The 72,089-nt window shown below is 37.1% G+C and overlaps 1 protein-coding gene across 1 annotated transcript; it reads left to right on the top strand.

The window, feature by feature from the left end:
- The first annotated feature begins 44,666 nt into the window (after window positions 1-44,666).
- LOC131069397 (homeobox-leucine zipper protein ROC8) lies at window positions 44,667-50,504 on the top strand. Its single transcript, XM_058004795.2, has 10 exons — window positions 44,667-45,913; window positions 46,047-46,164; window positions 46,261-46,446; window positions 46,594-47,067; window positions 47,225-47,326; window positions 47,416-47,649; window positions 47,760-47,934; window positions 48,016-48,284; window positions 48,392-48,481; window positions 49,579-50,504. Exons 1-10 carry the CDS (start codon window positions 45,801-45,803, stop codon window positions 49,999-50,001), a joined length of 2,184 nt encoding a protein of 727 aa, XP_057860778.2. The 5' UTR covers window positions 44,667-45,800; the 3' UTR covers window positions 50,002-50,504.
- The last annotated feature ends 21,585 nt before the right edge of the window (window positions 50,505-72,089 follow it).

Genomic DNA, 72,089 nt, shown 5'->3' with positions numbered 1-72,089 from the left:
AATTAAATATTTAATTAATTAGCTCATGGCTAGTGTATTTTTAATCAAATAAATAGCAAATATTCATTTAATTAAGCTGGACAGATTTGTGTGACTACATTTGCCCCTCTTTGAGATGGTGCAGTTTATCGCGTCATTTCAAAGAAAGAAAAACTGGTGTGAAGAAATGCCCCATAAAATGTAAATTTAGTGGGTGGTATGCCCCCTCGAGAGATGGGCTGAAATTTTTTTTCGAAAAATCGGGCGATCTCTCGAAAAAAAATGAAAATTGGTAGGGTGTTAGAAGAGAAGAAGTTAGCAATACTGGTGAAAAATAGAAGAAATCGAGGCGGAAATGGAGAAATGGGGGGCTCGAGAAATTCACGGGGACCACGGCGGTGAGCGGGGGGGAAGATACGGTGATTGCGAAGGGTTTAAATGGGGTGAAAGGGAGGAAAACAGGATCATTTGTGACCGCGACCAGTGTGAAACTATAGCTCTGATAGTGACTTTTGAGAGGAGCGAGTAGCAGTCGAGATGCCTGTACCAGTAGCAGAGCACCGTCTCGAGCGAGTTCGTCAGTTCCAGCGGCCAGACGACTATGGACCAGTGGTACGCACATTTGAAATTTTAATTTTTATGCATTTTTGAGACGCTTTTTGCTGAGTCCAAGTTGAGTCGGAACAATAGCGCTGAAACTATGTTTTGGCACTTTTGTCCAATTAACTAGTGCTACTGTGTCGTAATGGCGCTATTGAGGTGTTGTTTGAGCGCTTTTGAAAATTGTAGCGCTATTGTAGGCTAGTTTAGGCGCGTTTGATTAATAAACGCTATTGAGTGTTTAATTGAGCGCTATTGTTATGAATTAGTGCTTGTAGTTTGAGCGCTTTTGGATAGCTTATTGAGCGCGTTTGTTAGGAATTCAGTGTTATTGTAGGTAAGTAGCGCTTTTGTGTACAAAATAGTGTTGTTGTTTGCAAGATAAGGGATGCCCCAGTTTGTGTGATAATCTCCCGATGCCAAAGATGGATGGATAGGGAGGTGAAGTGGGAGTTGTTTTGAACCATAGCAGCCTGATGAGACTTAGGTCATTAGGATAAATGTCTGTTGAAGTCTAGGTTGTCATAATTGCTTACCTGTTGAGACCCGAAGATACTTGATCAAAGTATTTGTTGATAGTCTAGGTCTAAACTTAAGAAAGTTTGAAACAAAACAACTAATGATGATTGATGGATGCCCATGTGTAGGAGGATCTACGTGTGTTGCAGTTACGCAAGAGACATCTGGCGACACAGGGGTTGCGGGATCGATTGACAAAGGCAGAGATCGATTGTATTGCCGTGATTGGATTATATGATGTGATGCACATGCCCATGATTCGGATGAATCACAAATTGATGACGGCATTAGCAGAGCGGTGGCACAGCGAGATGTGCACCTTTCATCTGGCACAGCGGGAGATGACAGTGACCCTGGAGGATGTGTGGCGCATCCTGCGTATTCCGATTTGGGGGGAGCTGGTCACGTATGACAGATCATGGGGGACTCTAGCAGTTCAGAGGTTCTTCGATGAGGATGTGTTCATTGATGATGGCTCCATTGCGTGGGAGGAGATAGCTGCATTATATGAGCCTTTACCAGCAGTTTTATCAAGCATTGTGGGAGGACTTCTGTGTCCAGACAGGCGATCACATGGTTTGTCCGTTGGGTGGGGGTAGGTGATCGAGATGATGATTACTGAGGGGACCCGATTTGCTTGGGGGTCGTACGTGCTGGCGCACCTTTATCAGGAGCTTCATGAAGTGGTTTACCATGGGAGGGGTTCTTTAGCAGTGGGAGTGACACTGCTACATATTTGGGCCTAGGAGCACCTACCAATGACTCGACCAGTGAGTCTTAGGTTCCGTGTAGTGGATCAGCCATATATGTTTATGTATAGCGGTATGATGAGTCAGCCCCACCTGGGGAAGTTAGAGTGGTGGCGGCGGGCATTAGATGATCTGGATGCAGTCATATGGCAACCATACCTGGAGTGCGAGCCCTAGGATGATGATGCAGAGGCACTGCCCTATGTATTCAGGACCCAATTCCTCATTGGGAGGACCTCGTACCATGTAGAGAGACAGGGGCTAGGGAGAGTGATGAGGCAGTTTGGACGGCAGCAGGGATTGCCTAGTGGATCAGGGGAGTATGCTCGAGTGATTCGGGAGAGATATGCATGGGGGCCAGTGCTGTTGTATGACCAGGCACTAGCAGAGTTTCAGACGCTGCAGGCGAGACCTTGGGACATATGACCGAGGGTCGTGGATGCAGGGGTATCAGATGAGTACACGCAGTACCGAGTGGCGCATCCGATTCTACGGATATCCGATCCAGTAGAGCCGGTGCCCGATTTTGAGGATGAGAGGGGACGGAGACGGAGGAGGGAAGGAGGTCGAGGACCGAGGGCAGGTGGAGGAGGGAGAGGAGATGGGGGAGATAGAGGAGGAGGTGGTGGTGGAGGAGGTGGTGGGTTGGGGATTCGGATTCAGTGGAGAGGGAGAGGTGGACTGCCACTACGGATATCATAGGGACCGCTGATACAGGGAGGAGTTAGACTGGGTGGTAGAGGTATGGAGAGGGAGATCCCGATGGACAGAGGGGAGAGAGCTACTGGAGAGGGTGGTACAGGTGAGGCTGCTATGGATACCGGGGAGGGAGCCACTGGAGATCTTAGGGATCATATGATAGCACATTTGCAAACTCGGGTAGAGGATTTGGAGGCAGAGGTGGCAGCTAGAGATGTGTAGCTATTTGCACGGGAGTCAAAGCTGGCTGTAGTGCTGCAGGAGAGGGATAGTGCGGTGGAGAGATTAGCAGAGCTACAGGAGAGAGTCCGGGTTGGAGTAGGAGCACACAGGCCTACGGGGGAGGTGATGAGGGAGATGCGGCGAGCACCGGCTGAGATAGACTACTAGCAGGGTTTATATGAGTAGGTGGTGCGAGCTAGTCAGCGAGCACTTAGCTATTCACAGATGCGGCAGGCCAGATCAGAGCGATCACAGAGGATGCAGAGCAGTGGGGGTGTGATGGGTCCTCTACGGAGGGATAGATCAAGGGATGCAGGAGTGAGTGGGGGTTTGATGGGGCCTCCACGGAGAGATAGATCGGATGGTGTGGGGACCAGTGGGGGACCAGGTGGCGATGGTGGTACAACATCTAGTCAGAGTGGCATCTGAGAGAGCATTTTTTGCATATATGTATTGTATCATTATTTATTTTTGGATTGTATCTTGGATGGCTCTTGGTAGCCGATTTTGTAGACTTCTTTGTACTCTGATATATGAGATGATATATATGAGGAGATCCTATATTTTGATGATATGCATTTGATATGTATGGATGTTTATGTAGGATGATGAGTTTATGAGTTTATTGCTTAGATGGATATGTATGCATTGATGAGATGATTCTTATATGCATTTTTTTATGATGTTTTATGATGTTGGATACTGACATATGAATGCAGGTTTATATATGTATGATTTGTTTTGATGCATTGTTTATATGTATGTAATGTCATGATGAGGATGTATGCATAATGATGATATGATGAACAGGATTTTGGTGTTTCCTATTTTGATATAATGATGAGATAATTATGCAATGATGTTAATGCAATGTTTGAATAAATGATGCTATGTATGGATATGCATCTAGATGTTTTGTTATATGAATGTAATATGGATAAACAAAATGTAAAGTACAAATGTTTATATGATAAGGTCTAGATGAATGCATATGTATAATAGACACATAAAATTATATGAACCAATGTTTTTTGGAAACAAATGGTTTTATGATTCTAAATGTTTAAATATGATTAAGTAAAAATGATAATGTGATGGTACTACAACGTATGGTTAATAACTGCACCTTAAGTTAATTAAAAAAGGATAATGAATGTAATGTAAATGAATCCTAACATGAGCATAATAATATACTTAATAATGGATGAATGAATGCACCTTTTAACTAATAAATAGATACATGAATGTATGCAATGATAAATGATAAAGGATAATGAAATGATAATGGATAATTGACACTAAATGAATGCATAGTAAATGGCTTAATACAATCAAGGACAATTTGATCTCATGAATGAATCTAATTATTTATGATTATGCAATTATGCAAATGATTAATGAAGACTAATGTCAATAAACTAAATGAACTATATGCAATGTTAATTTAAAAATGACATGAATGTACTTAATGCAAAATGCAACTAAATCTAATGATGATATGACCATGAGGAATGCAAGGTTTTTGAGACTTTGCATGATGCATTGATGATGTATTAGAGTACTCGGTCGTGATTGTATCGAAGACTAGCTTAATGGTCACATTTGCATATAAATCCTACATATGAATGAGTGAATGGATGGGTGATATGCAACGGAATGTAATATATAAACAGATGAGATGAAATGATGATCCATAATGCTCTATTTTCATCATTGAGCTTTAAAATATTGGAAGAGAATACAAGCATCTTTGACATAATGATTCAAGATGACCTTAGTATTTCTTACATGGATTTTATATAGCAAGTTAATACAAACGACTTGATATAAGGGTCAAATCGACCAGAGCATTGCTTGTGGAACAGACAAGGATCATCTCCGTTCATGCATGACTTGGATCGTCCTCCTTGATCTTAGGCTGATCATATCTTGAGACAAGTGCATACCGTAATAAGAGATAAAAACCTTTATCCAAATTGGATGAGGAGGAAGGAACCAAAGGAAGAGCATTGTACCTACAAACAAACAGTATATACATAAAGAATAAAGAATAGGGATCCTTGGTAATGGTTCATGCTCATATGGTCGAGGTATACGCTATAGTCAGCAAGCCGTAATGATCTATGATTGCATTTTGCATGAGATCACATAGCTTGGTGAACTTCCCACATAGACACCATTAGTACATGCCCCAGTACTTCATTGGAAATAATGCGCAGACGATACAAAATAATGCTGAAAGATCCTGATATAGATAAATGAATGAATTACTCACAAATCAACCAAGTATTTGATAGCTTAACATGATTTTCTTGTCAAAGAAAACGTCATTGTTGTCTTTGTTTTTGGTAAGGAAGGATGCATCCTTTTTTAAGACAGTTTGATTGTTGATGTCAATTGTTTTGGTCAATTTTGATAAGTGATCATTTGTGCGAGTATTTGTCAATGTTTGTTTTGTATCTACGTGGATGAGTATGTACAAGGTGTTGCCATGTTTTTGTGTGATTTTCGATGTTTTCCATTGTTTGTGGATTTTGTATTGTTTTGAATGTTTTTTTATTTTTGTGAGACATTTTTGAATGTTTTTGGATTTTGTGAGACATTTTTGAATGTTTTTGGATTTTGTGAGACATTTTTGAATGTTTTACCCAATGAATCACCAGCAATGTAGAATCCACTTCCATCAACTAGATTTAAGGGCTTTGCCCCCAAGTTTAGACATGACTATGAAAAAGCGGGATGCAAGATGCATGAAGTACTTTCTTTGATTACAGATCAAATAACAAGACATGGTTTGGATGGATGGATGTGTGTATGCATGAATGTGATCGCAACGAGCCTGAAAGATAATTGAGCCATAGTCTTTACGAGTGGTGCATGTTTGCCAGGTTTTCACCATCGCACTTACCCAAGGTGCCACCAGACTGTTTGTTCACCGTTTGGATGCATGATTTTTCTTTATTCTTTTGACGTTTGTGTGTTTTCTTCAGGTCATTTATCTGGATGTTTTTGGTATTTTCGCTGGTATGTAAGGGAGCCTGATGCTATGTGCAGCTCATGTATAAAACCTTTTCAGGTGCATACTGTTGATTGGATCTGCGAGCGGTTCTCCTTCTGATGTAGCCAACTGATATGCCCTGGACCCAAATACAGCAATGACAACATATGGGCCTAGCCAGTTTGATTCAAACTTTCCCTAATGTTCTTTGTTTGGTTGGTTATGAGGATTCTCTCAGAGAACAAGATCACCTACCTCAAATGTATGAGCTCTAACTCGATGATTATAAATTCTGCTCATGCACTGCTGATAGGCTTTGAGATGGTTGTATGCAGCTTGTCGCTTCTCATCAAGTAACTCTAAGTCCTGAAGATGGGATACTCTATATGCTTCATCATCAATGAGATTGTGCAAGGAAACCCGTAGTGATGGGATCTCTACCTCAATAGGTAAAATAGCTTCTGCACCATAAACTAATGAGTAGGGAGTTGTGCCTGTAGGGGTTTGAATGCTAGTTCGATATGCCCATAGTGCTGGATTCAATTGAATGTGCCAATCACAATCGGCATCATTGACTGTCTTCTTTAGGATCCTCAATATGTTTTTATTTGATGCTTCGGCCTGACCATTGCCTTGTGGGTAATAGGGAGTAGAAAAGCGGTGTTGGATGTGAAATTTCTCACAGAGTTCACGGACATCCTAATTTTTGAAAGGAAGACCGTTATCTGTGATGATGGACATGGGTACACCATACCGGCAGATGATGTAATTGAGGATGAATGAGGCGATCTGCTTGCCGGTAACTTGGGTAAGTGGAACAACTTCGATCCACTTTGTGAAATATTCGGTGGCGGTAATAATGAATTTATGGCCATTGGATGAAGATGGATGGATTTTACCCACAAGGTCAAGGCCCCATTGACAAAAACGCCATGGTGTTGTGATGGGTTGCAATTCTTGTGTCGGTGCATGTATCAAGTCGCCATAAACTTGGCATTTTTTGCACTTTCTGACAAAGTAATATGAGTCTTTTTCCATAGATGGCCAATAGTATCCATTGCACAGGAGTTTCTTGGCTAGTGACAGACCACTTGAGTGAGTCCCACAAATTCCTTCATGTATCTCTTCCAAGGCCTTTGTTATCTCATCTTGTTCCAGACATCGAAGGAGAGTACCATCAAGACTGCGTCGGTATAGGGTTTCGGCAATAATGGTATATCGAGCAATTTGGCGAATGAAGGTTTTATATTGGTTATTCGATTGGTTGGGAGGAAGGGTGTGATCGCAGAGATAGGTGTAGAACTCACCGTACCATGGGGATTCAAAACCGACAAGGTGACATATCATCTTGGATTCGAGGATATCATAAGCGGGGATCCAAAGTTGTTCTACCAAGAACTCATAGCATGTTGAATTCTGTGGAAGATCTAGGAGAGATGCAATGGTAGCCATGGCATCAGCAGCTCGATTCCGATCTCTTGGTATCTGCTCAAAGGTAATTGTAGTAAACGATGCCTTGAGATTGTCCACCATTTGCTTATATGGCATGAGTTTATCATCCTTGGTCTGATATTCATCTGTTGCTTGTCGAATGACCAGTTGGGAGTCACCATATACTTGTAGTTCTTGTAATTTCCATTGTACGGCTAGCCTGAGTCCTGTGATCAAGGCCTCATACTCTGTTATGTTGTTTGTGCATGGAAATGTGAGCCTGTAAGACTTCGGGATGTTGTCACCTTGAGGTGTGATAAACAAAATGCCTGCCCCCGAGCCATGCCTAGTGTATGAACCATCCAAGTATAGTTTCCATGGTTGTGCTGTTGTGTTCATTCATATCTCTTCATCTGGAAAATTGGAAATGAGAGGATGATCGCCTATGAGAGGTGAATCGGCCAACTGATCTGCAATAACTTGACCTTTGATAGCCTTACGGTCTACATATTTGATGTCAAGTTCACTTAAAATCATCACCCATTTGGCCAAGTGGCCTGTCAATGCTGCTTTGCTGAGTAAATACTTTAGTGGATCCATCTTTGCAATGAGTTGTACCTTGTGTGTTAACAGATAGTGCCTCAGTTTAGTGGCTGCTAAGATTACTGCTAGGCAAGCTCGCTCAATAGGTGTGTAATTGAGTTCATAGCCAACCAGTGTGCGAAAGATGTAATAGACAACACATTCTTTCCCTTTGGCATTATGTTGTGCCAGTAATACCCCCAATGTTGTACTTGTTGCTGAGATATAGAGTAATAACGGTCTACTTGGATCTGGTGGGATCAACAATGGTGTATTCATGAGATAGTCTTTGAGCATTTGGAATGCTTGCTGGCATCTGGCATCCCATTGAAAGCGGATGTTCTTATGTAGCAGGTGTGTGAATGGATGACACTTATCAGCCAATTGTGCAATGAATCTTCGGATGGATTGAAGTCGTCCTTGTAATGTCCTTAGCTGACTAAAATTCTTTGGTGGTGGCATGTCCATGATTTCTTTTACCTTTGCTGGGTCGACCTCAATACCTTTGCTTGAGACAATGTATCCTAGAAGCTTCCCGGAGGTTACTCCAAAGACACATTTCTTTGGGTTGAGTCAAACATGGTATTGTTCCAGTCTATCAAAGATTTTATCTAATATGTTGAGATGCTCTTCTCTGGTGAGTGATTTTGCTAGTAAGTCATCAACATAATCTTCCATCATAGTATGCATCATGTCATAGAAGATGGTGGTCATTGCTTGTTGATAGGTCACTCCTGCATTCTTTAGACCGAAAGGCATTACATTCCAACAATATGTGCCCCATGGACATGTGAAAGCTGTCTTATGTTGATCCTTTGGTGCGATCTTTATCTGATTGTATCCTGAAAAGCCATCCATGAGTGAAAGCATGGCATGTCCTATTGTCAGATCTACTATGATGTTGATATTTGGTAGGGGGAAGTCATCCTTAGGACATGCCTTATTCAGATCTATGAAGTCAGTACAAATACGGATGCCCCCTTTTGGTTTGTCGATAGGCACAATGTTGGAGATCCATTCTGCATAATCAATTGGTCTAATGAAACCAACATCTAGGACTTTCTTGAGTTCTATTTTGACTAGCACTGCAATTTGAGGATGCATCTTACGAAGCTTTTGCTTGACAGGTTTGGCTCCTTCTACTACGGTGAGGTGATGCATGACTAAATCAGGATCAAGCCCAGGCATGTCTACATATGACCATGCAAAGTTGATCTGACGCTTTTGAAAGAACTCTATAAATTTAGGTTGTTCTTCTGAAGTGAGAAGAGATGCCAAATGTATGAGGTGAGGATTTTCAGGAGTCCCCACATTGTATTCTTTGGTTTCCTCAATGAGAATCGTTGATCATTCATGTTGTGTACTAGCAGGGAGAATGTCAAACCCTTCATCCTCAGGCGCCTCAGAGAGGTTTTCACCATTGGATACGCTCTTTCTTTTTACTTTTGTTGAATCAAACAGTGCCACAGTGTGGTTTTCACTAGAAGATCCATGTTTTATTGTTATATTTTTGTAGCTGAAAGGTTTGGCATCTGCCCCAAAGTATGTTGTGCTATTTAATTATATGGCGAATCCAGCTTTGTGATCCCTGCTTGGTAAGTTATCCCTTAATTCCAAAAATTCAATGATGGCCTCATCATTTTGGAAGAAGTCAAGACATGGGGGATTTGGTTGGTTCCATTCGATGAGTTTAGGGTGGATAATGGGCATTACTTCATCGATTAGGTTAAGTGCATTAGATGTATCAGAGAGGGTTAAGACGTTGTGGTGAAGGTCATTGATGGTACTCTCCTTGTCAGAATTAGGCGTAGGATGAGACGTAGCGCCTGTGGAAAATGTTTCTAGCTCAAGAACCCAAGAGGTCTTTATCTGTGCTTCTCCATAAATAGGGATGTCTTTGCGTGGTGGAGGTAGTGATGTGTCTTCCTCATCTGAAGTATTAAGCTGGACAGAATCAAATTCCCACTCATGTGAGTCAGTCTCTGAGTCACTTTCCAGCATCCAATTACTATACCATACTAGGATGTCCTTTGAGTTAAATACTGCAGGTGTGATTGGTTGATGTACCTTTGCAGTGATCAGTGCTACAGGAAGGTCGATGGGGATTAAGGAATCCAATACGGGGAATATCGGTAGTGTTGACTAAGTTGCTTCTGCTGGAACTGCTGGTGTCGTAGATGCTGCTGCGGGTTTTGATACAGTTGTTGCTGCTAAGGGTGCTATTGATGTTATTGCTGCTGCTAATGGGATTACTGGTTTGCTTGGTGGGATGATGGGCATTGTAGATGGTGGTGTTGGGAATTTGAGCCTCGGTGGGGCAGTTGCGATGGTGTTTGATGTTTCTTTGATAATGAAAGATGTCCTTTTTGCAATAGGCTGACATAATGGTTTGCTGGGTTTTCCTTTGAATTTGAGTTTAGGAAAGATCTCTTTTTCAAAGCCTAGGCTTGTATTACCTTTGGGCTTTAATTCCGGCAGCAGAGGTTCATGTCGTCCTTGTTTGCAATATCCCAAAGCACTATGACCATCATACCCCATTCTTTGCATAATGAGGAGACCTTTTCCATACTGATCCGTAGGAAGCTTAACTTGCAGTATATCAGTGGTGATGGGATCTTTATAGATCCATTCCGCTAAGTCCTCATCTTGGGTTTCTTCTTCTTGACTCTTTCCAAGGATGAAAGGCGTGAAAGCACATGTTGGCATGATTAGTGGTTGCTGGAGTAACTACTGTGGTTTACCATGTGTTCTAGGTGAAGTGGGCATTTGTCCCACACAAAAGAGTTGACTCAAGTTGTATTCCCCAGGACCTTCCTCTGCTATTTTCATTTTAAGCTTTTCTTGCTTTAGTATAGTGGTGTTCAAACTGGCAAGAGAGGCAGGACTTATATATGATGTGGAGGAAATGGCTTCTCTATTATTAGGAATGGTAATCTCTGGTTGATGGCTGATATTATGGCAATATGCAAAGGGATTTGCATCACCCAGGATCATGATCTCTACACCGTTATGTGGGAACTTGATACATTGATGGTAGGTAGATGGAACGGCTTGCATGGCATGTATCCAAGGTCTTCCTAACAATAGATTGTATGGCAGAGGAAGGTCCAGAACCTGACAGATGATGTGTTTTACCACAGGGCACACTCGGATTGGTAGTACCACCACTCCTTTGGATGAACACTCTGCATCGTCATAGGCTTTGATTGTGATCTTCTTGCGAGGATCCACTGATTCTATGGCATATCCCAATGCTGTGACCAACTGTAGGGTACAAATATTCAGGCCTGCTCCATTATCGATCAAGACTCGTTTGATCCTATGCTGGTTGATAAAGCCTTCAATGTGTAGCAAAGCGTTATGAGGTTGCTGGAAGGAAGAGTTGTCACCTTCGGAAAAAGTGAGACAAGGTGATGACTTTAGACTTCCAACCATGGCTTGAAATTGGTTTGTATTCAGGTTTGCAGGGACTAACGCCTCTTGGAGTGCTTGATCCAAGATTGTTTTATGAGATGGTGATAGGCGCAATAGCTCTAAAATGGATATAAGTGCAGGCATTTTGTCTAATTGTTCCACAAGATTGTACTGCTTTGGGATGGAGGTGGTGCCTTGTGGAGCTGCTTTTACGGTAACCTTGCCACGTCATGTAACAACATTGCAATTGGAGTTGGGATTTTTGATGGTTATAGTTGCAACTTGTTCACTGGCATCATACAGGTGATTTATAGTGTAATTATATGTAGCCTGTGTATAATCTATGGTATCAGTGCCTTGCCTGGAAGTGGAAGGACCCCTTTGATCTTGTGATGGAAGTGGATTTTTGAACATCAGATGATCATTGTTTGTTGTTTTTGGGTCTTGTCCTTCGATTTCAATTTCACCTCGGTCAATAAGATCCTGAATAAGATCTTTCAATCGGTGACAATTACTTGTCTTGTGTCCTCTCCCTTGGTGGAAATCACAGTGTTCAATATCTCGCCACCATGCGGATTTGACCTGAGGCTCATAGTTTGATGTTTTAGGTAAAGTGACCAAATTTTGAGAAATGAGTTGTCGCAATACTATTTCAATGGGTTCCCCTAAGGGAGTGTATGTTCGTTTTTGTTTTTGCTGACGAGGTCTAGGTTCATCGTGAGATGTGATGCGACCTTGATTGGAAGGAACATTTGTGTTATTCTGAGGTGGAGGATTCTGTCCTGCAAACCGAACCACAGGTTGTGCACTTTTTATAGTCCTAGCATCCACAACCCCATCATTGACGATATTCTTGTTTTTGTTCCAAAAGCTTGGTTTATCACTATTGAAGTGTGGGCGAGGACTATCCTTTGATTCATTATAGATTTTGATAAGTCCTTTCTTGATGAGGGCCCGCTCACATTTCAAACCCTTGGTGATTATATCATTAAAAGAGTCTGTGTCTTTGACATCCAGGTGAAATTCCATTTCTTCGTTTAAGTTGGAAATGAATATTTCCACTAGTTCTCGTTCAGGTAACTGAAGAGAACGTCTGCTAGACATTTGACGCCATCGTTGCAGGAATATTGAGAATAGTTCACCTGGTTTTTGTTTAGTGTTGCACAGATCAGCCATGGTGATGTCGCGTTCAATGTTATGAGAGTAATGAGCTAGGAATTTTTGGATGAGTTCCTCAAATGTTCTAATTCCACCTGATAGTCAAGAAAATCATGATGTGGTTGTTCTGCCCAAGCTTTGGGGAAAAAGGTGCATTAGGTATGTGTCTTCATATGCCACTTCGAGGCAAGCAGAATGAAATTCTCTGACATGATCACGAGGATCTCCCTTTCCTCTATATTTTTTGAATTTGGGTGTTTCAAATCCTCGTGGAAAGGGTGGCATATAAAGATTCCTATCAAAAGGATAGGGATAGATGTCATTGAGTGAGAATTGGTTAGTTTTGACACCACTATGAAGTTGTTGTGTGAGATTCTCGACTTGTTGCTGCAGCATCTCCATTTCATTTGGAGGAGGAGGTGGTGGGTTACCTCGAGGAATGTTATATCTGATGGGATCTCTATCTCTTTCCTCTTCATGGTGACTTTGTCGTTCTGATGCTTGTCTTAATTGAGCAAGATCAAAGTCAGAGGGGAGTTTTGCTCCTTCTTGAGCGAGCTTTAAAAAGTGAGCATCCGCATTGCTCCTGAGTATTTCGTCAAAAAGTCTGTTAAAGAGAGGGTTATGTTGGGGCCTTTCTATTGTTGCAGGAATGGGAGTACTTGGGTTTTTGTCATTTGCATTTCCTCCAAGTGCTTATTGAAATTCATTGAGATTTTCCTCTTCTTCTTCTTCCATTTCTCTTTCTCGTTGCCTTGACTGTGATCGGGTTTGGGCCATTTTGTTTACAAGCTTTTGTTGAAGTTGTGTGAAAATGATGATGAGTTGTTGATGAAATGAGAGATTGATGGTTGGTGAATTGTGTTGCATGTGGATCTCTAGCACTTAAAGGTAGATGTAACCAAAATTCCTTCTTTGAATTGCTTGTTTGTTTTTGATAAGGTTGGATGTGATAAGGTGTAGAGAAATCTGAGATGTGTTACAGATTTAACTACCTAGTAATTAGAGGATTCACTCATGAACTAGTTTTAACCTGCGTAGATGTGTCTCTTAGGATGAGCTTATCCTAGATGTAGAAACAATCTAAAAAGTGATGTGATGTGTTTGATTCAAGCAATATCTAAAAAGAGAACTTGGGACAAGAACCTCTTAATGTTTTGAGAGTTGGAACAGATTGATGATGAAGCGATGATGTATGAGTAAGATAGTGGATGAAAATGTTTTTAACTTCAATAAAAGCTTTGTGTCACAAATGGGACAAACTCTACCTCTTCCCTTTCGAGTGTTGGTGGTATTTCTCGAGCTACGTTGTATGTGATACAGACGTTTGGGAAAAAGTGGGGATTAATCTTACCTCCTTGGTTTTTGTGATAACTCAAAGCTCTATATTGTATAAAAGCTCTGCGGTTCAATGACTCTGAATCAAATTCGTTTGTTTTGCCTTGAAGGTAGAGACGCATGTGACGCAGAAAAACTCTATGGGAGACAAAGATTTGTCTATTTATATAGAAGAATTTCCTCCTTTTGATCAAAGCCTTTGAGCTCAATGGTCTTCCTTTCAAGTTGATATTCTGATGACGTTTCTTCTTTCGCAAGATGTGAAGAATGGTCATAAAGTTTGATTCTTTGTTGTTTACACTTTGTTTTTGATATTTTTGGTTGTTTTGAAAGATGTTTGGTTGGATGAATACTTTGTTTTTGGAAGTGATTTTTCTTTTGATGTTTTTTTGACAAGAAAACAAAGTAAGCACACAAACACAAGAATGTAGCCTAAAAGGCACAAATGAGTATGGGTCTATATCAATCCAATCCTTGGACTTTTATATGACCCTTCCTTTAGATGTATTTTAAGGTGTATTTCCAAAGCTTGAAGTCGGCTCAATTTGCACTTGGTATTGACTAAAATAAAAACACTTCAAACACTTTTTATCCCTAAGGTCAAATGGCCAGTTGTGATAAATTTAGCCCACATCTTGATATTTCTTCGACTTTGGTACTACATACCTTATGAATCCCACCGTGGCAGGTAAGGATGTGATATTCTAATTCTTGCACGAGCATAACAAATAGATGATCCCTATGATGGGGGAGTCACCACTTTTATCAAGCCACAAGTGACTTTTCAAAAAGCTATGTTTCTACTCAAGGAAATATGTATGGTGAGTATCTTGGGAGCAAAACCATCTATGCTCTTGCACTAAATTATATCGCAAATATCCTCAATCAATAGAACGGGTGGGCTACTACTTCAAAGTGTTTAGTCATGTTTGATGTTTTTGGACATAAGTTCATTCTGCAGTGACTCACTTAAGAGCCTTGTAACTAGTGGTGGGGCCCATTTGTCCTTTCGGCCAGTTACACTGTAGGAACAACTATACCCAAGGTTACAACTTTCGCTCTCACCTGATTTTTATAGTGGCTTGAAGGATTTACCGCGCGAGGTCGTTCCCAAGAGTGATATGTCTCTTGGCAGGCCTCTCTTAAAAAGATAAGAATTTTTGGAGTGTTACTAACACTTTTCTCTTGCACCTAGGACCACGAAAGCCAAGGGAGAGGATAGTGTGTGTTAGAAGTGGGACCACTCGACCAATTGTTTGCACAAGTGTGTCAAGCACGAAAAACACTTGTTCTTTTTAATTTGCCATTGCAATGTGATCTAACTATTTGGAGATGTTGCTCCAACAATCATGGTGTTCTTTTTAACTTCAAATGCAAAGGTTTGAGTAAACTAGAATTTTGAAAATCCTGGTCAACTGAATTTGAAGCACGTATGCATGAAGAAAAATCGCTTTGCAAAAAGTTTGAAACAAGTTGATTGTGTATTTTATGTGCACCAAAAATTGAAGAGTGGATTGTAAATTCTTTAGTTTGATGCAAGAAAATGGAAGTGTTGATTTTAAGCACCAAATAAAGTGTGTTTCCTAACTTGCAAGAAAATAAATTTTGTTTTGTTCAGTTTTAATGCACCAAAAAAACAAGTGATCCTAACTGGAAAGCAAGGGAAAGTTTGTTTGTTCAAGTTTTAAAACACCAAAATAAAATTTTTGATTTTAAAAAGGTGAGTTTTTAAACCTGCACAAACAACAACCGGTTAGTAAAATCCATATCTAAGGGGGGGCTTCCACAAGCCTAAAAATTTTCACTTTTTCGGTTACAAGGTCTTTTTTACAATGTTCTGTTACAATAGCGCTAGCCTGTGTTTGAACAGAAGCGCTATTTAACACAAACACACTAAAAGAAAAAGAAAGATAGAGAAGGCAAAAGCGCTCAAATAGGGTCAATAGCGCCAAAACAGGGTCAAAAGTGCTCAAACCATGTCAATAGCGCTAAACTTGATACAATAGCGCTATTGTAAGAACAATAGCGCTATTGTAAGAACAATAGCACTAGAACAACAAGTATCAATAGCGCTATAACATGATCAATAGCCCTAAAGCGCAACCTGTGTGACAATTTCAACATTCAAACATGTTATTGGTTAAAAATAAATGATCTCTTGGGTGTTTGGATTCACGTCGGGTTCACCAAATGATGCTCTGCAAAATGGACAAGGTTAGCAAATGACAAACAACACAAGACACAAGAAATCGTTAGTGTTAGTTAACCAAAAGCTAATCTAAACAGGCATATCAAAAGAGATACTAAGAACACGAAAGAATATTTAACTAAAGAAGCAAATATGATGAGGCATCTCCAAATGCCTCCTAACATGCTCTTGGCTCCTTCTCCTGTGTTCCTCTCCTCTCCAAGTTCCAAAATAGTGTAGCTCTCAGCAACTTTTTGCACTATGGATGATTATGGAGGATTGAGATTTGAGTATTTTGCTCCAAATGTAAAATGAAAAGCTAAAATACTAGATGCTATTAAAAATGATTGATTTTAACCAAAATAACAAGATATTAGTTTGCTATGCTAAATGCTCTCTAAAATGCCTATAGGTTAAATGCATACAAGTTTTCAGGATCTGGATTATGAAGAAATGAGCTCTATTTATAGGGAAAATGGAGCAATGGATGGTTGAGATTGAACAATCTCAACAAGGGTCAGGATTGAATGATTTCAAATCCATGTGAGGGCTTTCAACCCAATCCCAAGATGACAAGTGTCAATGCGAGATAGGTTGAGAGGAGAGGGAATAAACATTAAACGCTTGACATGACCTTGGGAGTTAAGGTCAAGGTTAGTTGAATGAATAAACTCTTTATTCAAAGAATAAAGCTTTTATCCAATGGATAAACTCTTGTACAAAAGGCAAGAGGGATAAACATGGTCAACGCCATAAATGTTTGGGGAGACAAGTTGAAATAACCACAAATGGTTATGTAAGAGCCATTAATGGTCATGTAAGAGCCATTAGTGGTTTTGGAAGACTTTGGAGGTTAAATTGTTGAACACACAAAGCATTAAATGCTTTTCAAAGACTTTGAAGTCTTTGAGAAGTGACTCCATGTTGCTTAGGAGTGTGACAATAATTAGGGGATGGATTAGGCTAATTAGGAAGGGGTTAGAAGAATCTAGAAGGGGGTTTATGAATGCAATTGGATTTGGTGGGTGAGGGAAAATAGGATTTTTATTTAAAATAAATTAATTTATTTCAATAAATGTGTGCAAGTTGCATTTTTAGGAGAATGCAAGTGGGGGGGGATAATGATTTAAATAAATATTTAATTTAATTTATTTAAAAGAGGAATAGGGGGATTTAATTAAATAAATAGATTTTATTTATTTAATTGATTTGTGAACTTGGTTTAATGAATTAATTAAAATAAATTGAATAATTTATTTAATTAATAGGAGAATGTTTGAAGATGGATTAATTAAATATTTAATTAATTAACTCATGGCTAGTGTATTTTTAATCAAATAAATAGCAAATATTCATTTAATTAAGTTGGACAGATTTGTGTGACTACACATAGTTAATGAGATAACTGAAGAATTACTTTATACTGTGCAATTGCATCAAGTGATATATGATGATATTAATGTGATAGTTAAAGTTTTTGATGGCTTCTCTTATCCTGCTATTGGTTCTATAACACTTCCTATTGACGTTGGCACTAAATTATTAGATGTTCAATTTTCTATCATTCCTACATCTAATCAATTTCACGTGAAGTTGGGGCATCCTTGGCTCTCTTCCATGAAAGCAATCACTTCTACTATTCACAAGTGTTTGAAATTTCCTCATAATGGCGAAATCATAACTGTTAATCATAGCATATTTCAACCTACACTGAGGCGTGGAGATGTTTGTCTTGATTGTTTCTGGTCCGAACAATTCAAGCCTCTTGAACCTAGAAGTGATGCTCTTTTTAGATCATCAAAACTGGAAAAATGAAATGATTTTATCCTTGAGTAAACCTAGAAATCTAACACTTAGCATTCCTCTTGATGATCATATACCTCTTCTTAAGGATAAGATTTTTCTTCCTCACAAGGAAAGAAATAATCTTCTTCCCAAGGAGGCATCTATTCCTTCTCCTAAAGAGAAGAATATCCTTCCACTTAAGAAAAGAGATATTCTTCTTCCTAAAGAAGAAAAAAGATATTCTTCTTCCTAAAGAAGAATCCATTCCTTCTCCTATGGATGAGTCTCATCTTCCTCCCAAAGGTAGAAAAACTTTTCCTCCTAAAAAACAAACTATCCATCCTAAGGCTAGATCTATCCCTCCTCATGATGGACTTGATCTCCTTCCTACAACTCCTATCCCTCCTTTATATGGTGTGGTTCCTCCTCCTTCGTCTAATAAAGAGAAGCGACCAACCTCTCCTATTGTCCAGCCTAAAAGACCTCAACCCATTCATCCTTCCTTAAAATAAGAGATGGAGCTTATATTTGATGAACCTAAACCTCCTTAACATTCAACCAAGACTAGACAAAACCATTGTGCGAGAAAATGCCGACGAAGATGTCGTGCTAGAGCTCGTGAAATTTCCTTCCAAACCACTTCTTCTCCCAAAACACCAACTGTTGACATGATTACATTTTCTCCTAGACGCGATGTTCCACCTAATTCTCCAAAATGCAAAATGCTTAAGACAAATGATGGTTCAAGTTCCATTCCTATTAGAGCTCCCATTCATATTAATATTGATGAATAAATAGGTGAGAATGTTCTTGATGATGAAAATAATAATCCTAATATTTCTGATGATGAATATGAATATGTTGATGTTGATAATGACTTATCTACAAAATTTTAAAAAACATTAATCCTAGCTCCTAGTAATGAACAAAGTGACTTATCATTAGAGCATGGTCCTTGTTTGGAACTTGTGATAGCTCCATCTACTGTGCTCAATGTGGCTCCTCTTGTGTGTTGTCCACCTTCCCAAAATAATGATCAACAAGATCGGGGGGAGGACGACGTGCTTGATTAGCTTCATTATCACTGTAGACTCTCTCTCTCTCTCCTCTCTTGCTTGTTTGTGACATTCTTCTATTTTTTCTCCCTATTCTTCTATTTGTTGTCCCTAGTGTTGTCTACTTGAGGACAATGCAAAGCGTTGAGATCTCTTTTGGTCTCTCCCATGTTGACTCAAAAGACACATGTGTTCCCTTCTTCCATGGCGGTTTCCACTCTTTGGGGGATGAGGATGATTCTATATATATATATATATATATATATATATATATATATATGATTTATCATAAAAAGCATACTGACTCCAAAGTTGGTGAAACCACCTCGTGTTTTATGCTTTGTGTTTATTATCCTTTGATTTATCCTCTCTTGGGGGCTAAATTATTGTGATAATGTGCTTGTCTTGATTGGGTGTATCTTACCTTAAAGCAATTGCTCTCAATAAGGTGTACACAATCGCTTTAATGTGGGGGCATACACTTCGCTCATGATTCTCTCTTTTTATACTTAAAGTTACTTAGCGAACATTGTCTTTACTTTGTAATTTTTTACGCTTCTTTTCATGACTTATAGTAAGAGAACCTTACTAGTTGTAGTCATGGTTCTCTCTTTTTCTCATGATCTTCCCTTTTACCTTATCATTGAAGTCATAATATCCTAAATCCCACTGGAGGCTTGGTGAATCTTGCCTCGATGTGGTGAAATTCTTTCAATCTAAATTCCTTGTACTTTAGCAACAATATTTGTGTAAGCTCATACTCTTGCTAAAGTGGGGGCTAAATGTAACGTCCTAAAATTGCACCCCTTGCAATTTTTCACTGCATTTGGGTCTTTGTCTTACTATTTGCGCCCCTCGGCCTGATCAAAGACTTGAATATGCTCATGCACATCAAAAATAAATTACAATTCTACCTGCACCTTGATCCTACCCAAAAATAGGGCAAGACCAGGGCATGGCGCCCTAGTCCTCACTAGGACCAGAGCGTGGTGCCCTGGGATCCCCTATTTGGGACCTATCTTGGGGTCCCTCCCTTTGGCTCATCTCAAATTAGAGCAGGAAAATCCCCCCTATGTCGACCCAAGTCAAAAAATCAGTCAATTAAATCCCACTAACATGTATATAAGAGTGATTTCCCCTCTCATTTGATGATATCATAAAATTCAATCAAGCATTCGGGCATTCAAGAGATCACGCATTCAAGCATTCAAGAGAAATTGAGCATTTTTAGTCTTCCTTCAAGCTTTGGAGCACCAATAGAGACAAGATTTCAATCATTGAAGAGGAGATCAACATTCTACTTCATGAAACCCTAATTCCATGTGGAGGCAAGGAAAACTTCACAAGGAGGTATAAGCATTTCATTTTCATTCAATTCAACATCCCCTCAAAGAGGAGGATTTCTACTTTCATTCATTTCATTTACATTACTTCAACCACTTGGTTAATTCTAAAACTAGGGTTTGATATGAAGTCAAATCCCTATTCCCAACACATTTCCCTTTCTTTTTGTGTGTAGTAAACAGGTACGCAATTGTACTTCTGGAATTAAGCTTTATTTGCAGAGACGGAAAAAACCCTTTTTGATGCACAAAAAGTTCGGAGGACCGATAGGAGGGTGCCCCTGTTTGGACACACGGTCCCTGCAACTTTTGCTGGATTTTGTAGAGTAGCTCTAAATCATCTCAAACTTCTCAGATCCAGGTGCATGACTGAATCTTGAATCTTTAACTCACTATTTTCTCATACTTTGTCTTCATTTTCAGCATATAGTCTTAATTCAACTTGACAACTTACAAAAGAGGGCCAATTGTATTTCAATCACAATTAATCTATTGAGTATTCAATCCTTGCATACTTTGGGATTGGATCTAGTAGATTCATCCCCCTCTTTTGAATGTAAAGTCTCCCCAAGTGAAAATTGAACCTTAGTAAAGTTCCTCTCTTCTTTCAAGTGGCAAATTTGGCTAAGGTTCCCAATTTTCCACTTTACAAATGGTATATGCAGACAATGAAAATCATTTTACATGCATTTTGATTGGACATTTTAGAAAATGTTTTTGGATCGTATCAAAGAATAAATGCATAACTCTTTTCATTGGGGTGTTGGAGGTGTGAGAGAAAAAAAAAGTTATGGCCTTTTTTGATATTGCACTTTTTCTTAGCCATTTTTGGGTGTGATGAGCTGCTAGAGTCCAAGTTTCTAAACTTGAGTATGAGTTCTAGATTTTATCTTTGGTAGGAAAATCCTTTTTAGCCACGACTTTACAGTGTTTTTGGTGTGATAATGGCTAGGGGAGTCCAAGATTATTTTGTACAATTTATTTCTTGCAAAGTTAGAAGGTCATCTTGGCTATTGTGTAACTTTTTCTTGCTAGAATAAGTATACATAATGTTTTGTGGTCAATGGGAATAATTTTGGTAAAATGATATTGATTAAGTATAGAGTTTTTGGGTGTATGTGATTTTAAAGAGTAACATATTAAAAATCGATGTTGTTGAAAGGGATTTGACTATATGTTGTTGTTGTGTGTCTTATTTGACACAATGTTGATGTTGCCTTTTGGTGTGGTTCAAAAAAGAAGTTTATGAGACAATACACTTGTGAATAAGGTCGAGTGCTATATAAAATATAGAAACATATAAAAAATAAATCTTTGCATCTCATAAGCATAGCATCACATTTACATCATAGATCATATAAGACCATCATATAGAACAAATTCCATCACCATAAGCATCATAGATATCATAAGGCATATAGAAACATCACATCACAAGCACATAACATCATACATCATAAATGCATCACATAAGAACACGTGCATATAATTGCTGCCAAAATAGATCATCCCTCATATATATTAAAAAATAATATCTCATGATACAATGACGTCCAAAAAATCATATGACTATAAAATCACCCAAAGGTGTTTACATCATCATACAAAAATGATACAAAATGAACCAGAGAAAGCTATGATGAACTCCCTCCTTGGGAGCCGATAGGCCTTGACGAAATCTGAGCTCCTGAAGGCTCAACCCCTAGATCTTGTCTCCATCCTCCTCTTGCTAATCTTGGTGGTGGTGGTGGTCCCATGACTCCACCACTAAAATCCATTTGTCTATCCCTCCCTATGGTAGTCGGTCGATGATGATGATGATGATGATGATGATGATGATGATGATGATGATGATGATGATGATGATGATGATGATGATGATGATGATGATCTCAAGACGGTATCCTCAAGATCCTATATACATCCTCTGGAGTGATCGACATCTCGTTAGTCAACAAATGAGACATGCATGTCTTAGAGTACCATCTCTTTGTAAGAGCAGTCAACGATATTGTGTTTGCCCAGATCTCAGGCATGAACATGATATGTCTCAAACCCATGGCCTCTATCGCCACATGCTCCTTAGTAGTCAGGTTCAACTGTAGTCATTGTGTCAAAGTGAATATCTCTCGTGACTCCAACTATGCTAGATACTCCTACGATCAACCAAACCAACCGCATTAGTCCTAGTAGTACTCACATCTATCACATAGTGTTGCTTATCCTAGCCTAGCCTAGTGGTGCCTATGTTTGTCACATGGTATTTTTTATCAAGTTATATCCTTATAGTGCTTACGTCTATCACATGGTGTTGCATCCTATCAGTGTATATGTTTATCACATTGTACTTATTCTTTATCCTATCATGCTAGACCACTCGCCATATTTGATCAATTCGATGGCTTATCCTAGATTTTTCTTAGCATCTTATCCGCCTAGGGGCACCTGTTTGAGTGTATCCTCTCAACACTTTATTCAATTGGCTATACATGTTTATCATATGGAGGTTGATTCCATCCCTAATCCTATCCTATCCTACTTGAGGCACCTATCTGAGTGTATCCTCTCGACAGTTTATCCAATCAACAACGTATGTCTATCACAAAACTATTGATTTCAACCTACTTGGACACATACGCGTTAGGAGCATACCTAAATATGCCTTTACTACATAAAAAGTTTTATATTGCACATACATGACTATGCACACAGACATGATATTGTTCTACACATATCTGACAATCCAACCTAAACGCGAACCATACACTTGACATAGACATGCTTTCAAGCATAAATATGATAATGTTCTGCATGCATGCGACATCATATCATATGCACGGTCTAAAGACATATACATGCACAAAATTGACAGAAACACGATTACAAATGCAAATGCACACGTACTCGACATATACATGTTGTCGCATTACAGACACACCCTAACCAGACCTAGACTTTACCAAACACCTAATGATTGCTTTCATGTTTTTTGTCTAAACCTACTTCTTAGCCTAATAAATGCACAATAAATGCTGAATAACTGAGCAATTTTGAGATACATACTGGCTTACCCATGTCTTTAGGCCACTCAAACAGTCGAACTCAATCGAATCGATGTAATTTGACTGCCATGATCTCCTGACTGTTGACTACTCTCCTAAGCTCTCTGATTGCTTTGTGCTCTCGATCTCTCAAGTGTTGTGCATGTAAATGAGGATGTTTTCCCCCTTGGCCTCTATATATAGGTTGTGGAACCCTAATTGGCCGTGCTCGCCTCCTGCCGCCTTTTTCTTGCCTGTTGCTCCTTTTTATGTCTAGTTTTCACTTGTGTAACCCTGTCATCCTATCTTTATCCCCTTTTAGCCTTTCTTTCTTTTTGAGAGATTGTTTTCATTTTTTTAAAAAAAATCACCCAATCTCTCGAGGGGACATGTTGTTTTCCTTACTTGGGGTAAACCTTGTATCAATTAGTCTTATCATCTTTGAGCCAACATGACAAGTTGCATTGTCTCAAAGAGGGGAAAAATGTAGACACCTAAAATTGTCTTGTCATAATAAAATAAATATTTTATTTATTTAATTATGTTATCCTAAGCCTTCATTTAATTAAATAGATTTTTATTTAATTAATTCATTTATCCTTTTCTAGACTTTCCCTATTTAAAAATATTTATTTAAATATCATTTCTCTAAATTAAATAAATATTTATTTATTTATTTAATTGGTCCCACTTCTTCTATTAATTAAATAGATCTTTATTTATTTAGTTAATTCATTAGTACAAGTTTCTGTCTTGTTTTCAATTGGTTGCTTTGCATCAGTCTTGTCGTCTGTGTATTTGTTGCTTGAATCTATAGCCCAATGGATGATAAAGGCACTTAGTTCTATATTCTACTCCCTTCAATCATTCCAACAATCAAAGGTCATTCCCCAGTCAGAGCCAGCTATTGTCATCGATTTCAGCTAACCTGAATCATGGGACAACCCCTACGAAACTTGTTTGTTTCATAGCCCACGTCCTCTAAGGTCGGTTGACTTAACTCGTAAGTCATGTTGGTTTGCATATTTGCTTTGCATCATTTTTTGTTTTCATGTCTTTGTCTTATCCTTTGTCTCATCCTTCAAATGCACTTTGAGTTTTAAAACTTGAAATGTAGTTGTTTTTGAGTTTTCCTGCACATCAGGTATTAAAACCCGAAGTGCAGTTTTGTTTGCAAATGGTGCAGGTTGGGTTTTAAAACCCGACCTCCAGGTTCTCTATCACATCGGGTTTTAAAACCCGATGTACAACTATGTTTTACCCCATTGACAGGGTGGGTTTTAAAACCCGACATGTAATTGGGATGACAGGTCGGTTTTAAAACCCGCTCTATCAGTTTTCTTTTACACATCTGTAGGTCGGCTTTTGAAACCCGACCTATATCTTTAGAGTTGTAGATATGAAGATCGGGTTTTAAAACCCGACCTACAACCTTTGACCTACACATAAGCAGAGCGGGTTTTAAAACCTGATTTGTCAGTATGGCTCACTCTAGGTGCAGATAGAGTTTTAAAACCCGATCTATTAATTTTTCTGCCTTTTTTGTCTAAGGGTCATTTTGTCTTTTAGACATTATTCTAAGTCTCTAAATCTGGTGATGAGATTATGAATGTCGATTTTCGTGATGAAAATGTTTCAAATTCTTGTAGATGACTAATCCTTCTCTGAGTAAATCCGGAGGGAGGAAAATGAATGATAAAGTGTCCTCTTGACACTAGTTAGTTTAAACTCATGTAGTGGTATTTTCTTTTACTGGAAATTTTTATGTAGATACACTTTCATCTTATGCACAACTTTTGGATATTTTGGAATATTTTTTTGAATAAGTCAACTGTGCCCACATTTTTCTCAATTCCTTCTCTATAAAAGGGGAGCCTCATTTGTAATATTTTATCTTTTGCGAGCAAGACAAAACTCTACCAAATTTTTGTCTCAAGTGAAACTTTGTGTTCTCTTGTGTTTAGATTAATCAAGTGAATAAAGAAAGCAATTTTATGCTCCAAACTTTGTGTTGGGCAAGGATTGTAGCTTATGAGTAGATGTTCTTATGTCATTTGCTTATATGTGTACCTAGTTTACTTGATGGTATTTGTATGCATTGTGTAAGTGAAATACTTTTCTAAGTATAGATATAAACTTTGTGTTATATTCCATATTTGGAGCTTTATTGTGATATGGTGACTACGTGGGAGACTTTGAGGTATTGTTGGTTACTTTTCAAGGTTGTTATAATTTATCTTGCAGACTCTGGGCTACAAGATATCTTTAGTTATTAAGTTAGGAGAAGTGTCTTCGTTTATGTAAGACTTTGTGCTTACGTTAATATAGATTGAGGTAAATTGTTTTATACAAGTTTGTCTAGTTATTGTAAGAAAAATTAAGAATTGTATCAAGTGAAGGGATTAATGCTAATTCTAAAAAAAGAGAATTATACACCCTAACCTTACCCCTGGGATTTAAGCTTTAATTGTTGAAGTGTCAAATTCTATCAGGGAACCTCCCCTTGCTGAGAGGAGAGACTTTGTCTCATCATAGCTATGTGTGAAACATATATTTTGTCTTCAATATGCTGGTGACAAAATATTCACCCACAATATTCTTAGGAAGAGGCATCTCTAAAATAGCTCTGACTTTTGTTGGATCTGCTTCAATACCTCATTGTGAGACAATGTATCATAGGATTTTCTTGGAGGTCACTCCAAAGATACACTTCTTAGGGTTCAATCCGACTTTGTACTTTTCCAAGCAATCAAAAACCACTGATAGGATATCCAAATGTTATTCCCTTGTAATTGATTTACCCAAAAGATCATCTACATAGTCTTTCATAGTAACATGCATGAGAACGTGAAAGATTATTGTCATGTCTCTCTGATGTGGCACCTGTATTCTTTAATCCAAAGGGCATGACATTCCAACAAAAGGTACCCCACGGACATGTGAATGCTATCTTGTGTTGATCTTCAAGTGTTATCTTAATCTGATTGTATCTGAAGAATCCATCCATACATGATAATATTGTGTGGCCTACTATGAGATCAAAAATCAAATCAATGTTTGGTAGAGGAAAGTCATCCTTGGGACAAGCATTGTTGTTGTCTTTGAAATTTGTGCATATTCAAATGTTGCTATCTAGTTTGGTGACAGGTACAAAATTGGAAATCCACTCAGGATAGTCAATTGGTCTAATGAAGCCAACATCCATCAACTTTTACTAATAGTGCCACCTAGGGGTGTATCTTACACAACTTTTGTTTAACTAGTTTGGCACCTGGAGTAATTGTTAATTGATGCATAACTAAATCATGATCAAATCCAAGCATATCTGCATATGACCATACAAAATTGATCTATCTCTCTGTGAAGAGCTTTGTGAGCTTTGGTCTCTCAATTTATGTCAATGACTATGCAAGGAAGATGTTATGTGGCACCTCTTATATCCCAATATTTGTCTTGATGGTTTCTTCAATCAACATAGATGACTTTTCTTCATATGATGTCATGGGGAGAGTGTCAAACCTTCCATCCTTAGGTGCCTCAGAGAGGTTTTCACTATTAGATGCTTCATTTTCTTTTACTTTTTTAGGGTCAGAAAGCGCCACAATGTGGTTTTCACTAAAAGACCCATTATTTAATTTTTTGAATATTTTTGTGACTAGAAGGTTTGGCACCATCTCCAAAGTACACCACGGTATTAAGTTCAATGATGTATCTTACTTTATGTTCCCCAAGAGGAAGATCATCTCTTATGCCAAGGTGGTCAATGAAGGCCTCATCATTTTGGAATGTGTTAGGTTGTGGAGGCCCTTGTTGGTCCTAGTAAATGAGTTGCGAGTGAATGAGGGGAAGTCCATCAATAGGTTCAAAGTTGGCAAGTGTAGGGGTAAAGACACAAGAATCTTTAGGTATTTCAATATTCATTGGGGTCGCTAGTGGTACTCTCCTCATTAGTCTTGATTGTAAATGAATCTAGTTCAACATCACTAGGACACTTAGCAATGAGAGTTCTCATTTTTTGCAGTTTTTGCCTAGACCCTCGAGACGTAGAGGGTTCAGGATACCAAAAATTCTTTATCCACAGTTCACCACCATCTTTCTTTTCTTGAGATGTAGAACTAAATTATGTTGCTTGACCAACTTTGAATAAATTTATAAATTTATCTTCTTCGGTGGGTTCCCTAAGTTCTCTGAAAGTTTACGTGATCTCATAATCACTAGATGATTTGTCAGAAGCCCATTCCCATTCAGTTGAATCGGTAGAATAGTGTCTCTCTTGTTGTTGGTCACTAGTGGAAGCGGGATGAATGATTTGTAATATTGCTTGGGAATTAAGACCACATAATCTCAATGGTGCAAAACCAAGCACTTTCGTCCACTATTTCTTTGGTATTAATTTAGGTTGCAATGGTTCTATGATACCTTTCTTTGTAGGCAAAGAGGACCTTTTCCATCATATCCCATCTTTTCTAGAAACTTGAAGCCTTTTCCATAGTTCTCAACTGGTATTGTGATGTGGTCTTTATTAGGTTCTCCAGGTTCCTTACAAATCATCTTGTAAATGTCCTCTTCCTCCATTTCACCCCATTTCTTGAAAGTAGTGGGATCCCATATGATAATGATTGTTGATATTTGTCTTGATGGATGTGGTCTTCCATAATTCTTAGGAGAGTCCATCAATTATCTTAGATATGTAAGGTTTGATTTAGGTTATATTCTCACATGCCTTTGTCCTTGAATTTTCCTCTAAGTTCTACTTGTTTTAAAGTGGAGGCTTTCAATGATTCTGGATCAACATATGTTGAAGATGGAGTAGCCTCTCAATTGATTGGGAATATTGTTTCAGGTTTTGGTTGAAGATTGTTGCAATATATGTATGGATTTGGATCACCTTTAACAATCACTTCAACTCCATTATGTGGGAACTTGATGCATTCGTAATGTCAAAGATACTGCTCTTATTTCATGTATCTGTGGTCATCCCAAAAGTATGTTATATATGAGATCAAGATCAAGGACTTGACAAACCACGTCCTTTGTTATTGGCCTAATGCTTAGAGGTAAGGTGACTATTCCTTTTGAGGAGCGTTCTTCATCATCATATGCCTTTATGGTGATCTTGTTTCTAGAATCCACATTGTTTTTAGAGTATCCCAATTATAAGATAATTTTCAATGTACAAATATTGAGGCCTTCTCCTCCATCTATCAAGACTCATTTTATGCACTTTTTATGGAGTAAATCCCTAATGTGAAGTGGTGCATTGTGTGGTTGGTATGGAGATGTGTCATCTACTTCTGTGAATGTAAGGCAATGCGAGGTCAAAAGGTATCCCACCATGGCTTGAAACTGGTCCACGTTTAGATCGGTAGGGATGTTTTTTTCTCTCAAGATATTGTCCAAAATGGCTTTATGTGAGGGTGAATTACATGTAAAATCTCAAGGATGGAGATAAGGGCAGCTCTATTCCTTAATTGGTCTACAAGTTTATACTCATTCTTAGTAGATGATGAAGTTGTTGTCGTGGATGGAACACCTTGTAAAGTAACTTTACCCCTCTGACTAGTGACATTGCATCCAGGGGTTTTGCCTTCAAATGATGAAGACGAAGGTCCAATGCCTTGTAAGATAACTTAACCCCTTTGAGTAGTACCTTTGGGGGTTTGTCCTTGATAATTATGATAGACATATGGTTGTCCATTTCAAAAATATGGTTGACGAAGTAGACATAGGACATATTGATGCAATTGGAAATGATGTATGTCTTAGGGGATTTTTCCTTATCATGTTTTGGGAATGGTTCCTTGAAAATATCATACTCTTCATTGGAAGTGTGACCATCAACTTCAATTGCACCATTGTCAATATGATATTGAATGAGATTCTTCAATCTGTGATAGTTACTAGTCTTATGACCTTTTCTCTTGTGATGTAAAATTCATTGTCATTTCACCATGATGGCTTCACATTTGGTTCAAATGGTTGATTAAATGGCAATGTAATAATTTTGTTTGCAACCAACTTCTTCAATGCGGTTTCAATTGGTTCTCCCCCTTTGACATCAATGCCAGAAATCTGACAAAAATGTCAAAGCAAAAACAAAAACCACTGAATCACAAGGCTAGCTACTCCCCTTGAGCAGTAGCATCCCCACATCAATGCCATAACGAATGATAACTCCGATAAAGCATACTAGATTGATGCCAAATAACATCAATCAGTTCTCTGCCGGAGGGGTAGAAACCCCTAATCCGTCTCTCAGGTACTCAAATAACCGTGATCCAGGCCCATCTCGCATCCCAAGCCTTTATTTATTTATTTGATTTAATTCTTTAGGCAAAGGTTTAGTGAAAATGTCCGCAATCTGTTCTTTAGTGTTCACATAAACCAGTCTAACTTCATTTTCTTCCACCTTCTCCTTCAAAAAGTTATACTTGATAGATATGTCCTTTGTCTTAGAGTGAAATACCCAATTCTTTGATATGTCTATAGCAGTAGAGTTATCACAGTGAATAACTACCGGTCCAATGCAATGCACTTTAATATCCTTCAACATTTGCTTCATCCATAGAACTCATGTACATTTAGTAGCAGCAACAACATACTCAACTTCAGCATTAGATAAAGAAGTACATGATTGTTTCTTGTTGATCTATGAAACCAACTTCTTTCCAAGAAAGAAAGATCCATCGCAAGTACTTTTTTGGTCATCAACATTACCAGCCCAATCTGCATCTGTATATGCACATAAAGTAAAGTCATCATCCTCAGGGTACCATAAACCATATTCAGATGTACCATGCAAGTATCTAAAAATTCTTTTCACCGCACTCTCATGATTTTCTCTAGGATCACTTTGATATCTAGATGAAATACAAATAAAATTCATTATGTCAGGCCTAGTCTGAGTCAAATATAGCAAACTTCCAATCATATACTTGTATCTTGTAGGATTTACCGGTGCAGATTCATCTCTCCTTGACAATTTATCACTTGTAACCATAGGAGTACTTACTAGTTCAGAATCGACCATACCAAATTTCTTCAACAATTCCCTAGCATACTTAATTTGACAGATGAAAATACATTTATTAGTCTCATTAATTTGCAAACCTAAGAAAAATTTCATTTCCCCAATCATAGACATTTCAAATTCTTTCTCCATATTCTTAGAAAATTCCATGCATAACTTATCTTCACCTCCAAAAATGATGTCATCAACAAAAACTTCAACAATCAATATATCATCATCAGTGACTTTATAATATAGACTACTGTCATCGTTACCTTTAGTGAAACCAAGCTTCAAAAGATATTTATCTAACCTTGCATACCAAGCTCTAGGTGCCTGTTTCAATCCATATAAAGCTTTCCTTAATCTGCAAACCATGTTTTTATCATCCGAAAGTGAAAAACCATTAGGTTTATTAATATAAACTTCCTCATCAAGATCCCCATTAAAAAATGCATACTTAACATCCATCTGATAAACCTTGTAGTTCTTATGTGCAACATAGGCAAGAAATATTCTTATAGCTTCAATCCTAGCTACAGGTGCAAAAGTTTCACCATAATCAATTCCTTCCTTCTGAGAATATCCTTTACAAACCAATCTAGCTTTATTCCTTAAAACTTGTCCATCTTCATTTAATTTATTCCTAAAAACCCATTTAGTTTCAATAACATTCTTATTTTTAGGTCGGGGAACTAAAGTCCATGTGTTATTCTTCTCAATCTGATATAATTCTTCTTCCATAGCTTTCATCCAACATTCATCTTTACATGGTTCAATTACTGATACCAGTTCAACTTGAGAGATTAAACATACCTCATTAGATGCCAATCTCCTTCTTGTCATCACTCCATTGTTCTTATCCCCAATTATCTGACCTTCTGAATGATTCAATCTCACATACCTAGGAGTCTTGTGACTCTCTGTTCCTCTTCTCAGTTCTTCAGTTACTGTTGAATTTTTTGATACTGTTGGAGTAACTGGTTCAACATTCTATTCCGGCAAAGGTGTTACTAGTTCGTTATGATCATTTCCACTGTCGGTTCTTGCTCATAAACTTTGATTTGACTTCTATTCAGCTCATCCACCTTGACATCAGTGCTCTCCACAATTCTCTACAATATCTTGTTATAACATCTATATGCTTTGCTTTCATTAGAATAACCAAGAAATATTCTTTCATCACATCTAGGATCAAATTTGCCAATGATATCATCTCTCCTAATATAACATTTACTACCAAATATTTCTGAAATACCTAACTGTAGGTTTATTGAAAAACCATAATTCATAAGGTGTCTTATCGGTTTCTCCTTTGATATGTACTATTGAATGTATAGACCGTTGTGCTCACTGCTTCTCTCCAGTAGAAATGAGGTAGAGTAGCTTCCATCATCATTGTTCTAGCAGCATCCAAGATAGTTATATTCTTCCTTTCCACAACTCCATTTTGCTGAGGTGTTTGGGGAGCAGAAAATTGTCTCCTTATACCATACTTCTGACAAAAGTTAGTAAACTCACCGGATGTGAATTCTCCACCATGATGTGACCTTGAACATTTAATATTAAATCCTATCTTTGTCTCAACTTTAGCTTTAAAGATTTTAAACTTTTCAAAAGCCTCATATTTCTCCCTTAAAAAAGCAACCCACATCATTCTAGAATAATCATCAATGATTAGCATAAAATATTTATCACCTTGAAATTTTTTAACTCTAGCAAGGCCACACAAATTAGTATGAATAAGATCAAGAACGTCATTAGATTTGTCTTGTATACTCTTAAAAGAGGTTTTGACTTGTTTTCCCATTTGACATTCTTTACATATCTGATTATAGGGCTTTACAATCTTAGGTATATCTCTAACTGCCTTAGTTGAACTGATCTTTACAATGCAATCAAAATTCACATGACATAGCCTTTTATGCTATAGACAACTCTCATCAATTTGTGCAATCAAAAATGTCTTCTCACCAAAATTCAAATGAAATATATTACCTTTTGTCTGTGTACCGGTTGCAATCTCCAAACTAGATCTATTAATGATTTTGCATTTTCCATCCTTGAACTATAATTGAAATCCCTTATTCACCAATTGTCCTACACTCAAAAGATTATGCCTTAAACCTTCAACATAATAAACATTATCAGTATTGTGCTTACCATCCAATGATATAGTTCCTTTTCCCTTGATCATACATGCTTTGTCATCTCCAAATCTAACCAGACCGCCATCAAATTATTGCAAAGATAGAAACTTCCTTTTATCTCCAGACATATGATGTGAACATCCACTGTTAATTACCCATTCATCCTTATCTTCAATTTTAACATCCAGTGCCTTCTCTTCAAATACATTCTCTTCTAGTGCCGGAACGTCTTCCTTGATAGCTAGGAACACCCATTCCTTTCCATTGCCAAAACCACTAGCAAAGTCTTGTCTCGGTTCATCATTAGAATCAATCACACCTTCCTCATCCGCTATGTAGCATGATTTGTCTCTGTTTTTCTTGTACTTATACTTATTCTGAGATCCAGGGTTAGGCTTATAAGATATTCTATCTCTCTCTTCAAATATTGAATTCCTTTCAGGACATCTAGATGCAAAATGACCTTTCTTATTACATGCAAAACATTTAAAAGGTGTTTTTACTTCATACTTTCTTCCTCCCGGTCCTTTAGGTACTCTTCTAGAAAATAGGGCTTCAAGTTGATCAAATTCTTCACATTCTCTCTTCATATCATCCAATTCCCTTGCATATAAAGCTTTCCAATCTTGCTTGTCGGTTGATGATGCAGATGCATGAAAAGAAAGTTCAGACTTCACAGCTCTAGAGGGTCCAAATTCTTCAAGCTCAAAATCAGATAATTTCCCAACCAAGGTATCTCTATTGACATAAGTAATAGCCATTGTTCTCAATTCATTAATTATAGCAGCCTGCATCTTGCAAGACGGTGGTAAAGCTCTCAGAACTTTAGAAACTATTTCATCTTCACTCAGAGTTCCACCACAACATTAATTTCCCATAACAATCTCATTTACCCTTTCCATGAATGCAGTAATCCTTTCATCTTCTTCCATCTTCAAGTTTTCATATCTCACCCGGTAACCATCAAGTTTATCAATCTTCACAATAGGGTCACCTTCATTAAAAATCTCCAACTTGTCCCATATAGCCTTTGCAGATGATTTGTCAGTTAATCCCATTATTTGTTGATCAGAAAGTGCACACAAGAGGGATTCTCTTACTCTACAATCATTCTCAAGCTCCTTATCCAAGTTTGCCAGAGGAGGATTGCCAGATGCCGAATTATGAGGTGTTACACCATTCTCTGTGATCTCCCAAATCTCCTTACTAAGACATCTCGTATGAGTCTCCATCTGAATCTTCCATACTCTGTAATTTGTTCCATCAAGCCTAGGAATATCTCTTCGAAAGATAGCTCCAGATGAACTAGATGAACTTGAACTGTTAGTCGCTATAGGATCTTCCTCAAGTGGTTAAGCTTCTGCAGAGAGGACCAAAGCTCTAATACCAATTGTTAGACAATTCTGTAAGGAAAGCAACGTGTGGAAAACACTCTCCTATCATCAATTCTAAGGGGATTAGCAAGGAAGGAAGTATTTCAATTTCAGTTTGTAGTACATTAAAATAAAAAAAAATAGACAGAAGATTAAGATGAACCAGACATAATAGCACCAGAGAAAGACACCAGATATACGTGGGAAAACCCTTACAGGTAAAAAACCCACCACCAAAGAGATATCACTTTATTCAGTAAACAACATGATTACAATAAAGTTATCAGATCCTCTTTTCTGGACTCTAATCTCAAAACTCTGTTCTCACCACATCTGTTCTCGCCAACTCTACTCACCCCATCGCAGACACATCGACTTGGCTACTTATAAAACCATCACCTCCACATAGCCTTCATGCTCACCCTTCTTCGCTCTGCTCATCGGTTACATCTCTAGCAACCTCCATCTGTCAAACCAAACATTCCTCTATCAGTTTGTATAACAACCTTGGAATATAACCGTCGAGTAACAGCCTGTCCATTCATGAACTCGTGGAAAACATATTATCCCACATTCATTTGGAAGTTGGGTCGGTTCGTATTCAAATACACTGACAGAAACATTCCAAGTGTTCGCCTACTAGTCTTTTGGACTTCGGTCCAAGCACACACCCGTATTCAATCTCTACTCCATCGGCCATCAGAAAGACCACAAATGCATTGCTCCAATCTCCTGATGAACCAGTAGACGACTCCACTAATACGGCTCCAGATAGGTCAGCTCCATCGGCTCATTGGGATAGCCTTCAATAGGTAGACCCGATCTCCCGATTATACCACAACGACTCTATCGGGCCATTGGCATAACCCAACAATGTCATCCCAATCTCCGATGATACTCTTATTGCTGAAGGCGACTCCATTGGTCATCGGTGTAGCTTCCATCTTGTTAACCCGATTGCCGAAGGCGACCTCATTGGGTCATCGACAAGACAATCAAACTGGCTACCTTGATCTTTGATAACACCGAAGTTGATCAAAGTGGATCCATCGAGTAATTGACATATCATTCAGCAAGCTCCTCTAATAGTCGATGACATCCCGATCACCGAAGGCGTCTTCATCAGATCATTGGTGTAATGCTAACCAAGCTCACCCAATAGCCGATCAACAAGAAGGAGGTTCCAGACATATTGGCCCTATCGGCCATCGACAATAGTACTGCAAAGTTACCCCGATCACCTAAAGCAGTTTCATCGGGTCATGGGCACATACCCTGAACTGTTTCCCCGATGAGCGATGCACTCCAAGTCAGAAGAAGTCAAACTCAATGGACATCGAAGTAGCTTCCAACTTGTTCCATTGATAGCCGATGACAACTCGATCACCGAAGGCGACTTCATCAGGTCATCGACCAGACTCTGAACTGTTTCCCCAATAACCAAACAAGGAGGATACATCGGGTAGACCTAACCTGATACTTGTCTGCAACATGTTCATCAGCCAGAGTTACACCAATAGAAAAAGTCCACAACCCGATACCTTCCCACGAGCTGTTCCATCGGGGTAAGTTACACTGATCAACCCAAACACTAGTCAGGAGAATTCGAGGCATATTTCCAACAAATTCAAATAACCAGAAGACAATTGAGAGGGGGGGGTGAATCAATTGTCATAGATTACTAGAACCTTAAGCAATTAAAACTTTAATACCGAAACCCAAAAGATCAATACCAGAATGCATAAACCAAATACCAAAATAGAAGATAAGTCAATTAAGCATAAACAACAATCAGAGAATAAATACCATCCACATGACACCAAGATTTATACGTGGAAAACCCGGTAAAGGGAAAAACCACGGTGGGAAGCCTATCCACAGTCAGATAATACTTTTGTAGTATGTGAATTACAATTGAGGGGCCTGCACTTGTAGGAAGACCAATAGCCTAGAGCGCACTGCTCATCACAAAAGGAGTCTCAATGACTACATATAAATCTAGACTACAATCCAGAGAAATGAACTGCAAAGATAGCGTCTCCTATGCCCGAATACAGTTTTGGTTAAGCTCAATACCAAAGGACTAAATCCTCTTACATAAACCCAACTCAATCACCAATGATCGACCAAATCCTTTACTTGAATGATTATTACATTATTCGCTCCTTACATATCCATATCCCATTTTTATATCATACCATATGATCTACAATGAGATCTTACATCATATATATACAAACCCTCGATCATAAACAATAAGGTCTGCAACCAGACAATAAACCAATTACATAATTACAAAACATGTCAGCCTGAGACCAAACAAATAATATCCAACCCATAAGACATCCTAGAAACGCATCGAGAGGTCCAATCCACATGTTACATTAAGTCGGTCCATAACCTAGACAATATCGGGACCCAATATAGGTCCACACACGCTAAAGCAATAATCCCAATCAATTAAGTCTCAAACATGATCACCATCAGCATCCCAAATCTCCACCAGAAGCCGCACCGACACCACTTATGCATATCATCAAAAATCTTCAACAACGCTCTATCAGTGAAACCCTCGCCGGAACCACAAACCAAGCTTTCTAGCAAACAGGATAGCATCCGATCACCAGATCAAAACCAACTGACTGAACATGAACATGAATAAGCCAATTCCATAGCCCAAACATACTAGAGCATACCGGATCATACTGGATCTAAACCAACCAAAAACCAAACATCCTACCAAGACCAGAAGGATGTCGGTAAAGCAACCAAAGCAACTAGTGTTGGCATCAATGATAAAACACCAATGCAACACATAATCAATTCCCCCAAATGGCCAACAGATATTTCCCATACTCCAAGGGTGGCTTGTAAAGTACTAATCCCCTCTCAACTCCCCTCATGGTGATACTTGTCACCATCTTGGGAGTTAAGAGATCTCCTCTCCTCTCCACCCTTTATCCTCATGATCAAATCCTATCCCTCCATTCCATCTCTCCTCTTCTCATAGTATGAAACACCTTCGTTATTTTTCATTAGTATTGGATCCAAATCAATAGAATGCCATTATGTTGTTGAAAATTAATGAGCACACATCGTATCAAACAACTTGAGAAAATTTGCATAACAAGTGGATCAACATGCTCCATTTGTTACAGACTTTGCTATGGTTTGAGTTCTTTTTTAGACCTATCTGATTGTTTCTTTGTTTTGTGATTTTAAGTGATTTTTATTGCTATTTCAATTCCTTTGAAATCACATTTCATGCAGACAAGATTAAATTCTATAAACGAGCTATGAAGAATTGCGTATTACAATAGGGATTGATAAGAAAATTGTAGTAGATTCCTTCAGTAGAACACATTATTTTAAGGCATCGATGGAAATTAGTCCACTGACTTGAGTTTATTTGTTGAGAATAGATTTTTATAGATTATTGTCTGGTTATGTTACCTTGATAAGCCATTGATCTAGGGTTTTGGTTATGTTAATTATCTTAGATATGCTAAAATTTTAAATCTCTTTAATGTTTTTATAATTTATTCTTAATTATTTCATGTTCTCAATACTTGAAATTGATGGTATTCCATGAATTTAGCCAATTCTATAGTCATTTTGCACATCCTTGTTACTTTTTATCATAACATATCTACTTTTTCAATATCTTGGTATAGTCATTAAAATTATTCGATATTGAATAAAAGGGAAATCCCTTGGGTCTTATAGAGCTTGAAGTGTAGAGGAGAAAAAATGCTAAATTGTCTCCTATTTGTTGGCCATTAATTCGAGTTCTTTGAATAAAAGTTTTGGCTATTCTTTAGAAGATCTCAGGAAATCAATTGGATAACACCAATAGTTTTTAATTTTTCTATAGAGGTCAAGTATTAGGTCATGGACGAAAAATAATTCAAAACCCTTGACTTTCTAGAAATTCCAAATTAGATCACACTTTAAAAAAATCTCAATTACATGAAAAATCACCCACTTTTGCAAAAAAGTGTTTTGGTAAGAAAAATTCCTTTGAAATAGATAATTTCACACATGTACAACTATATGGTATACAAATTACACAAGCCTAAAAATTTTACGATTAATGATATGAGATTTCCACAATCCATAATTTTAATTTATTTCTAGATTTCTGGATTAGATTGTGTGATAGTTTTTGAATCAACCTTTCAAATCACACTTCGTGATCCATCATCAAGATACTAGAGAGCTAAGAGACATAAAGTCCATAATCCATAATTTGATTAATGTCACTTATCTCTCTAGTATCCTGATGATGGATCACAAAGTGTGATATGCAACGTTGATTCAAAAACTATCACATGGTCTAATCTAGAAATCTAGAAATAAATCAAATTTATGAATTTTTTTTAAGGATTATGATAATTTGACATGTATTCCTAGCTAATTTGGGCCTTTTAGAGATAATGATAATGCTCATTTTGGTTCTATGACACACCTAAATAAGGATAAATGTGGGTTTCAAGTAAAAATAGGAAGGGAATTATGATTCATGGCTTTGATATCATTTAGAGCAATCACTATTTGAATGCAAAATCTAATGTAACTTCCACAAATGAATAATGAGCACAATAAACCAATAATCATTATCATTAAAGAGAATGAAAAATATATAACAAGTCTCCTTGTATAAGTACAGTAATGAGGAAGAACGACATTTTAGAACACTTGGAGAAAGTGTGAGGAAATGTGTAAAGTCAACAATGCGAAACATGTGAATAGGTCTAACTTAGGAAAGGGGATTAGCTAACTAGATGTATAAAGACCTTATTTATAGTAATATAATAAAAAGATGCACACATTTTGTAAGTCATCCCACTGTTTGTTAGAATAAAGTATTTATCCCACATGCCTGAGATCATATTAGTTGCCTTTAGCAAAACTCTAAATACTGTAATGATTTCTCAATTGGAAAGACATCTGGAATATTTGTGATTGGATTGTATGCTCTACTTGGAGGTTGCCCCCTCAAAGTGACATTATGAAGGTAATAAAATCAGTTTTGTTTCTCTCATTTTAAAAATATTTCTACATGTTTAGAATATTTTTATTATAAGTTCATAATAGATTACATGTCTTCAAATTAGGTCTCACTTACTCCATGCCTGAGATTTGAGACCATCTTGAAGCATATTAATACTTGTTGAACAATTCATAATGGTTGATCCACCAATTTTTTTATAATTAGTCTTAATTTCATAAACCCTCCCCCCTTAGAACTAATTGTCTCATGTCTAGCTTTGTCCTCCTTCAATTTGCAAATATCCTTGAGAGCATCCCAATTGTTGACTTGATTCAATCTCCTCCTCTCAAATAAAAGTGTCAACACTAAATTTCTAGTTGAGCAAGGAAAATTTGATGCTCAACTCATTCACTTTAAGAATAAACTATTTCATGATGTTATGGCCACTAATTTTCTTTTCCAAGTTGTATGTTTTATCTCCTAAGAGATCCACCACAAAGGTAGCCTCACTAATGCTAGAAGTTGAAGAATATGAAAAAATATATGGGTTAGAGGAGGGCCCCAGGCATAAGATCTCCACATGAATAAAATTTAAATTTTCAAGCAAGTCTCTTATATCCCCAGGTTTATGATTACCTTTTTTTGTAGATAGGTACTCCCTCCTTAGTTGGACCAACATCTGCCTTGTTGCTTATAGGTGCTTATATCATCTACCTTGTTGCTTATAGGACTACACACCTTGACCTTCACAATAGAGGAAGGAATCTCTTAAACTAGTAAGGAAAGCAGATTGCGGAAACACCTTCCTAATGTTAATTGTTAGATAAGAGAAGCATGGATAACTTTTAATCCAAATTACAGTCAATAAGATGCACAACAAAGAAATAACAGAGTAAGCAACAAAGATACACAATCATAGAGAAACACCAAATTTTCACTTGGGAATACCCTTAGGTGAAAAACCCACACATCAAGCAATGTCTTCTTGTATTACAGTAAAAAATAATTACATACAAGATATTGACTTAACTGCTCTGTTCTGGTCTTTGTTCTGGTAGCACTACAATTATCAGATTGAATCCAATCTACACAGCTCATAATCACAATAGTTCTACAACTTAGCATTCAATTGAATCTCCAATCGATCTACTTCAACCGATTGATTGATCTTCTTGATGCAACAATAACTGGTAAACCCTCAAAGAGAATCAATCGGCTTGTGCAACAAGAGAAACACAATGAAAGCAACAAGAAAACATAAGACGATTACACAAACAGATCATATTGATGCCTTAGAACTTTCGGTAATCATCTGACAATCATCATATAATCATCAAAGAACATCCGACAATTAACTGGTTACATGCAGGTTATCAGCCAGATACAATCCAATCCGGGACTCTAAGAATCAACTAGATCACAAAATGCGAATCTCAATCCTTATTCTCAATTCTACTTTCTTTGCCCCTACAAATGATTACATAACATCATACCCACCGGAACATATCCGGGTTAGCCTCATAAGACTACATTTACCAATGTAGAAAAATAAAATGTGTAATTAGGTCACCCTAAGAATTAAATAAATCTTTCCAAAAAATAACAACCACAAAGTGCGGTTTAGCAGGAAGGTCGGCCACATGCCAAAGAACATCGGACAAGACCCAAGATAGATCCACACGCCAAGAATCGCATCGGAAAAAGAAGGAAAACCAACCGATAAGCACAAGAATTGTCCCGGAACCCATAAACAGTCAACCAGAAGCGGTAACTGACTAGAAAAGAACCCAAATGAACTGAAAAATTGGAATTAAGCACATGAAACTGCTAGGAAACCGGAAATAAGATCTACCATGAAAAGAAAACAACTACCGGTGCTAACCAGTAAGAACACAAGAAACTGCATAAAGAACTAAACAAGAACAAAACTAAAAGGAAATATTTTTGGTTGATGCAAGATTGCTCAACGACCGGGGATGCTCTTGCATCACTTCTTCAAACCCACGTGCAACTGTTTCTTTAGACATTTTATATCTCTGCTAAAAAACCAGTTTGATTTAGTTCCTTAGCTCCAACTATCGAACTTCCTCAAACTGTCGATAACATGTTGTGTTTTCTATATCTCATCCTCTGAGTCAAACCAATTCAGACCAATCATCGACATATAGCCCAACAAGTTGTTTCACATTCGACCGTGGTCCCCACCTCTATCATTCTCAACTTATCAACAGTAACTGTTGGTAAGAGACACTGCATAGGTCATCCAACGTTGTCATTGATGGCAACTAAAGTCCGTTATCCCATTCGTAGTATGTCAGTTCATCTTACTGGAAGTCAGAATGCACAGGTTGGTTCAAGTCCGACAAACTAGAATAGAGTATCCAACAAAGTTCAGTATTTTGGTTAGCATTTTATTTTAGGTTAATAGCTTGTGTTGCGAACCTGGTTGAAGGTCGATGCATGTCTAGATAGCCTTATCCCACATGATTTTAGCCTCTGGTGCTGATTTGATTGTAAGTTAGGTGCTTCGGTATATCAGTTTTCAGTTCAACAGTGCACATTAGCAGTCTCGTTTGGATAATACTTATGCGGATTATGTGGATCGGTTTTGGTGATTACTTTTGGGATCCAGATGTTTTTTTCGATGGTTTTGGTAGCATGTGGACAATTGTTTTGGTCCGCATTAGTATTTTGGTTCAAATTCAGCCGACAGTGTGTACACGTTTCATTATTTGTGAAGTGTTCTTGAAGCCGACATATAAGTAACCTAATTTATTGTTGGGGATATATAAGGTTGATTGTTATGGATATCGGTGGTTGTGTGAGAGATGTTCATGATCGATTGTGCACAGTTGCACGTGCTCAAGTTGAATATTTATGCTCCAAAATATTGCAGAACTGTGGAACAAAGTAGTGTAAGATAGAGTGTGAAATTAGTGGACATAGTGCTTAACCGAAACTATACCCAAGCATTTGTAGATGTTGTTCAATAGTTCAAATTCTCTTGTCATCATTTGTAACTCATTAGTCATCCTAAGGTTGTAGCCCTTCTTTGTTTTAAGTAGTGAGCTCTAGGCAGTGTGCCTGAATGCATGTGCATTCCATTGTAAACCTTTTATCTGAGTATACTCATTTTGTGGGTCTCATTCCCGCTTTGGTTTTTCCCTTGACCAGGTTTTCCACATATAAAATCCTTGTGTGTATGGTGTTGTGGTAGATTGTCTTGTGTTCTTGCATCTTTCTTTTAGTTCAATGTATTAATTGGGGAAAAGGACAAGTTAATAAAGTAAAAAATTGTAGAACACTGATTCACCCCCCCCCTCAGTTTTCCTTGATTCCAACTGTAACCACTTTGATACCTCGCGGGATGGCAGGGAGAGCAAGTCTCCTTGCTTCCCTATTACCCCGCAGGACTTCTTGGGAACCCTTAGATACCTTGCGGGGTGGCGGGGAGAACAAGCCTTCTCTCTCTCTCTCTCTCTCTCTCTCTCTCTCTCTCTCTCTCTCTCTCTCTCTCTCTCTCTCTCTCTCTCTCTCTCTCTCTCTATCCTGCAACACCATTGTTAGGTCGTTGTTTACCATGCGGGGTGGCGGGGAAGTTCAACACCCTGCTAGCCCGCGACACTCTTTCCATGCGCTTCTCAAAACTACGGGGTGGAGAGTAAGACTAAGTCTCCTAACCCTCACTCTCTCGCAACACTTCCTTTGTAGTCCTTAGTGCCTCGTGGGTTGGCGGGGAAGACAAAGTCTTCTTTCCTCCCGCTATCCCGTGACCTAAGTCGCCTTAATCTTTTGCTTGCGTGGGGTATAGAAAGAGGTAATTCCCTTCTTCCCCACCATCCTGCGCCACCATAACTTTGGTTGACGTATAACACGAAAAGTTATTTAGTTTCTTGTCAATAACACGAAAGGTTATCACACTGAATCGCTCACTAGAAAAACCAAAAGCCAACTGACCAAGATTTCAACCAGTAAGTTTGAGACACCCATTCTCAACAAAACTAAGGAAAGTTTTCATTTTCCTAGTATTTTGAATGTCACATGAAGAAGTCAAATCTTTTCCCAACTATGATATGGAAGGGGAGGTGTCAAACTAATAGATAACCTTTCCATCTATATGTCATATGTAGGGCATTAATTTGATAGACCGCCTTCCCTTGTGATGATTATCCATTCAAAATATTCCTTCAAATGTTATAAATATATTTTTATTTAAAAAATATACGTCATAAATGAGATAGATGTTTAAATTTAATTGGTCAAATTTCATGTTGATGGATTGACGGTAACGAAGATGCGGCCTAGGCTAGTAGGGAGGAAGAGAATAAGGATGCAGGTGGATGAGAATGAAGAGGATTCTATGATGGAGGAGGAGTATGAGGATTTTAAGAATGAGGATAGCTCGGAGAAGATGACTAGCAACTAGTCCAAGAACTCCCACCACCTGGACAACACCAAGACGACGCCTTTGGACTTGACTGAAGAGGCACATATGTACGAAGATGCTCACTGAGTGAAGAGACCCACCAGGCTGGGAAGGCTCATACCTGCACTAAATGTGATGCCACCATTGTGAAACTTTTAGCCCCGAAGGTAAAGGTTTTAGACCTTGAAAAGAAGATGGCGAATCTTTTGAGGTTCAACTTGAAAGTGATGCATAGGTTTGTTACCACGCTTTGCCTCATACAGAAGAAGGTGCTTGAGAAGAATGGCGATGATGATGGAAACAATAAGGGGCTATTTAAATTCTTTACCGATGATTCAGTTGGCCTATTTGCTTAGCCACTTGTCAGTTGTTTTCTGGTTTTCTGGTCGTATAGTTTGTATAACTCTAATACTTTATTAATGTTGGTTTTATTACTCTAGATTGTTTTCAGATATTAAGGACTGGACTACAGTTATTGTGTTGTTAATAGCTTGCTGAAGTTGCTTATGAGTTGTTTTGTCTAAAAGGTCAACACCCTAGTTTTGCTGCTTTTTAATATAAAAAATAACATGTCCAAAATCTCTTATTTTTATATATTATTACAATCTACTCAATTCTTTTTTTTATTGGAAACAACAACATTACATAGATAAGATATTGATATCTCTTCCCTTTTCGAACAAACATATTATAACATGATAAATAAATATACATCTAAATTGATATGGAAAGCAAAAATGTTAATTGTTCAGATAAGAACCAACTCACATCAACTCAGATGCGAAATTGAAAGATGGATGATACCTAAAAGGTAGAGTGGGCAGATAGAACATGTAGATATTTCACTCAAAGAGAGATGGATACAGAATGACATTACATCATGGAGTGTCCAACTTACAAGGATATTCAAATCAACTGTATTGAGATGCTAAATGTAAACACCTTGAGTAATCTGTTTGAAGAAGAAAGGATACCAAGAGTCACAGATTCCTCGATCAAGATACATAGTAGAAGATCCAAGATGCAAAAGGAAAAAGAGGTTTAACGGACTTTGCATGCTTTTCTTTTCTTCATTGGCTACCAATGGGTCCCATAAATTATTTGACCTTATAGACACTATTAAAACATTCATTTATTCCATCCATAAAAATCATAAAGTACTCAAACCTGGCCCAAATTTTGTTCATATTTGACAACAAAGACCCTTAAAGTAGGACCATACGGGCATGAAATTTAGGGGTTGGGCCATACCCAAAGGCCCTTCAAATCATGTATCCCTACCTGTCCTTCCCTCTTACAACATGCAAAAATAAATCTTAACCCAACCAAGCATTTTGGGGGAGGCCTTACAAACTAAATGTTTTCATTAAACCAACCCCTCCGTCCAAAAACTCCCAAATCACATTTCACCACGTATTTGCTTACCTCTCCAGAGTCCAAACCCACGCGTTCCAAGCCGAGCCATATATTAAATATATTATTAATGACATTGTCTAACGATTTTTAAATTTAAACGGTGCATTGAATGGTCTGAGTCGGTCACTTTTCCGTTCCAGAAGGCCCAACTTTCAACGGCGCGCGTACCTATCGCCCTAGTAAATACGCAACGTACTCCCACTCCTCCTCTTGTTAAAAGTCAAATACCCCGAATTTACGACAGTAAAAGGCAGGCAATCCAGGAGGAAGAATTTGAAGAATTAGGGTTTGTGAAAGCCATTCATTCATTCATTCTAAGAGGAGGGGAAAGAAGAGGGCTATAGGTTATGGGTATGATGGTTATGAGGAGGATTTGTGAAGGGCCGTAATTGGCTGCACTGTTTGCTCTGAGCTAAAATTTATTAATGCGTAAGTTGCGCTCGGGCACGGCTTGTGATAGTGTTAGCTGTGCTTGCTCAGCTTTGTTCTCGCCTCGACTGCAGCAATTTTACTTACTCTTGCTCTAGGGTTAAAATTTGGGATTTTGGAAATTTTCCCTTTTTGTTTTTAAATATATGGATTTGACTTGGTTTTGAAAGCACAGGGTGGCATGACCATGGCTGTCTCGATAATCGAATGTTCCTTCTGTGCACCATTTTCAAACCTGGAGAAGGAGTAGCGTTTGTCGGCCTGCCGTGTTGTAACCTACGTCCCCAGTTCAATTCCCACTAGTCCCAGTCCTAGTCTTAGTCCCAGTTCCTGTTCACACTACGGTTAGATTAATCCTATCCAGTAGAAGTAGCTCGCCTTTAAGTTTATTTATGTGGTTATCCAAACTCTAGCGTTGTCCCTTCAATTAATGCGCCACGTCTTCTTCTTGAAGGAGGGAGAAAAGAGAGGTGCAGGGAAAGGAGGTGTTTTGTGGGGGGGTCTGTTTTGTTTAACGCACAATAAGAGAAGAGAAGAGCTTGAGCTTTGATTTGATTTGATGAGCGAGGTGGGTGTATTAATGGAATCATAATGTTTGGACAGCAAGACTGTAACGAGTTTCCTCTGCTGCCTCGTCTTCGTATTGTAGAGTTTTTATTGTAGGTACCATGAATCGATTGTCATTGCATCCGTTAAAAGTGTTTTTATGGCGGATTTAATTGGATTCAGACCGATGCTGTCTATATTGTCCGCAACCGCACTGCTTATTGTTTGTCGGATATGATTGGTAATGCAAGAAAATTTTCAGGTTTATGAAATCTAGGGCTTTCGGGAATAGTATATTTGTTGTCGAGTGTGAAGGATAATCAATGGAAGTGCGAGGTAGAAATTTGCAGTAAAATAATGGAGGTTTCAGGAGGAGGGTCGGGAGAAGATCAGGATGGCGCGGACCAGCAGCATCCACGGAAGAAACGCTATCACAGACACACAGCGCGCCAAATTCAGGAATTGGAAGCGTAAGGCCACCATTTGTTGTAGGATATGTTTATATGGTTTTATGTTACAGTGTTTTTTTGGGGCACTAGGATCTGAAGGAATGTATGGCTTTTTTTTGGCTTTTTTGTTTGTTTTCCTTTTCTGTGTGTGAAGGATGTTTAAGGAGTGTCCGCATCCCGACGAGAAGCAAAGGCTGCAGCTCAGTAAGGATCTGGGGCTCGAACCCCGCCAGGTTAAGTTCTGGTTCCAGAATCGCCGGACGCAGATGAAGGTGAGTGAGAAATTCGGGAATGGTATCTGTTTCAGCGAGATTTAGGAACTTTTAGCGGCTTGATTTGAATTGAGTTTCTCCTCCTGTTTGCCGCAGGCCCAGCACGAGCGCGCGGACAACAGTGTGCTCCGTTCAGAGAACGAGAAGATCAGATGCGAGAATATTGCAATTAGGGAGGCACTTAAGAATGTAATCTGCCCTAACTGTGGCGGGCCTTCTGGAGAAATGTCCTTTGATGGGCAGCAGCAACTACGCCTCGAAAATGCACGACTGAAAGAAGAGGTATACTATATGTGCCTTTCTCCATAGTAAGGAACCGTTTGTCATATGGGTATATACATACATACATACCTTCCTTTCTGCAACCCACCCTTAATCAATAATTCATGGTTTTAACTAGAAAGAAAAGGAATTTGTGTTGGTTTTCAGCTGGATCGCCTGTCTAGCATTGCAGCAAAGTACATTGGGCGACCGATTCTCCCGCTGGGGCCTTTACAATCAATTCCAATGCCGTCTGTGGACTTGTCTATGGGGGGCTATGGGATGCCGAATGCGGGTCCAGGGCCAGGGCCGGGGCCTTCATCTAGTGATATTCACAGCTTTTCTGATATTGCGCCGTCGATGCAAACAACAGCAGGTTCCGTGACAGAACTGGAAAAATCTCTAATTGTGGAGCTGGCAATGAATGCAATGGAGGAGTTGGTCCGCCTGGCAGAGACTGACGAGCCCCTCTGGGTGAAAAATGTCAACGACAGCAAGGAAGTTCTAAGTTTGGAAGCCTATGCCAAGATATTCCATAGAGCAGCGGAGATCAAGTCTTACAGTGACAGAAAGGAAGCCACCCGGGACTCTGGTTTAGTTATCATTAATGGAAATGCCTTGGTCGATATATTCATGGACGTGGTAAATCCCCTCAACTCAACCCAATGCCTAATTTTTTTTGGAAAAAACTGATTTTGAGGCAATGAATACTAGGTCTGAGAAATTTTCATTGAAGTCTTGAGATGGGCCAGGTGAGAGCATCAATTAAATTAATATATTAATAATGGTGTTGTTGCAGAATAAGTGGATCGAAATGTTTTCAACAATGGTGTCGAAGGCCAGAACCATGGAAGTTCTTGCCTCTGGGATGCCCGGTACCAAACATGGTTCATTGCAGCTGGTATGATTATGCAATCTCTAAATCAAATCATTGGGTTTGTGTGAGTTGTGAAATGAGGCATGGCATAATCCCGGTGTTGTTGTATACAGATGTGTGCGGAACTACAGGTTCTTTCTCCCTTGGTTTCGACGCGGGAGATTTACTTCCTTCGTTATTGCCAGCAACATGCGGAGGGAGTGTGGGCAGTTGTGGATGTTTCTGTAGATAACGTGAGAGAGATGAGTCTGAATATCAATCAACAATCATCATCACCGTCTCTTTTACGCTGCCGCAGGCTCCCCTCTGGCTGTGTTATTCAAGATATGCCCAATGGTTATTCCAAGGTGACATTGACGTTCCCATCTGCAATGCAAGCTCCTCTTTTTATTTTGAATCTTTTTTGGGGCTATCGTTCTGCTAAACCTTTTTTCTCTCTGAAAAAATTTCATGGCAGGTGACTTGGGTGGAGCATGTGGAGCCCGAGGATCGAGGCGTACATCGCATGTACAGGCATCTGCTTAACAGCGGAATGGCATTCGGTGCGGGGCGCTGGTTGGCCACTCTTCTGCGGATGTGCGAGAGGTTGGCCAGCCTTATGGTCACCAACATCTCTGCAAGAGAGCTTGGAGGTTGTAAATAGATAGTGTCATCCATTCAATTCTCTGAAAAGTAAGCCAATATTAACGGGATTCTGTGTTGAACGTGGGCAGTGATACCCTCCCCGGAGGGACGGAGGAGCATGATGAAACTGGCACAGCGGATGATGAGCAGCTTCTGCGGCAACGTCAGCGCCTCCTCCACGCACAGGTGGACTACGTTGTCCGGTTCAAACGAGGACGGAGTTCGAGTCACCACCAGAAAGAGCACCGATCCAGGCCAACCTAGCGGGGTTGTTCTCTGCGCTGCTACTTCGCTTTGGCTTCCCATTCCTCCCAATCGTGTCTTTGATTTCTTCAGAGATGAACAAATGAGAGCTGAGGTATTTTTCTTCCTTTATCTTCGTTGCATTCAGGATTCGAGTGAAACCGTCCAATCCATATTTTGAGAAACATTGGATGCTAATATGCTGCTGTCGTTTGCGTGCAGTGGGATGTGCTGTCGAGCGGGAACACAGTGCAGGAGGTTGCTCACATTGCCAACGGAGCGCATCCCGGAAACTGCATATCGCTCCTCCGGGTAAGTTTACAGTGTTCATTTATTATATTTCATTTTGTAATGCGAGAGTACCTCAAAACCACGACATAAACTGACGAGAAAACTTGTATCGTACTGACACCACTGCTCGATCATTTAATGATCCACAGTATTTTTCATCTAAGCTTCCACCTACCCCCACACACATATATATATATAATTAAGATTCAAGAACCAACACACACACATATATATAATTAAGATTCAAGAACCAACACACACACATATATATAATTAAGATTCAAGAACCAACACACACACACACACACATATATATATAAAATTAAGAAAATATCATTTTGTTTTCTAAATTTGAATCTTCTTCTGTGGTGCATTTTCCTGTAAAGTTAAACATGATCGGCCTAGACTGACTGAGTTTTTTATGCCATGGCTCTTGTGATGACATTAAACGCGAAACACATTGATTGCAAAGTAGCGTGCATTACAAGTGTCGCAATTTGTGATCAACCGTTGTTTATTACAATTTTATGACTTGGCTGGTGCATTCAAAGCAATTAATTGAAAACCATCAATGGGAAATTCAATTTCTTGTCCCTTGCATTAGGCACTAATTGGTTGCATACGAACATTAATGGGAAGTTATATAAATAGAAATTTTTGCCCGCACAAATACACATCTCAACTTTCTGCGTGTTAACAGTTTTCTAAATTTATTTTTCATTATTGTTTGGTTCCAAGTTTAGCCTCAGATGAGCGTTATATCTGTTGTTTAACAATGCTCGCAATACATGGGGCTTTTAGCGCTCTATGCCAAAACCCGATTTGGTTTTCCCCACCATTTTCAAATTTTTTATGGAAGCCATTACTTGAATTTTATGATGTAACCCTTTTTAATGCACCAAAGAAGTTAGTTTTGTTATTCGCCAATGAAAGTTGAGCTTTGTTTGTTTTACAAGTGAGATGAATTTCAACGTCTTTGTGCCAAAAATGGTTTCTAGGATTTGTTTAGTAGTCGTTTTCTACTCTTGTGCGTAGAATTTCAATATTATGTTGCCTAAGGTTTCATACACTAGATTCAACTAACTTGGACAGGTTGGTTGATGCATGGGAATTTACAGGCATGCAATGCAAGCCAGAACAACATGCTGATTCTCCAAGAGAGTTGCACTGATGCTTCAGGCTCACTGGTAGTATATGCTCCTGTGGATGTGTCTGCAATCAATACAGCAATGAGTGGGGAAGATCCTTCCTACATTGCCCTCCTTCCCTCAGGTTTCGCCATCCTGCCAGACGGTTCAGACAACAAGGGACTCTTATTGCAGGCATCGACCAGTGAAGTTAACAGCAGCGGCTTTGATATGAGCACTCGCAACGCCAATCACCAGCATGTAGGAGGGTCATTGATCACTGTGGCATTCCAAATTCTGGTCAGCAACTTACCATCAGCAAAGCTCAACCTAGAGTCGGTCACAACTGTAAATAACCTGATATGCAATACTGTGCAGCAAATCAAAGCTGCATTGCATTGCTCTGATGCCTGATAATTATTATTGTTATTACCATAACTGTACAATTTGACAAGCCCTCATTTCCGATTGCATGGAGGACGAATCAACATGTAATGATGCATTGCATTGCTCCCATTGAGCGGAATGTTGATTTATCTTCCTTCCTCAATAAAAGATGGCAACCTTACAATATGCCATGCACTCAGAAAAGAATATATGTGTGCCAATTGGGGTAGATACTTGAAATGGGTGTAAGGAAGGAAGGAAGGGGCCTTCAGCTTTCACGGGGTAGTCAAGAACGCACCACAGATTCTATCCTTGCTGTGTGGTAAAGCTCTCGAGATTTTCCTTTATCATGCAGTCCAAATTCCCTTTTTAATTGCGGGAAGGGAGAGCCGGTATACCCTAGTTTATGCATGTGCTTCACCACTCAGCAAGGGTAATGGTTCGGGCATTGACTTCCTCTCCAGAATGTCAGAGAAACAAATTGGCAAATTGCAATGAAATCACAATCACTGGTATGATTTGACAATTCAGCTCTCTTTCTCTTGTTTTTTCTTTCCTCACCACTTGTTGCCGGCACTAAAACTAGACTTGTGTTCATGACTATCTTAGTTTAGTGAATTTTTTAAATTGATCTATTTTGCACTTGAATTCTAACTACACTTCCAAGTGGAGTGAAAGGAGAGAGTGGCAGTGGCAGTGGCAAGGACAGTAATATTTTTGTTGTCATATTCATATATTCCTTCGTAGCATATTTTCTAAGATACCTTCGGCTATTAGGAGAGAGAGGCAATGACCTTGAAGATAATTGTCATTTTCTATTTCTTCATGCTTCAAATACTGCATGCTTTAACACTATATAAAGGTCTGTCTAAACAAAATTTATGTTATGATTCGTGAATCCTCTCAGGGCACGATGCGTACAAAGAGGTAAGGTATTGATCATCTTTAACTTAGATAAGCCAATGTTAATGCCGTCAGAACAATTATGGATGGTTATATGACTAGTGGAGAAGTCTATTGTATAACGTAAATCAATGTTAATGCTGTCAGAACACTAAGGGTTAGTGTGGACAAATAATTTAGTAGCCTTCAAACAAGTTATTCGGATGTCAAACTAAACAAACATTGATATTCATGCATGCGAGCAGTAGATGATTTGAAATATATTGAATCACGAAGACATATGACCCTCACTCTACAAAATGACGGTCAAGTGAGTAGGACTAAGTAGCAGGCGATCTGTCATGGCGTAGCCAGCCATTAATGGTTCTCAAGGACTTATCATTACTACATTGGTCTTTCTTATTTCACCTGGAATAATCTCAGAAATATGAAGTGGGTTTTTTTGAACCTAGTTGATCACATTGATAGTTGGAGATTTTGTACCAAAACATTCTAATTATAGATCGTTTTGATTTAGTGGTTGCAAAACAAACGTAGAATATGTATAGTTAAAGGCCTTTGAATCATTATAGCCATTGTAAAAGTTGTTTATGTATGGTTTAAGGCCTTTGAATCATTATAGCCATTGTAAAAGTTGTTTTTGGAGATGAGAAAACAGATCTATACGTATACAGCCCAAGATAAACCTAGTTTGGTTGTTTAATGTGAAAAACCTTTCACGTTTTGTTTTTGGTCTGACAGTTGACGATTTAGATCTAGTCAGTTAGATCGAGTTATTCTTTTGAGGATTTTCTTATTATCAACCAGTTGAGAGTTTTGATTTGTGAATGGTAGGTATATTATTGAAATTAGTTTGTTTTCCGAATTGTCCTGGAAAGTGTTTAAATGAGGCAACTCGAAGGACGTGAGGAGAATGTATTACACACCATGAACCAGTGGTAAAGTGAAATTTTGTTTGCCTTTCTAATTGTTTGAAATATATTTCCATTGAAATCTTGAGTTTCAAATAGGTTTTTTTAATTATCTTCCACTTTTGTGTGTCTTTTGGTGGTGGTTATCGAGTATTGTGCATTTAATCAGATGATAAAACTCTTGTTAGACATTTATATCTACTTTTTTTTTGATATTTTTTAGTTTTTAATTACAATTTTAATTAATAGGTAGAACAATTTTAGTTATGGATTAGAATTACAGGTCAATGAACCATGATTCATGAAATATGAGTCGATGAGTTCGACTAAAAATAAATCTATGATCTTTCATCAAATTATTGCTAATAAAGTATGAAAGGTTCTATGATTGAAAAAAGGAAAGTCTAATATGCAAACATTTCAATATCTTTTGCTTAAGAGGAGGAGGACTTCATCATGTTATTCATCATTTTTTGATTGATTGTTGATGTAGCATTGTGTCTATGCATTCTGATATTAATGTTTGGTTTAATAAATTGTCCTTACGAAGGTGCTTAAGAGGAGGAGGACTTCATCATGTTATTCATCATTTTTTGATTGATTGTTGATGTAGCATTGTGTCTATGCATTCTGATATTAATGTTTGGTTTAATAAATTGTCCTTACGAAGGTGCTCAATTCATTTTAGAGGATGAAAAATAATTTATTGAAACTAACGTTTTATATTTTATATAATTATTAAGTAGCACTATAAAAAGATTAATTTATTATTCTAATTAATAACATATTAATTGGATGGTACTATATTTTTTATTTTTTTTCAATTAATCACATTTTTTATCATCTTTTCATTTACATTGTAAACATTACAAATTAACATTTTCAAATTAACATTTTTTCCATCAATCTTTACGGTTGACCATCCTTTGACATTGGAAGTTGGTTCTCTTGTATTGGTTGGTGGGATGTTACTAGTTCGAGGTTAATTTTTTTATATTTAAGTGTTTTTTTCATTGCTTTTTTTTAGTAATTTAGTTTTGATGTTCAAAGAATTGGAATCTATCACATTAGTTAATCATCCAAAGGACAAATAATTAAGTTTTTATGATTATTTATTAAGTTAGAGAGATGTAATATTTGGAAAATACATCTATTTTCATGTCAATTTTTATGTACTTAATAGGTGAGATCTATAACCGCAAAGAATGTACATGGATAAACTTCGATAAAGAAAAAAATTGAATGAATATAAAAATTGTGTTCAAAATATAAGAAGATTAGAATTGCTATTTTTATTGTTTTTATAGAGAATGATACTCACCCATTTGAGAGATGAGCCTTGAAAAATTGAATAAATTGAGAATTTGACAAATTTAATTGAACAAATCTAATAACTTGACAATTAGTTTTATTATCTACTTTGTTCTAATCTTCTTTAGATATGCATTCAAGTTTTTGACAAAGAAGATATTGATGTTCATTGATTTCATGCCATCTTGATGTGCTAGCTATGGCATCGAGTTTTTTTTTTATAATTTTAAGGAGTCAATTATATTTCCACTCAAACTCGATGTACATGCATGACAAGTAATGACCTAGTGTCAACACGAATGGTTAAAACATAGTGTCATCCATGAAGATCCAACATTATCTTCTTATGGCTAGGTTGGCTTGGCAAAGTTTAGTGTTCAAATTAAATTTTAAACCACTTGTGAACAATGAAAAAAAAAAGCTAAACCAACATAAGATTAATTAATACTAGAAATCTATTAAGATAAGGCCAAAATATCCCCCCTTTCAAAATAAGATTGAAAAAATACAATGAGAGGAAAAAGGGAAAATAAAAATTTGTACTATGAGAATTGATTGGAAGATAGAGAAAATTAAATTAATGGTGATGATTAATTATAAGTGCTTTAATCTAAATTTGTATACATTATGCTTATTGAAATGTATATAAAACAATACATTTTTTATATTTGGCTATTATATCTTATTAAAAAGTGTCATGAATAGGAAGTACCAAGTAATAAACATATTGATAGAATAGTTATCAAAATAAATAAGAAATTTCTAACAATGATCATGTTATGCATTATGTAGTCGCAGAGACAACATGAGAACAATAATTCTATAAGATACATGTAAATAGGAACACAATATTTTGGAATTTGATAGACAATTTATTTTTTCAAAATGAAATAAACTTGTCTTTTCCAATTTCTCATTGCACATGGAATGATTGGTTTGCTACATATTGTGTCATACATATTATTCTTTCAATAACATTTGTGTAAGGAATAAGGCTTTTCATCATTAATATTTTTTTGAATCTTTTTTGGATATTGCTTTACATATGTATTTAAGAAAAAAAGAATTGTTTGCATTCTTGAATTATGAACCTTTGTAATACGTATTTTTGTATACTTTCTTTGATTCTATAGAAGTTGTGTTAAACAATCTATTTTCAATTTGAATGTCCAAAATGATATTCACAACACCAAAATAATTCACATTAAATTGTGATGAGTTGAAATTTAACATTGCTTATCATTTCCTTATTGCATCTAATTACCAACATATCATTAGCATATAATACTATGATAAAATAATCGCCAAAATCTTTAAAATTGCCCATAATAATCTTTGCTTTGCATAAAATAGAACCTTAACACATAATTTATGTTAGGTGGTTCCTTTAGGTCCCCAGAGACCTATTCAACTTGCAAATCAAGTCCTTTTAAATTATTGTAAAAATTTCTACTAGTTAATTTTCTTTTAGATCCTCATAAAAATGAAGTACCTTTACATTCACTTGTTATGCTTTAAGATCAATTGCAAACACAAACCAATTCCCTAGAAATAATAGAAACTCTCATCAAAATCAATTCCGTCCACATAAGATTACCCCTTTGAAATCAAATGAGCTTTCTATTTTTTTTTATAGGTAATGATTTATTTTATTATAATTATAAGTTTCACAATGTACAACATAAGTCCATTGAATATATGAAATAACAATGACCCAAAAAACCATTGCCACCCTTTTGGGAGAATGAAACACATAGCATCACCACCCTGGATCCTAAAGAACAAAACCATGAACATCGATTACAAACATGAAATCATGAACCTAGACCCAAGCAATTAGACACAAACAAAGAAACAAAAGCTGTGAAACTGGAGAAAATTGATGAGATACAACAACTCACTTGGACTGCAATGCGTATAAAACTCCAAAATAAATATTATGCCTCTTGCATAGTGGAAGTAGTGGCCACCACTCTTTTCCACAACTGGAAGAAGCACCCACCACCTCTATATCCTTTAGCCTCTTAGCACTCTGTTGGTCCCCAAATTAACAGATTGGAAAGTTCTAAGAGTATGCCAAGTTCTATGCTCAAACCCTCCAACTGACTTGGCCAACGATTGAAGTGAACCCTTGGGATTACTAACTCCTTACACTTCAAGCGCTCCAGGATCTAGGCGGGTGTACCTATTCACCAATCGGTTCTTTAGGATGATGCTTTTTATAGCAGATCACGTTTTTAAACTATACTCTAATTTTGGTGTTTATCTCAAAGTAGCATATGTTTCTGAGATAAACTCTCTCTCTCTCTCTCTCTCTCTCTCTCTCTCTCTCTCTCTCTAATCTTTTTTAACTTCTTGATTCTCCTACTTCTTACTTATATTTCCTACTATAATTTTGAATAATATGAGTGTTTTGAATGAAGTTTCTATATGTAACTCACCAGTGCCTTCTCCTCTTTTGGGCTATAGAGTCACCCTCTTCAAGACCTTCACGTATAACCCTATGAGACAATTTTTAAATCCACCACTTAGATGGATTTGTTAGCGTATGTAACTCTCAATACTATTTGAGTTACTATCTGCCACAATAATGAGTCTAATTGAGTTTAACTTTCCCTTGAAAAGACCAATCAACAAGAACACAAGTATAAGGTTGTCACAAATGTATCATGTTTTATTAGATTATTATGGTAACAAGGAATTCTTGAACAAAAGATCTTCCACAACATAATTGAATTGAAAACACTGATTTGATTACTGAAATAAAAGTCTGTGCAGATTGTATGATAAAAACTACTGATGATGATTCTATTCTATCTCCCCTTATCTCCAATCTGTGGTTTTCCTTTAATAGACACAAGGGATCCTCTCAAAATGGTTACATCTCTTGGTTTTTGAAATATCTCAACTGTTCATTTAACTAATTACCACAAAACTAATTGATTACCCCAATGAAAGCTACATACACATTAACTAATTACATCATAATGTATTTGCAAATGAGTTCTCCCCTTATCGTGAAAAATATCTTCATGATGAAAATAAATTCCTCCATTTTTGTCAAGAGTTGCAACCACATTATTCCTTATTTTTGGTTTATACTTTCTGCACACATACGCAACAATTGTGGTGAGTGGAATGCCTCTTCAAAATTGATATTTAGATGAACATTCTTTTGAATGTATTTCGTGAATCGCTTTCTTTTTCCACTCATAATGCTTCTACTGTCCATTTTTGTTAAACAATAATGGCACCCCCTCTTTCTTTGAAGCACCCACGAACTTTGAGATCTCTATTTGATCTCCTATTTCCCTTTCCGCAACCTTTTTGAATTCCTTTTGGTTGTGTCACTTGATCGAGAAAAATACTTGATACTTCTAATATTGTATAACCATTTTTTCTCCTATAACCTTTAGTATTTCAGAGAGAGTCTCCTGATATCACTTTATATTACTGAAAATAGGTTTACCCTAAGAGTCATCGCCATGAAATGCTTCAAGTCTTTTCGACGGAGAATCAATCTTCATTGCTATCGACATGACATTGGTCTTTGGTGAGAGAAGAAGATCTCTATCCGACACCTACTGTCTCTTGGATTTCCTTCCCTTATGGTTATCGCTGAGAGTTACAGTAATCAAACATCATCGGTGGGACAATAGCTGTCAGAGACACAAAAGTGACCTTTGGTCGAAGGCTATTATCTTGTCGATATGAACATCATCTCAGACAGAGTCTTTCGTTATTTTTCCTTATCGGTATGACTCTTGGAGTCGGGCTGACTTCAAATGTTTCTTTCTGATTTGAGCAAGTCTGGCTGACGAAACCAATCTTTCGTGCTACCTTTTCTGGGTGACGAACGGATATCCTGCCAATACATTTCACATCTTCCTCCGTCAGGGTGACTTACTTAGTCAACCCGTCTCTCATGGTTTCATCCTGATGGTATCGGTCTTGCCGATTCACTTGGCTTGTCTTATTCGTATCGGAGTGACTCAACCTGATACGTCTTCATGTACCTCTGTCAGTATGACTTTCACTGTCGGGCTGACTTCTGGGATCTCACCTCGGCTTTATAACTCATGTCAATGTCAAACTCATCGACTAGACTCTTCTCGATAGTCTTCCTCCCACGAATATGTATTGGCATGACGTATAAAATCGGGTTGACTGCTTCACGCTCACTCCAACGAGGGTTTTTACATCGATACAATTTGTTCGCCTGTATATTAGTATATCTCTCTCCGATGACATTGCAAGTTCTATTTTCACAACAATCTCCAATCGGTATAATATGAAGGTATCTCCCCAAAAAGTGCATGAGATGCTAGTGTGAAGGATGATAATATGATTGGTATGAATCAGTGAGGTCTTCTCGATTTACTTGTTTTGAGGTGTTGGGCTTTATTCATTAGGCAGGTTGCTTGTATTTTGAAAAATTTAGATGTATCTAGGTAGTACTACTGAGGTGTGTGGGTATAAAAATGCATAATAATGGGGAGTCTAAGCCTGTGTGATAGCCTTACATAGGAAGATCATTTCATTTTTCCTTTTAGGTGCTTACACACTCTGCGAACCCGAAGGATGACCCATCTTCCACTTCAACTCATCCTACTTCTCGTCCCCACTCCGCAATGCTACCTCTAATTTCTCACGACCAGCTCTATTTTTCAAGGTGCACAGAAATTTTTTAATTTCACCCAACCAATTTGGGCCACAACACGACATACTTCCTTGTCCTGATCAACACCCCTAATGAACAAGGGGCATAGAGGGGGAGTAACTTCACTAACATGCAACCAATCTCCCCTTGGCACCACAAAGCCTTCCCCTAGTCTTGCAATCGCCATGAAAGATGTTTGTCATCATCAGAAATTTGAGGCTAATTAGACTAAAAGGACGAATCACAAGAATCCTTAACTAATTAAATCGATTATAAACACAATTCAATGAAATAAATGAAGGAAATACGAAGATTAAGCTAATTAAAACTCCCTGTTCTCCACTTGTGTTTCCATTGTTCTTCTCCAATTTGCGTGGTTGATGGCTCTCAGGTATTGCACCAATTTCCTACATACAAATACTTTGAAGACTCTGATTTTTGTGATTCTAAAAAGTCTAGATTGAAATGAGAAAATGATATTGTATTTATAGATTTTCAACACAAAGGAGGTGAGAAATAGAACTCAAGTGTTGATTGGGAGACAACTAAAATTGATTGATCAATTAACAAAGTTGAATGATTTGTTAACTCATTTGATTGAGTAGTCAACTGGATTTATTGGAAAATGAACGAAATAGATGGATTAGTAAACTCATTTGATTGATCAGTAGACTAAATAGATTAGGGAGATGACTGAATTGATTGATTAGAAGACTGAATTGATTGGAGAGAAGTGGATTGATTTTGTGTTAAAAAGGATGATTGATGAGTTAACTGAGTTAACTGATTAGACAACTGATTTGATCAATTAGTTCTGATTTTAGCATGTATTGTAGGGATTTGAAATTGAATTTGATTTTCATTTTCAATTTGGATTTGAATTTGGTCATTCGAATGCTGAAATGCACATGAAATTAAGTGAAATTCAGATTTGGAGAAAATGTGAATTTGGAAATATGAAATTAGCTGAAATGGAGTGAAATTCGAATTTGGGAGAAATGAGATGAAATTAGATGGAGTTAATTGGAATTATAATTTGGGGAAATGGAGAAATTTTATTAATTAATTTAAATAATTTAAATGAAATTATTTAAACTTAGGAGATTGAATTAATTAAATAATAAAGATTATTTAACTAAGGAAAATGTCACAATTAATTAAATAATTAATATTTAATTAATAATTGAGATAGGGTTAACTGATTAAAATGATTTGAGAATAGAAATAGAATAATTAGAAGTGTTGAAGGGTGATGATTAGAAGAAATGGTTAGTTTAATCAAATAATTAAAGAATTACTTAATTAAATAGACGAATAATTAGTGTAAAATTAATGAGACATTTTTAGGTGTCTACATTTGGCCCTCTTTGAGACAATGTTGAAACGACGTTGTTTCAAAGAAAATGAAAAAATTTATGGCCCGGTATGCCTCAATAACACTCTAGGCTATAATGCCCCCTCGAGAGATTGTTTGTGCATTGAGGACATGAACGGTCTCTCGAAAGAAGAAGAACGTTAGATGAACAATTAATTTATGACATGAATGAGTTTGATTGGAGAAAAGGAATGGTTAGAATGATTTGTAGATAAGATTGATAGGATTGATTTGACAAAGATAAAGTCTAGTTTCAAGAAGGACACATCTGTATAAGACAAAATGATTAAAATGTCTGGTTTCGGGAAGGATACATCCTGTATAAGACTGATCTGTCTGGTTTCAGGAAGTATACATCCCGTATAAGACAAAGATAGATGATCATGTCTGGTTTCGGGAAGGATACATCCTTTATAAAACAAATGGTAGGTCAAAAACGTCTGGTTTCAGGAAGGATACATCTTGTATAAGATGAAGATAGATAAAAATTGGATGAATGATAAAATATGATAAAGGTGAAGAATAATTGATTGATAGATAGGATAGTTGAAATTAGAAAATGATAGAATTATAGATGAAAAGATTGAAATTAAGTGATGAGAGAGATCATGTTGATGAAATAATGATTGGAAAGAATGATCAAGTAGAAAAATTCTTGATGAGAGAATGATATTAAGAGACAATCAACATGATAATATTAGAAAAAATGAAATGATATAATTGATGATGAATAGTCTTCTTGTCTTTATTCATAGTGCAATACATTTTCATCATTGAGCCTTATTATGTAACAATGAAGCTTTGTACACTGGGGTATAGGGAACCAAGATGCATAGATATCTCATTGCAAAGAAACAAACACATAGCAGACAAGGAATGAACCCTCCATTCTGGGAATTACACTAGGGGTTGAGGTATGTGTGGCATTCACAAGCTGAATACTCCTATCACAAACACCCACTAGAGAAATTGCCCCAAAACTTCATTGGTTCAAACCACAAACAACAAACAAATAAAATGATCATGCCCATCACGACTCTTCTAGTCACTTTTTGGACATCCTTGAGTAGCTAAAAGCAATGATCTTTGCCAATCGATAAAAGATAAAACCAACTAGAACAAAATGCAACAACCATACTGATTTGTGTCTTCGTGTGATTGCTTGATGTGATTTTGATAATGTCTGGTTTCAAAAGTTTTGGACCCAGTTTAAGACTGACCTGTCTGGTTTTGAGTGTACCGATTCTGTTTAAAACAAAATGTTGATCACGTTGATAGTTTGATAGTAATTCAATATTTTAGACAGTTGATCAATTTGATTGCAAACGTTGTGACAAGATAGTTGTATCCTTTGTTTAACTTCGTGCAAAGTGTTTGCTAGATAGCTGCTAGGATATTTGATTCTTGCGAGACATGTTATTGCTAGTTTTTGATGGTTTTGGATTTTTAGTTTGTTTTCGATTGATTTTTGATTTTTTTGGATTTTTGAAATTTTTGATGTTTTGGGTTTTTGGTATTTTTGATTGTTTTTGTTCTTTTTTTTTTAAGATCGTATTTGAATGTTTTTGGTATTTTCTCAGGATTCTTTCCAATGTTTTGGTATTTTTATGGTTTTCAAATGTTTTTGGTATTGATGAAACATGACCTGTCATTAATTGATAAAGATAAGACTAACCTGGATAAAATCCAACAATCATACTAATCTATGTCATTATTTTGATTTGTGTGATCATTGATAGGAATTTCTGGTTTCAAAGAGTGAGTACCCCGTATAAGACTGATCTGTTTGGTTTCAAGTGTACCCTTCCTTGTATAAGACATGTTGATGTTTGATAGAGTTTGATTGATTAACAAGACATGTGATCAGTTTGATTGTATACTTTGAGAGTTTTCTTGTTGTTGATTTGATTTGATGGATGGCCCATGCTTTCTTGCTTTGATTTTTTGATTTTTTTGATTTTTTCATGACATTTTGTGATTTTTTTGATTTTTTTATGATATTTTTGTGAATGTTTTTGAGTGATTTTTTCAGAAATTTTTATGGTTTTTAGATTTTTTTTAGTTATGCTCCCAAGTATGCAGACCTATGATGATAACATGATGATGCATAATGTGGCGGAGGCAATGAATTTTTGATATGAGTTATGCTAATGCAGGATGCATGACAAAAATGCAGTTCCTATTAGAACAAGGATGAGTGTATGTGTCTTTCATTCTGAAATGCACTAATTGGATTTAAGGTACGAAATGTTTCAGAGATAGGAGTTCAATCCATTCTCAAAAGACTTAGACCATTCAACCTAACACACTATGTAACCAAGATTTATGAATAGAGGCATGAAAAAATTCTCCATCAATTCTTGAAACATTGATATTTTTTTGCCCATGTGTGTGCAATTGAGCTTATTCTAACTTATAACCATCAAAGACCCTTAAAATCCTATGTGGCTAGCTACGTGAGTTATTCTAACTTCAAAAGCAACTTGGATAGAGCCTCGCTGCCAGCAAGCTTTTAGGGCTCCAACGAGGTTATGCACTATAATCTCTCAAACATTGCTCCATTGTGAGTAGGCATCCATAGCCCCGATGGAGTTACTTGCATGTTCCCATAGTCAAGCTTTTTTTGTTTGTGATATTTCAGTAATATATCATTTTTTTTGTTTTGCCTTGAGATTGACATAACACTTTTTTATTTTATTTTATTGCCTTGACTTGTAAGTAATGAAACCTACTTGGGTATGACAATTACAATGGCGCTAAAGTAGAATAGGATTTTTCACTAGCCACATGACCAACTCGGTATCTGTAATGACTTAGAGCTTTTGATTAATGTGTGAGATATAGCAATTGATAGATTTAGGGTAAGAAGACTTGATAAGGAAACCTCTACCCAACCAAGGATAAAGCTTAATCCCAATGTGACGTCAAAGATAAAAGACTAAAGGCCTCCTAAAGACTTCATGAACAAGTATCTAGGAAATGAGACAACCTTCGTTCATTTCAGTGCAGACAGGTGAATAACTTAGACAATCATCATGTTTTATTTGATGCAACTATATGAGAAAGCAATAATGATATGCAACTATATGTTGTGCAATGGTGATATGCAAGCAACTATAATGCACTCTGAAATGGAGATATGCAATGCAATAAAAAAATATGCAAATGCAGTATTGAAAATTGAAATGAACCCACCATTAGATCTAATATCTTTTTAGATGCATGTTGTTATTGAGTCGGTATGAACTTTGTGTAGATAATTCATTGGTCTTTGTTTGAAGAGTTGGATGAACCTGTCTTTTTCAATAGGATATGTAGTCAGGAGTCTTTCATGTGCAGTTTCTACTATAGCCTCCTTATTTTCAAACCAATTCAGTTGTAGTAAAACTTCTTGCCCCTAGTCTTTCAAGTGTGGGTGTATGAGGAAAATAGATTTTGGTTTCAAAGTTGTGATATGAGCGGGTGTTATGCCTGTTTTTATTGATGCACTTGAAGAATATGATGAAACCAACCAAGCGTTGATTTCATTAGCTGGTGTTATGCTTGTTTTTGTCACGACATTGACATTTGATGATGGTGCACATACCATTGTTGACAAGTTGCCCTGTGTAGTATGATCTGGATTGTTGATTTTATTGATATGGGGTTCATGAACAACTTGTGTATTGAAATCATGAGAGAGACTAGGAGAAATGATAATGGGATCTTGTTTAGGAGGTGGATGTTGGATGGAACTTGAAAGAACATCTTGCTCTTGAGAAACAAGGGTGTTATTATGAGTGGAATAGAAAAGAATGAGGGGATCATCATAAGATTCTTGATAGGTGGAGTCTTCATAAAAAACTGGGTAGGATGAAAAGGTTTGTTCTTGATCTTGATTTATTTCATGATTGATTTCTTCTGATTTTGGCTTGTCCTCCTGACATGGGGGAGTTTGCATGGGAGATTTTTGGAAGGTTTCAACCTTTTGACTTGATGAGGAAGGATTTTTAATGAGATCCTCTGAATCATTACTTGAATTAGATTGGATTTGTGCTATGGATACCCCTTGGGAGATTGTGCTATTGGATGAATATAGCGTGGATTGGTCTTGTGTAACTTCAAGGGATGATGAAATAGTGCATAGATATGGTTGATTTAGATTGTGGTTAAAAGGGATTTGATTTTGGTTGAAAGGAGTATGATTTTGGTTGAAAGAGGTTTGATTTTGGTTGAATGAGTTTTGACTTGGACTTTGTTTGAAAGGGGTTTGATTTTGGTTGAAAGGAGTTTGAATGTTGGGTTGTTATGATTGGTATGATAGATATGTTGGGTTGAAAGAAGGTTAACATGATTTTAATGTTGGTTGAACTGAGGTAAGAATGATTTTGTTGAAGAATGAAGGTTGGCATGTTTGAATGGTCTCACAAGAAGAAGAAGGTTGGCCTGATAATGATTCCCTTGTGGTTATCACTTCTCTCATCATATTTTCTAACCAATCCCTATGGTTGCTAGGAATAGTCATGTCTCTCATTTTTTGTTGCAAAGTATTGATTTGTTGAGCTAATGTTTCTATGGATGACGATGGAATAGGAATGGAAGAGATGAATTCTTCACCTTCCCTACGAAATGCAATAACGACAATCCATGATGTTTGCTCGATTGGTTTGAACCTAAGATCACAACATGTAAGATGCTTTCTTCATTTCTAGAATGTTGCAAAAGTTTGATTTGATGTTGATGTTGACAAGCTTGTTTTCTGCAGGGTTTTGATCTTGTTGATATTGAAACTTGACTTTGTTGAGGGATTTGATCTTGTTGATGTTTTTGAAAAAAATTTGGTTGAGATTCCACTTTCTTTTTGGTATTTTCTAAAATGTTTGAACTTGGTGAATTGTAGCAAAGGACACAACAGACACCTCAAAAAGAATAAAACCATGAAATTATGTTGGAATCTTTTTCAAATTCCCATGAATGCTGGAATCTTTTTCAAGACCCCATTTTGATTTCATTGTTTTTGGGTAATTCGATAACATATAAAGCAAACTCTCCTAAGGTCAAAAGGTCACAAGTATTACCACAACCCACATCTTGATACTTTGTCAGCTCAAACAACCCTGTCACACCCTAGGGTGCGCTCATTTTTTTGCCTTTTTTTTGGAAATTAGATCAAAGAAGATTGCTCCTCAATTGGCCCGTTATCCTGGGAGATATATGGTGAGTGTCTTGGGGGTGGATTCTTCCCCACCCTTGCATTGTGATAAAACAAGTGTCTAGTTATTGACTCAGTTTGGCTTCTAATTTCTATGGTGTTTAGATAGGGTTCCATTCGAGTGGTCACAATCAACAACATTTTGCACTTTGTTGAGGGAGGTTTATTTTCATCACATATACATTTGATTATAGTGGCTTGAATTACTTGTCTTTAGCCATTGGCCACTTAGGTCATTCCCCTCTCACTGGCCTTAATGGCACCCTAACGACAACTCGGGAGGGCAGGCCTTCTAAATGATTTAATTGCAAGAAATAAATTAAAGCATGAAAGAAGAGAGTCTAGTTTTCTAGATCACCCATTGAAGGGGAGAGAATAATACCTATCCCTTCGAAAACACGAAAGACAAGGGTTCTTTTTAAATTTTCATTGCAATGATTTTATATTCTATTTGGAGATGTTGCTCCAAAAAAGCATGGGGTTCAATTTTAACCTTCATCGCAATTGTGGAATAAGATACAAGCTTGTTTGTGGCTCATTTTACTTGCACCAAATTGAAATGTTTCTAAGCTACCCCTGCAAAAAATAAAGTTAGTTAGCACATGGTGGGCTATCCAGCCTAATTTTCCAATTACAGAGTTCTGTCTTTTTATAGACAGAAAGATATTCTGATAAAAACCAGAACTGCGATAGAACAGAAAAAGAAAAACTGAATCTAACGACTGGGAATTACCTAGACAACAAATGCAAATTGATATCAAATCAATTGAGAATTGATGTATTATCAATTGTGAATTACTGTTTAAGCAATTGCAATGTGACGACTACTCAATTGCGAGTTGATATAAGATCAATTGCTCACAGTAAAAAATAAATAAATAAAATTTAAATTTTAAATTATTTTAAATACAAAAGAAAAAGACAGAGGACAGAAGGGTTATTCTGCAATGACATTGTCCCACACCACTTGATCCATCACATCAATTTCATTGAAAAATTTGTACTTGGTTAAGAAATGGTGGATGTTTATGTGATATTGAGCAATCTCCTCTTTTTCTTTGATCTCACGAAGCTCCCTTTCTATCTTTAAGAGCCTTTGATACGTCCTTTGTTGTCTCTTATTCTGCTTTGCCTTCCTTGCACCTGAAATTATGAAGGTCACCTTTCCTTCCATTGGATTAAATATATCTTATATGCAGAAATTAAATTTTCCATAATTTAATGAAATTTTAGGGTTAGATGCACAAGATTAAATAATGAAGAAACGACACAAGACTTTTTGAGTTTGCGACCCCTAGGCAATTGCGAGACATTTTTGCAATTGTGGTGCACTGAATGATCAATTGTGAGGTATTTTGCTAGCAATTGCGATATAATATTGACAAATGCAAATTTCTGCATAGGCAATTGCGATGAGTAAATTTTTTTTTTTTATAATTTTTTCAGATTTAGACAGAAGGAAAAGAAAGAAGATAGAAGTTTTCGCTCTTTTTGATATTATTTTTCCTCGTCTTGGCACCTGCAATCTCGAAAGTTAGCATGCTTGACGTCAGGTTCACCAAATATCATCATGTTTGAAATCATCAGAAATCTGAGGCTAATTAGACTAAAAGGACGAATCACAAGAATCCTTAACTAATTAAATTGATTCTAAACACAATTCAATGAAATAAATCAAGGAAATAAGAAGATGAAGCTTATTAAAACTCCCTATTCTCCACTTGTGCTTCCATTGTTCTTCTCCAATTTGCGTGGTTGATGGCTCTCAAGTATTGCACCAATTTCCTGCATACAAATACTTTGAAGACTTTGATTTTTGTGATTCTGAAAATGCTAGATTGAAATGAGAAAATGATATTGAATTTATAGATTTTCAACATAAAGGAGATGAGAAATAGAACTCAAGTGTTGATTGGGAGACAACTAAAATTGATTGATCAGTTAACAGAGTTGATTGATTTGTTAACTCATTTGATTGAGTAGTCAATTGGATTGATTGGAGAGTGAACTGAATAGATGGATTAGTAAACTCATTTGATTGATAAGTAGACTTAATAGATTGGGGAGATGACTGAATTTATTGATTAAAAGACTGAATTGATTGGAGAGAGAAGTGGATTGATTTTGTGTTAAAAAGGATGATTGATGAGTTAACTGATTTGATCAATCCGTTCTGATTTTAGCATGTGTTGTAGGAATTTGATTTTCATTTTCAATTTGGATATTTGGTCATTCAAATGCTGAAATGCACATGAAATTAAATGAAATTTAGATTTGGGGAAAATGTGAATTTGGAAATATGAAATTTGCTGAAATGAAGTGAAATTCGAAATTGGGAGAAATGGGATGAAATTAGATGGAATTAATTGGAATTATAATTTGGGGAAATGGAGGAATTTAATTAATTAATTTAAATGAAATTATTTAAACTTAGGAGATTGAATTAATTAAATAATAAAGATTATTTAACTAAGGAAAATGTCATAATTAATTAATTAATTAATATTTAATTAATAATTGAGATAGGGTTAACTGATTAAAATAATTTGAGAATAGAAATAGAATAATTAGAAGTGTCGAAGGGTGATGATTAGAAGAAATAGTTAGTTTAATCAAATAATTAAAGAATTATTTAATTAAATAGAGGAATAATTAGTGTAGAATTAATGAGAGATTTTTAGGTGTCTACAATGCCAATCCCCAACACCACTCCTCCGTAATGCATTACGTAACAAACCAAAAGGTCTCTTCCTTAGAGCACAACTCGAGATAGCAAGCCAGCCAAGAACAAAGGAGCAATATTAATGTTTGTTTTGAATCTGTACTTTGCATCCAAGAAGAACTCCCCTAAAACCACAAACACCTTATGGAGGAACTCATCGTCCTTGAACTTAAATACTTGCTTAAGCCATTCTTTTGAGATTTTACCCCAAAATGCCACCATGGGCTTGAGAGTTTGTAATGATAAATTCGCTTCCATCTCAACCAACCAACCTTTGGTTCTAAGACCCAACTCACTAGCAATTAAAGTGAAAAAGAAAAACAGACTTAATATAGTAAGCCAAATAAATGCTCCGCTTATGCACTTCAAACGAGACCACTTCACACAGTGCCTGAAATGTACAATGGTGAAATTCAACAAGAGCCATTTAATGCTAATTTTACTCCCTACGTATTGTCTAAAGAAGCCATCCCTTCATCCACACTACCCCCTTGATAATCTTTCCAAATCTCATCTTCAGTTTTAGATTTTAATTTGACCGCCTGCTTCGATAGGTCATTCGCCTCCATATTTCCCAACCATTGTATATGAGATTTTTTAAACTCTCCAAATGATAATAAATGCTCCCTAATGACTTTGACCACCTTGTCAATTTTCCAATTCTTTGAGCCACCCTTGATAATCGCATTTGTTACAGTCTACGAATCCCCCTCCAAATGGATTGATGAGGCTAGTAGTTTCTTCGCTAAGTTAACCACAAGAAGGGATACCTTTTCTTCAGCTATTTTGTTTTTTACCGAAGCGAGCTTCTTCTTACTTCGTGTTAATGTTCAATCCTTCCAATTTCTAGCAATACATCCAACTCCAGAGGGAGCAGGGTTCCCTTTCGAAGCCCTGTTAAAATTGTACTTGATCCAACCACACTCGGGAGTTGTTTATTCCACCATTTCATCTATAGAGGTTGGAGGATTAACCCGCCACAACCCATTAACAGGACGAGCTTTGTAATTTTTGCATTGAACTTTTTTGAACACTTATTACAACCCATGAGTTTCCCCTAACATGTGATTTGACCAAATTAATGTCATAATTTCATGCAAGGCCTTCGTAACTTCATGCATGACCTTCCAAAATTTACTTCCTTTTGAATTGAGGGTGGGTGCAAGAAGTTGGGTCCCAATTAGGGGGAAGTGTGTGCATTTGGAAGAACACCACTAGAAACGAGAACCCATTTTTTAGAAAACAAGCATCTGTTATGCTTTGAGCTCTTGAGCCAAAAATTCACAAAAGAGGGCCCTATTTTGTAAAAGTATTTTTTTTGTTTAAAAACCTACAAACTCATTTTCACACTTAACAGGCACCCATTACATTTAAATAATGAGGACATTTTATTTAAAATTTGAAAACCAACCCTGCCATGTGCCTTGGGATTTGGGTTAGGTAAGGCTTGGAATGTCCAAACCTAAGCCTTGGACCTGCAAGTACAAGGTTGGACTATGTGGATAACAAAATATTAACTTCTGACATGTTTGATGCCCTTTTTTACAAAATTATCAGACAAAATTAAAATCCATTAGAGATTACATTGTGTAGCTTTCAAATATATAATTTTTTTTTAAAGATTTGATTATTTTTTTCTATTTATTTAATTAATTTGTACTAAATTTGGTCCATAAATTTGAAATATTAAGTTTTCTTATTTATTTAATATTTTAATTTTTACGTTTTTTGAAAAACAAATTATATGACATCAATCTACAAAGAATTCTTTTCAATATTAAAAAAAACTTCAAAAAATGATAAGTTTAGGTCAAATTATGGTAGCCGTACACGAGGGGTTTTTAAAACAATAAATACAACCAACAAAAAATTAATAAAAAATAAATATTAAAAAAAAAAATCCTCATCAATTTTCATTGTGCTACAAATGTTTTCCCAAAAGGGTTAGGATTTTTTTTAAAATTTATGTCAAAAAGTGGTGGTTGTACATGTACATGGTTTGGTCTTGAAACTTGCATTTTTAAATAGTGGTTTTTAGAAATCCCTTTTGAAAGTCAAATTCTATTACCTGGGTATTAAAATAAATTACATATTTGAAAACTAGACTTTGGGTTCTACATTTTGTATTACTAACTTTTTTCAAGATTCATTATCTAAGTGCTTCAAATTTAGGTCAAATGTGACAAAAATTAAAAATTAGGGAAAACACTTCCACTTTTTGGCCAAAAAGTGGACTCAACTTCTTACACACACCCTTGAGTGCTTGTTTATTCTAGAGATTGAAGATCTCCATTGAACTATTGAGACCCCGTAAATGTATTCTAACCATTTTGTTAAAGAGCAATATATGAATTGTTTTTTTTTGGTCTGTTTTTTCTTTTCAAGCATTTTCCTTTTGTATATCTTGTCCTTTATTGTTGTTTTGTTGAAATTTGTATAGATATGTTTTTATTTGCATAATTTATCTCATTGATTTAATAATTATCTACTCCAGTTTTATTTCAAAAACTATTTTGTTGGGCTCATTACATATTATGATCATCGACCCCTTGTTGACGATGGCATCATCTATGAAGACAAAAAATTGACCCAAATTCATGGAGACATTACTTTGACACTTGCACTTATAGTCTAATAGCTACATCCTATTCTAATGGAGACAATGAACTCTACTTAATTTTTCCCCTCCTCATAGACTGGGCCCAAAAAGACACACCACATTTTGACTAGTTTGAAAATGATGAGGCGATAACTGAATTCCTCGACATTCATGAAGGGCTACCATGTGGAGGTCACAAGGCCGATTTTGCAAGACCTTGACAAAGAAACATATTTGGGGAAGCAAGCTCTTCTTCTAGTCAAGGAGACCAAGAAGAAGATGAAAAAAATGAAAACAATGTATCTAGGAGGAGAAACTAAAGAACATTATTTGACCACAGGAAAGAAAAAGTAGATGATGAGTCTGAGATACTATGAGATGGAAGGTTTGATAGCTTACCTCTTGACCATAAAATATACTCATTGTTAGTAGATAAATCAAAAGAAGTAAACATTGGAGATAGTGAGAACATGAGAAAAATCCATGTTGCAAAGTTACTACAGCCAGAAAAGGAAAAGTTCATTAATTTTTTCAAAGAAAGACAGATAAACTTTTCTTGGTCATATGCAGGCATGCCTAGCCTAGATCCAGCATTGGTTTTGCATCATTTGCTGCTACTTCTGGAGCTAAACTCTATAAGTAGAAACTAAGAAAAATGCACCCTCAAATAGCCCTCCTAGTCAAGATAGAGCTAAGAAGTTATTGGATGTGGGTTTTATCATACCCATAGATTATGCCGAATGGATGTCAAATCTTGTACTCATGACCAAACAAAATGGGGGCATCCACATGTGCACAAACTTTAGAGATCTGAACAAAGCCTATCCTAAAGATGACTTTCCACTCCCAAATATTGATATGATAATGGACCTCATAGCCGCACATGAGATGTTATCTTTAATGGATGGTTTTTTAGGGTATAATCAGATAAGGATAGCACTAGAGGACCAACACAAGATTGCCTTCACCTATGCTTGGGGAACTTATTGTCAGAATGTGAAGCCATTTGGACTAAAAAACACAATAGCAACCTACCAGAGAGCTATGGCAACAATATATCATGATATGATACATGATATCACAGAATATCATGTAGATGATTTTTTGGCCAAGTCTAAGACTTGAGATAGTCACCTTGCAATCCTTGCTAAAATCTTTGACAAGATTGAATAGTATAAAGTCTGGTTGAATCCAAAAAAGTGTGTTTGGGCTAATAGCGGACAAACTCCTAGGGTTCACAATGTCAAATAGGGGTATTGAAGTAGACCCGACTAAGGTCAAGGCTATTCCTGAAATGCCTTTGCCTACTAATTTGAAACAATTGAGAAGTCTACAAGGTTAACTATAATCTATCAAGAGTTTCATAGCATAAATAGCAGACAAGTGCAAACCTTTCCAACACCTTTTAATAAAATGGGTAACATTCAAGTGGACATAACCATTCCAGGAAGCCTTCCAAGCATTAAAGGACCACTTACTATCACCACTAGTCTTGGTATCACCAACACAAGGGAAGCCCTTATTACTATATATTTCTACAACTAACTCATCCCTTGGAGCACTTTTGGCACAACATGATGACCAAGGGAGAGAATGACTATATACTACATCAATAAAACATTGGTGGGATATGAATTGAGCTACACTCCGATAGAGCGAGCATGCCTAGTCATGATCTTTGCATCCCAAAAACTATAACAATATATGCTAAGTCATAAAGTGAAACTTATAACAAGTATCAACCCACTCAAATACCTCCTGAATAAAGTTGCATTGACAGGAAGGTTAGCAAAATGGGTTATGATCTTGAGCGAGTTTGACATTGAATACGTGGACAAGAAAGAAATAAAAGGACAAATTATAGCAAACCAGTTGGCAAAATCTCCACTTCAAGTTGATAACCCCTTTTTAACTGACTTCCTTGACAAATTAGTGCACCTTTATGGCTTCAAAAAATAAAAATTATACTTTCTTGGATCTTGCACCAATCACAGAGCGGGGACATGAATCCTATTTGTGAAACCTCAAGGGGATTCAATCCCTAAATCGTATAGAATCAAATTTCCCTATACAAACAATATGGCAGAATATGAGACTCTCCTCATAGGACTCTGAAAAATAGTGCAATGAAAAATCAAGGATCTTCATGTGTATGGGGATTCACAACTTATAATCAACCAGGTTAATGATGATTACACAACTAAACATGATAATTTGATGCTATACAAGCTCATGGTGGATGTCTTTAAACAATATTTTGACTAGATTATCTTTGAACAAGTCCCTCGTGTCCAAAACAAAGTATCTAATGCAATGGTGATAATGGAATATCTCTGGACATTGTTGGCAATTGACACTCAATTGGTTGGTTTCACTATGTTGTCATTGATGGAAACATGGTATTGTGTTCCGGCTTCATGTTTTGGTTCAATTGTGTACCGAC

The sequence above is a fragment of the Cryptomeria japonica genome, chromosome 10 (genome assembly GCF_030272615.1).
Source record: "Cryptomeria japonica chromosome 10, Sugi_1.0, whole genome shotgun sequence".
NCBI lineage: Eukaryota > Viridiplantae > Streptophyta > Pinopsida > Cupressales > Cupressaceae > Cryptomeria > Cryptomeria japonica.
This window is presented reverse-complemented; position numbering and strand designations above follow the sequence as displayed.

What these genes read in the sequence shown, in the direction of transcription:
- LOC131069397 (XM_058004795.2), top strand. Translation starts at nt 45,801, where the DNA reads ATGGAGGTTTCAGGAGGAGGGTCGGGAGAAGATCAGGATGGCGCGGAC. An exon ending in AACATGGTTCATTGCAGCTG is followed by an intron (nt 47,327 to 47,415) that starts GTATGATTATGC and finishes TGTTGTATACAG; the next exon opens with ATGTGTGCGGAACTACAGGT. An exon ending in CTCTGCAAGAGAGCTTGGAG is followed by an intron (nt 47,935 to 48,015) that starts GTTGTAAATAGA and finishes GAACGTGGGCAG; the next exon opens with TGATACCCTCCCCGGAGGGA.